This window comes from Mesoplodon bidens (assembly GCF_964165515.1).
Source record: "Mesoplodon bidens genome assembly, chromosome: 4".
Lineage (NCBI taxonomy): Eukaryota > Metazoa > Chordata > Mammalia > Artiodactyla > Ziphiidae > Mesoplodon > Mesoplodon bidens.
This window is the reverse complement of record NC_138160.1, coordinates 56,718,948-56,779,895: the sequence shown is the minus strand read 5'-3', so window position 1 is coordinate 56,779,895 and position 60,948 is coordinate 56,718,948. Positions and strand designations below refer to the sequence as shown.

Below are 60,948 nucleotides of genomic sequence, written 5' to 3'. Positions count from 1 at the left end.
AAATATTACCAAAAGTAAAAAAAATTTATTTTACAGAGTGGTTGGCTTTTGTAATACATCAAAAACTGTCATGTTATCCTTCACTATTCTCACTGCTGCCTCGTATCAGTGGTTGAAGTTTCTCCCAAATAATTTAGTTTACATTTAAAGTGGCAATACAGGTTTTACTTAATGGATTTAAGTTATAATTAGAAACCAGTTTTATATACAGAAAATCCATAAATATAGAACTTTTATTCCTATTTTACCCTAGGGCTATGCAAAAAATTGACTAAAAATTTTTCATTTGGGTCTTTGTAATAAACATGTAAATACATTATTTACAATGGAGATGCTTTCTTACAGAAAGTAAACACACAGAAGTTATTTTGGTCTTCACTAGAATCCATCATTATATGTTCACTTTTGAAGATATGATACATCATGTTCACTTAAATTTTAAGTTTCCTGTTTTACACATAATTTAAACAATTATTTTACTTATACAATTAATGCTTCATTCTGTATTTAAATTTCCTTTAAGAAAGATTCCTTGATCCAACTGTAGGGAGTTTTTTTTTTTTTTTTTTTTTTTTTTGCGGTACGCGGGCCTCTCACTGTTGTGGCCTCTCCCGTTGCGGAGCACAGGCTCTGGACGCGCAGGCTCAGCGGCCATGGCTCACGGGCCCAGCCGCTCCGCGGCATGTGGGATCTTCCCAGACCAGGGCACAAACCCGTGTCCCCTGCATCGGCAGGCGGACTCTCAACCACTGCGCCACCAAGGAAGCCCTGTGGGGAGCTTTAAAATTTTTTTCAAATACCACAAAATGTTTCTGTACAATTATGTGCAATTTTCTTCTGGCGATATTATAAATACCCGGTCATTTCATCTTCATTGTTCATACCCCAGGGGTAATTCCCAAGTTATCTCACATGATGTAAGTACCATCTTTGTAGTATTTCATGGACTCCATTTGTTTTGTCATAGCCAGAACATCATGAAATCCAGTACTTAGGCCAGACATATGTTGAAAGTATGCTTCTTTTTCCACTTGAATTGTTAAGTTGTTTACTCCAGCATCTTTAAGTATTCCTGTAACCTGTTATAAAAATCCATACATTTAAAAGCATTTAGATTAATGCATTTAGTGCATTTGGATTAAATAATAGATATCACATTTTTTTGAATAGCCATAGATAGTCAATGATAAGTCCTTAAAGTAATGTTTATTATTTAGCTGGTCAAATATTACATAGGATCTTTTAGAAGGCCAGTAAATCACTGACCTGACATTCAAGGTAGAAAAGGAAAACAGCTACTGTTTCCAATTCGGTAGGTCTAGAATAGGGGTACAGGAACTGTTTTGATCCTTATCTCCAACCATGACACATACCTGCCAACTTTATTATTATTATTAACTTAGGACTGTATTTATAATAACTTATTTCTTGACCATCTATTGGGAACCAAGGTGGATTACAAATGAATTTTTTTTTTACATTAACTTAAGCTTGTCCTCCACATACTAAAACTTGACTTTATTTTTTACTACTTTTGGATATAAAACAAATCTAGATGTAAAAAAATAACATCCTTGGACAGCTCTAAGAATGATATTTTTAAACAATTAAATGACTACTGAGCTGTATAACTTACAATGTGTGCAATTACCTCAACTGAAATTATTTTAAAAACTTAAGATTATTACCTGCTGTACTATTCTTTGTTCCAGCACATCAGATGTCACCTGTATATGAATTGTTCCTGCCACAATACTGGCAGAATGACGCCAAAAATGTGGGTCTCGGTATGATATTATTCCTTCAATTTTCTGTAGCTGTCAAATAAAAGGAGAGGTGATATAAATGGATTTGAAGGCTAATTTACTGAACACAAAGCAGTCTTTTTAGTCCAGAAACCATTATTAACTTGATTTAAAAAAAAAAAGTAATAAGGAGAGCCCAGAAATGAGAAAGGAATGGGAAGGACAACTAACTTCAAGTAAAGGTGTCTAAAATATTTTGACCTGGCAGTGATGCCAGGGAAGGAATAGGAAGTGAACAGGGTTACACAGGTGACTTTACACCCATTTTCACCGATATAAGATGTACTTTGCCTAGTCTAAACATTGGATACATTCAATAAACCATGTTGTTTCCTTTATATTGATACAAACATTCCAGTATTATTTGTTATATTTGAGATAACACATGCAAAAGATATCCTTCATGTTCAACAATGGAAGGCTAGTCAAATAAATTATAGACTATCCACACAATGTAACACTACCCTGTCATTAAAAATGTATTAGACGGGCTTCCCTGGTGGCGCAGTGGTTGAGAGTCCGCCTGCCGATGCAGGGGACGCGGGTTCGTGCCCCGGTCCGTGAGGATCCCACATGCCGCGGAGCGGCTGGGCCCGTGAGCCATGGCTGCTGAGCCTGCTCGTCCGGAGCCTGTGCTCCGCAACGGGAGAGGCCACAGCAGTGAGAGGCCCGCGTACAGCAAAAAAAAAAAAAAAATGTATTAGACTATTTATCAACATGACATAATTAAGTGGGGAAAAATTTACAAAGCAGTACATTTTTTTGGCCATTTTTATTTAAAAAATATTTTTATACAGAAAAACGACTCAAAAGCGTTTCTGGGCTTCCCTGGTGGGGCAGTGGTTAGGAATCCGCCTGCCAATGCAGGGGACATGGGTTCGAGCCCTGGTCCGGGAAGATTCCACATGCCACGGAGCAACTGGGCCCATGCGCCACCACTACCGAGCCTGCGCTCTAGAGCCTGCGAGCCACAACTACTGAGCCCATATGCCACAACTACTGAGGCCCGCGTGCCTAGAGCCCATGCTCTGCAACAAGAAAAGCCACCGCAATGAGAAGCCCACACACCACAATGAGGAGTAGTCCCTGCTCACCACAACTAGAGAAAGCCCGTGTGCAGCAACGAAGACCCAATGCAGCCAAAAAAACAAACAAACAAAAAAACCAATAAATAAATAAAGAGATAAATTTTTTAAAAAGTGTTTCTTTCCAGGTAGTGAAATTATATGTGATTATTATCTTTTTTCTACTTTGAAACTTTCTGTAATGGATATGTATTATTTTTGAAATAAAAAACTTTCTTTTTTAGTAGGATGTATTAGTTGCCAATTATGAGAAAGTGAGAAAACTTTACTAATTTTATTTATGAAACCAGTGGGTTAAGATGCTATACCTTAAGTATTCAAGATGCCAACTGTTCATCAGCAGATCCTAATTACTTTAATATGATATGTCAGGGACTTCCCTGGTGGTGCAGTGGTTAAGAATCACCTGCCAATGCAGGGGACACAGATTCGAGCCCTGGTCCGGGAAGATCCTACATGCTGTGGAGCAACTGAGCCCACGTGCCACAACTACTGAGCCCACGTGCCACAACTACTGAAGCCCGTGTGCCTAGAGCCCATGCTCCGCAACCAGAGAAGCCACCGTAATGAGAAGCCCGCGCACCGCAACAAAGAGTAGCCCCCACTCACCACAACTAGAGAAAGCCCGCGCACAGCAACGAAGACCCAATGCAGCCAATAAATAAATAAACAAATAAATAAATAAATAAGATATGGCAAACCACAAGCTGAAATACATTCTATTCTGTGTTTGGTTTTTCTATGAATTGCCTGTTTATGTTATCAGTCCATTTTCCTACAAGACTGTCATTTTCATTTCTTATTAGGTCAACTTATTTAATTTCAAATACTATTTTAAAAGGAAGAAGACTAGTAAAGAAATTATACACAGTACCTTTTCTAAGGCAATATGTAGTTCTTTTTCATATTCTGGTGGCAGTCTCAGAAGGAGGACCTGACAGGCATCCTTAATCAGTGGGACAACACTGAGAAATATTAATATAGCGATAAAAAGAGAACAGAGGGGATCAGCAATGAACCATCCAAACTGCTCTATAAGAATGGTGGATACGATCACACCAATACTGCCAAGTGTGTCTGCCAAAACATGTAGAAATACACCTACAAGTAAGATACATAAAATATTAAAAATTAAAGCACATTTAATTTAGTTCTTTTATTCATTGTACAAATATTACGAGGTACCTATTATTCACCAGGCACTCTGCTAGGGGGTGGTACTTCAAAATGACTAAACATGGTCACTTCCATCAAGGAATTCATGGCATAGTGGTGAAAGTAAGGATGTGGGCAACTATTACCAGTGTGGTGAGTTTTATGATGGTGTCTGGGAAAGCTTCCTAGAAATCATACATGAGCCAAGTTTTGACATTACCTAAATTATTTCTACTAAATATCAGAATAGGGAATTCTCTGGTGGTCCAGAGGTTATGACTCTGCACTTTCACTGCTGAGGGTGAGGGTTCAATCCCTGGTTGGGGAACTAAGATCCCACAAGCCATGCGGTGTGGCCAAAAAAATAAAACATCAGAATAAATATCTCAACATAAATGATACTTCCCCCATATTTTTTTTCAGTACAATAAAAATTTCTTAGTTCTTTTATAGTGAAAGTGCGTAATGCACAGTTTCCCTTGCAACTAATATTTACTCAAATGTCACCATGAAAAGGACTCTATAATTACAATAATTTATTTTAAAAATTTGACATTTATGAACAGTTGTGAGCATTTTCTGTAACAGATGACTTTATATCTCTTTTTAGTTACAGGTTGGTTTTTTAAAATAAAATTGTACCAAGAACCCAATACTTAATACAAATAAACAATGTCAATTCAGAACACAGTTGAAAGGTAGGACAGTATCTGGCAAGGACTCACCCCTCATGTTAGCATTCATGCTTCTGCCTGCAGATCCGTGGCTGTGACCGTGCCCATGGTCACTGTGTCCATGCACATGGTGTGAATGGCTGTGATCAGATGAGTGACAGCTTCCTTGAGAAGCTCCATGGGTATGGTTATGGGCATGGCTAAAGGCACAGATACCAATAAGGTTTACTATCAGCCCTCCAACTGAGACTGGCTAGCAAAAAAGAAAAAAGAAAACCTTTAAATTTGTAATTAAAAAAATAAACTTGTTATTTAAAAGTTATTATGTAGCTATATATGGTTTTTGGTTTACAGTTTTGAAAATATTCATAGTAAAACCTCATTAAATTCAATAAGAAAATTTTAAGTGTGAATTTTAGAATATTTTAGAAGAAGCATTTAACTTTCAAATACCAAAGTGTTGACAAGTAAAAGGATTTAGATTTGCTTTAATTAAATGATTAAGAATAAAAATGTGGGCTTCCCTGGTGGTGCAGTGGTTGAGAGTCCGCCTGCCGATGCAGGGGACACGGGTTCGTGCCCCGGTCTGGGAAGATCCCACATGCCGCAGAGCGGCTGGGCCCGTGAGCCATGGCTGCTGAGCCTGCGCGTCCGGAGCCTGTGCTTCGCAACGGGAGAGGCCACAACAATGAGAGGCCCACATACCGCAAAAAAAAAAAAAAAAAAAAAAAAAGAATAAAAATGTACTTGATTCAGGGTTTATGAATAAATAAATGATGCTAAAGTTTTGTTTTGTTTATTTAAATAAAGAGTTTGAAAGTACTGCTTACTAGAGCAAGTATACATTGTACCTGAAATCTCATTTATATTACTAGGTAAATATCAATACTTTAAAAGGCAATGATTGTAATTTACTAATGAGTGGATTACAAATAAACACAGTCTTATTGTTTCTTAACTATAGTAAAATTTCCCAAAGTAAAAAAAGTACAATGGAAAAGCATTTTTTAAAAAACAAAGTAAATGAGATTATCTTGATTTAATGGTGCCACAGTAACACCCCACAGGATACTTACCCTTGATTATCCCCTCTTACAAAAATGATTTTGAATAGTAGCTCTAGCTCAGGGTACTATTTAATTTACATACATCTACAATTTCTCCTTTAGAGAAATCCATTTGTTTTATTTTTAATTTTTTAAATTAAAAAAATTTTTTTAACATCTTTACTGGAGTATAATTGCTTTACAATGGTTAGTTTTTGTTTTATAACAAAGTGAATCAGCTATACATATACATATATACCCATATCTCCTCCCTCTTGCATCTCCCTCCCTCCCACCCTCCCTATCCCACCCCTCTAGGTGGTCGCAAAGCACAGAGCTGATCTCCCTGGGCTCTGTGGCTGCTTCCCACTAGCTATCTATTTTACATTTGGTAGCGTATATATGACCATGCCACTCTCTCACTTCATCCCAGCTTACCCTTCCCCCTCCCCATGTCCTCAAGTCCATTCTCGATGTCTGCGTCTTTATTCCTGTCCTGCCCCTAGGTTCATCAGAACCATTTTGTTTGTTTTTAAGATTCCATATATATGTGTTAGCATACGGTATTTTTCTCTTTCTGACTTACTTCACTCTGTATGACAGACTCTAGGTCCATCCACCTCACTACAAATAACTCAATTTCATTTCTTTTTATGGCTGAGTAATATTCCATTGTATATATGTGCCACATCTTTATCCATTCATCTGTCGATGGACACTTAGATTGCTTCCATGTCCTGGCTACTGTAAATAGAGCTGCAATGAACATTGTGGTACATGACTCTTTTTGAATTATGGTTTTCTCAGGGTATATGTCCAGTAGTGGGATTGCTGGGTCATATGGTAGTTCTATTTTTAGTTCTTTAAGGAACCTCCATACTGTTCTCCATAGTGGCTGTATCAATATACATTCCCACCAACAGTGCAAGAGGGTTCCCTTTTCTCCACACCCATTCCAGCATTTATTGTTTGTAGATTTTTTGATGATGGCCATTCCGACCAGTGTGAGGTGATACCTCATTGTAGTTCTGATTTGCATTTCTCTAATGATTAGTGATGTTGAGCATCCTTTCATGTGTTTGTTGGCAATCTGTATGTCTTCTTTGGAGAAATGTCTATTTAGGTCTTCTGCCTATTTTTGGATTGGGTTGTTTGCTTTTTTGATATTGAGCGACACATATCTTAATTGTGGAAGAATGAAAAACTAAACAACAGTTATAAGTCAATGTTGCTAAAAGAAGATTGCACAAGATACAATGGGAATATTCAGAAAGGGAAATCTAACACAGTTTAAGGTGGGAAGAGAGGGACTAAGGGAAAGTATCCCACCAAAGGCAACTTTAGAAGCAAAGCCTAAAAGGGCAGAAGTGATGGAAGGGCGTGAGACCTATAAGGAACAGCGCATGTAAAGATTTGGAGGTACAGGGAAAACATTAAAAGTTGCCATAGCAGTAATTTAATCTAGAGTAAAGCCTTTGAATATTTCCTCAGGTATTCAAAAACACATCTTCAAACAAAAACGTTTAATAAGACAGAAAAGAAACTGTTTTAGAATATTATCTAATATTTGACTACTAGCGTATTAGAGAAAAGTATATTAATTAATTTCGAAGAGTCAGCAGTGTAAATGTAAATAGCAAGATAGGAAGTTATGTTAATTTAAATTAAAAAAAAATAAAACCTTCCTAGGTCAATAACTACAAGTAGTTAAACTTTTGCAGGGAAAAAGCTGTATGAGTTTGAGTAGAAATTCAAATAGGAAAATGAAAAGACTTACTGTTAACATGTGTGTGTCTAATTCCGGAGGATCAATTAATCTAGCCACTGATTCCATAAACACGAAAAAAGCTATTACCACTAGAAAAAGCCCATTAATAAATCCAGAGAGAATTTCTATTCGGCCATACCTAAAAATGTAGAATATATTTTTAGAAAAGGAAAATGACAAATATTTTTAAAGTATAAACATTATTACGTTACAAATGACGAAATGATTTTCAATGACAGATTTTCAATTACGCAAATAGTAAGAGTAGAAAATTACCAAGATTATAAATATCATACTAATGCTGGAAGGTTCTTTCCATACATATATGTTTGTTGAAATTTTATATATTTATCAAAGTCCTTCATCAACGTCCCTTCTTACACAAAGCCTGTCCTAATTTCTTAGCAAGAAGTTATTTCTCTCTCCTTTAATCCTTTGGCGTTCTCTGTATCTCTGTCACAGCACATAGATTCGGCTTTGTATCAAAATTTTTTGTAATTTTGGGTCATCCATCTTTCAAAATATAAACAGCTGAAAGTAAGAGCTGAATTTATTAACCTATTTACAATAGTTCTTATCAAAATATCTTGCACAAATCAGGGATTCTAATATTCGCTGAACTGAATGATGACTTAGTGAAAGGATACTGCATCATTTCACTAATGATGACTTAGTGAAAGGATACTGCATACATAGCCACTTCAAATTTTGAATTCTCTAACTGCAAAGATGTGAATGACCATGAACATTCCATTCCTCAAAGAAACATTGTTGGCCAAATAGCTCACTGTTTAACTGATTTTTTGCTATCTACCTATGAGAGGGATTTGTCAGGGAGTATATAGTCTTAAGCTTACTGCCATTCAGTATTTATCAAATGCTTGGTTTAGTTTCTCTTATCTACTTTAAATTAAAGAAAAATGAAGCTCTGAAAAATTAAATTTGTATTAAAAGTAGTAAAATTTTATTCTATAAGGTGGAATTTGCTACAAGCCTTGACAGTCAGTGTACCTACCCATAGGAGAAAATCCGAGTTGCTTTCCATCTACTCATCAGGGCTGCAAAAAGTCCCATGACCAAAGCAGAGCAGTCAAAGAGCATGTGAAATCCATCTGAGATCAGACCCAGACTATTGGTCAACACGCCATAGAATAATTCCACAAAGGTAAAAAGCTAAAACACGTTTTAAAAACAAACAGGAGAGGAGTATGTTGGGAAATACTGTTTCAAGAGAGATTTATCAGAATTTAATCATAAGGATTTTAACCCTTAGTTACCCAAACCTTACTTGAAGATATTATATAACTGTCTCTTTCGTTATTTAACTGGTTCTCATACAAGAAACCTCATTTCATATAAACTATAAGAAATCAAGCTAAATCAGATATGTCTATCTTATAAACTATTTAAAAGGAGATAGTTTTATTTATATGTCTGTAGAACTAAATAAACTTGACTATAAAATGTTAGCAATCTGGTTGGTAGTGAGATCTTATAAGGAGTAGATAAAAATCTTTTTTTCTTTTTGGCTGTGCCGTGTGGCTTGTGGGATCTTAGTTCCCCGACCAGGGATTGAACCTGGGCCCCTGGCAGTGAGAGCAAGGAGTCCTAACCACTGGACCACCAGGGAATTCCTGATAAAAATCTTTATAAACTACTATATCTACTAATTTGAAATAGCACACTAAACCAACATTTTTAAAATACTTCAAAAAATTGTTTAAGTAGTATGAATATGATCCTGTAATCTTTCTAATACTTAGAGAAAATATAATTTTAGCCCATTTCTAATTACTAAAATTATTTGGGAATTACTAAAATTATACCAGAACTGTCAAAATTAAAAGATTAAGCTTTTAAGATATGCCACTAATATTTAAAACTCTTACCAGATTCAAGCACAAGAAGTAAAAGATCTGCCTAGAGTCATTCTCCTCAAGAATTTGTTTTAGTGATTCCTTAATAAACCTAGGGATTGACTGGGAGCTATGCTGAAAAGCATCACCCATGAAGTTATAAAGAGGTATTCCTTCAGGAGAATATCCAATTAGGGTACCTTTCTGTCCTCTCTTAGAAGGAGATGATAAGATGTTGGCAGCTAAAAACAGAAGAAGAAAAAAAAAGATATTACAGAAGTTTAAAAAATTTAAGCCACCAAAACCCAACACAGTATCTATCAGCACTAAATGTATGAAGCATTGAACAAATTCCCAAATTTAGTAAATGACTGAACATCAGAATCCATAAGATGAAATTTGCTAAGGGGAAAAATGCTTACACAATATGAAGAATATAGCGCTCACTACCACTCCTCCAGAAAGGACGTGTTCTGTGCTCTCCTGGTGTGCTGCTTTGTTCATGGCCCGAAGCTGGTCTGTTATTGGATGCGTCCAAAAATTTCCAAAAAGTAGAGCACTAATAAAAATGGGGAAGGATCCATATCGGGCACATTTGGAAACTTCCACTTTGACTGAACAAATGGAATCGACATAGAAATCCAGGATCATGACAAAAAAAATAACCGTTGTGAAAGGCATAATGAGAGAAAACCAAGACTCGACTTTACTCTAGAAATTAAAAAAAAAAATGTGTTAATATCATATGGGTATAAAGTTCACATCTTATATTTTAGTTAATCCCTTTATGTATAAACAAATATTCCCATGATTCAATATGATTTGTAAAATGCCAAAATATGAGTTATAAGATATTGGCACATTTTCCTAGTATTCCCCAAAGTATTAAAAAAAGAAGCATCTGTTTAATAATTTTATAAATACTTGGTGATACACAATCCTTGGGTTTGTGGGTAGGTATTAAATTATTATTAATATTATTATTAGTATTTATATTAATATTAGTATTTAACTGATTCCTATGGGCCACGGGAATGGGAGGGATATATAAATTTAATAGTACTTGATAATTTAAAGCCACTTGCAACATCAAATTGAAATAAAATACAATGTACTGAACTAAAATCTATAAATAACAGCAATTTATTTTGCTTATTACCAATAAATTCCTGCTCTTACCTCAGTTGTCACAGAAAGAACAACGACCCATGGGCATAAGAGAAGCACAGAAACAAGATGGGATAAAGCTTGAAGACGTTTGGTTCCACCAACATCTATAGAGAGTTTTCTGGAAGCTGTATGAAAACCAACTTTACAACACAAAGCCAGTACTAGCAATAATACTCCACCCTATGAGTGAAAGTAGATAAGTTGCATTAGAAACACACAGTTCAACACTCAAGCCTTAAATACATAATATTTAAAGAAATGGAGCTAGCATGTTTTTTCCATAACCCAAATTACTGAACAACTTAAATGGCTAGCAGTACTGTAAATTACTGATAACTTATTTTAAATGTACTTTTAAAGTTACAGTTGCTGTAACTTTTCAGAATCTCTTGATCACCTTAGGAACAGAGGAAAGAACATACCTTGTGATCTGCCACACCTAAGAAGGCAATGGCTGTGTAAAGCATGTGAGTTAGAGCACTGTCATGATGTCCTTCAGCTAAGTGAGTTGGAGTGAAGGAAAAAAAATTCCAAATATTAACTCTTTGAATCCTGAAGTCCTCCTGGAATTTTAGCTACATTATTTTGGGTTGACTATACACTAATCGGAGGGCAAACCTGACTATCCTCAACAATATGTTTCCCTTAAAAACAAAAGAAAATAATTAAAAATTTAATTTTGGGACATGATTTATAAATTAGAATGGCCTATATATATTTCTTTTGTTGTCTCCAAAACAATTATAATAGTGCTTAAGGCACAGTTGTTAACTTTTAGTACTTAACCTCCAAAAGACCTATGCATGCATACTCTAAAGAGGACAAAGGGACAAGAGCAAGGAACCTCCTTAGATCACTCTTATCCAATGGAATCGGATATGCCATGTAAAAATCAGTCCTAAATCTGTTTCTAAGCCACTGACCACATAAGCCTCAGCAAAACAAGCAGCAAGCAAAAGAGGGTACAGTGGGCAACAACTGTCTAACAATCAACCTGGAGTTCTGCAAAGTCATGCTGTCCTCTTTCACTGTCTGTCCTCTTTCACTGTAACAAAGTAAACTGACATTAGCTAACTAATAGGTTTTACAGCAGTATCAGTAACCAGAAGAATCAAAACTGGTGTTCTGAGTCCTGCTAAATGGAGTGGGCAAGGGTATGTGGATAGGAAGGAACAGTGCATGACTGCAGAGGAAAATGAGTAGATATATTTGATTGGAAAGTTGGGTTTATATAAGAGATGAGTGGGGGCTGAGTTGGAAATAATAATTTACAGCAAGAAAGCGAATACCAGGTTAAGGGATTTGAACTTCTTTCAGGCAAGATGCCAAAGGTTTTTCATTTAATCTCAAAAAAGTTTACATTTAATAATTGCCACTGACTTCTAAAAGGAGCATTTAAATTGTTAAATTACAAGAGAGTAAACAGATTGATTTTGTTGAGCGGTAAATCACCTATTTTTTTTTTTAAATAGCATCAGGACATTCTAAAATATTCTTTCATTGTCCCTAAATTTCTGAAAACTTAGGGTGCTGTAAAAGATATTGAGATGCTATAAAATATTTAATTTAGAATGAATTTATTCATTATTTGAATACTGATTTAGAATACCTACATCAACCTATGAAAGTTTCATTCATGATTGATCAGTATAATTCAGTCACTCCTTCATTTCCCATTGTGCCAGACTAAAAAATTCCGATCTTTTGCAAAAGGATACGGTGTTCAGCCATTTTAGCCATGAGATCATCATTGTCGAAAAGCAATAGGCAGATCACAGCAATAATGAAAAAAGCAGCCCCTCTTGTCTGAAAATGAAGAGAATAACAGCAAGAATAGCTTTTTCAAGTGTTGATTTTTAAGACCATGACTATATAAATGCTAAAGAAAATTTTTTTCAGATAAATATTTAAAGAAAAGAATAACATCTGACATTAAAGTCCTTATACTGTACAATATAAATTTACAGTATTAACAGTAAGATACATAAGTAAAGAGCCCCAACAAATTCTGTAGGGTATTTTTAGGGCACTTGACAATTTGACAACTTCAATTGTATCCTTGCTAGTACTGACAGGCATGTTACCATGCACAAACCATTAAATGTTCACAGAACTAATCTTCCTAAATGTTACTTTGCTTCTGTTTGAAAAGCCCAAGTAACTAAGGAATAATTAGTAGTGACCTAATTTATTATACAACATGCAAGTAATAGAGAAGACAGCTGATTTATAATAATGTCAGTAACCTAGTTACCACTCTTCTAGGGAAAAAGAACTAAGAGGGCATGTTAAGAAAATTAGCAAAGTCATCTCTGATAGCTAGTAAAGGTATTAAGAGCTGAATACACTTCTTATGTTCTCATTCCAGAGAAAGGATGTTGACAAGAGAAAATTATAGAAAGGACATACTATCCACGTTTATGCAAATACTTCAGAATTTTTGGTACAGAAGCAATCTAAATAGCATTATTATACATTCTCTATTTACAAATTTACAGGTGTAATACCAGATACTTCGATAAAATAAAAATTTTAAATGAAAAATGAGGATCCTATTTTATTCATTATATGACTACCACTACATTTGATAAATTCACTATTAGTGTGGTAGGTATTTTGACAAAAGTTAGTATACATAAACCACATAATTTAAAATTTCATAATTTTCATTGAATCAGGACATGGTAACATTAACAATACTCAAATATGGAGAATATAACTTAATCTTTTCTTAGCAAAGGGGGCAATTGAGAATTTTGTGATGCTTCAGAGTCAAGACTAAGAAAAAAAAAAAATCACAGTCCTGGCGAGATGCCCAGATTCATTATTGACACTATTGACAGGATATTAAGATCCATACTCTCATTTCTGATTAGTGCAGTAAAATGTTTGTTTAATGTTTTAAAGCCATTTGTATTTCTTTTGTGAGTTGTCTTTTCCTGTCCTTTGCTCATTTCTATTGAGGATTTTCAGCAATTTTTTAAAACTATTTGAGTGATTATATTAAAAAAAAAAAAAGTAGGGGCTTCCCTGGTGGCGCGGTGGTTGAGAGTTCGCCTGCCGATGCAGGGGACACGGGTTCGTGCCCCGGTCTGGGAAGATCCCACATGCCGCGGAGCGGCTGGGCCCGTGAGCCATGGCCGCTGAGCCTGAACGTCCGGAGCCTGTGCTCCGCAACGGGAGAGGCCACAGCGGTGAGAGGCCTGCGTACCGCAAAAAAAAAAAAAAAAGTAAAACTTTTATCTGTGGCGATTTGTTATTGTTGTTAGTTTGTTGTTTGCACAATGATTTCTGTTACATAGATGCTTGTAATCATTATGCAGTCAAACGTACGTGGTTTCCCCTTTGTGATTTTTTTCTACTGGTTTTATGCTCAGAAAGTTCCTCTCCATCCACAGATTAATTATCCATCTATATTTTATTCTATGCTTTTACAAATATCTTTTTTTTTAACCACAAAAATCTTCAATCCCCTTGACATTTATTTTGGAGTACTCTGTGAGTGAGGGGAAAAGATTAAATAGTGGCATATGCTTTAATACCCAAGGATCCAATTTGAAATCTACAGGCTGGGTAGACTCTGCTCTACTTGGCATGTTACTTTGTTCACTTTATTTTATTCATCTGCCTCCATTATTTAGCCTGAAAGCCCCTTTCAGAACAGAAACTATTAAACCTTATTTGCCTTTATTTCTCCTTTACTCTGTAACGAGCACAATGCATCATGCATAGGAAGCATTTTATCTGGTAAATAAAAGTATTGTAGCTGTAAGTTATAATTGCACATTGGTGATGCATTTACTGAAAAGAGATTAATACTTAAATTATGGAAGATGAACAGGGTCACCTAGTTGGCAAAACATTCATCAGACTTTGAATATAACAAATTCTCAGGGACGTATTTTCCAAAAATGATGTACAGGAGTTAAGAATGAGAGAAGGGAGGGATCAGGTATAGCATGAAGGAGATGTCTGTGGTGATCGATCAGTCCTGCAGCTTGACTGTAGTGATGGTTACACAAATCTACACACACACACATATACACACGAGTGTATGTAAACCTGGTGAAATCTCAATAAGGTCTATGGGTTGTACCAATGTCAATCTCCTGGTTTTGATAGTGTAAGAGCTGGTTAAGAAGTTACTGTTGAAACTGAGTGAAGGGCACCAGGACCTCTCTGTACTCTATTTGCAGCTTCCTAGGAATATACAATGATTTCAAAATAAAAAGTAAAAAACAAAATGTCTGTGAGAAAAATTTATAATTAGCAGAAAAAGCCTCTGCATTCTTTTAAATGGTAAAGGATACTATTTTACTGCCTTAGATAGTATTTTACATGTACACTTTTCAATTTTCAAGTAACGAATAATGTAACCTTCTACCTTTGCTGGTCCTCCTCCAGAACTAGTGAACAAAACACTGAGCAGTGAGATGACAACAATATCACTGTGCTCGAATAGCAGCAAAGTCCTACAAAAATAAAACATTATCGGTCATGAAATGTATCTGATCTTTATCAGGAAGCATGAATTCAACTGGAGTAAGGGAGAAGAAAATAACCCCTTCCCCTTGATTTTCATAAAACATCATGGGAAAAATAAACATGTACAGCTGTTTTGGAAAATACTCTGGCATTATCTGCCTTAGGAAGGTTGAAGCTACAAATATTTAATAATATCACTTGTAGGGTTATTTCATACAGGTTTCTTGTATATATGTACCAGGAAACACTTATAAGATACCAGCGTTGTTTGCAATAGCCTAAAACTAGAAACAACCTAAATACCCACTGATGAGAGAATGGATAATATAATTTAGGGTATATCTATTCAAAGGACTATTATACAGTGGTAAAAATGAATGAAATTCTATGAATATATTAAGAAATACAGAATTGTATACTTTAAAAATGCTACAAACTGAATGTATGTGTCTCCTTCTCTCCCCCATTCATACGTTAAACTCAATCACCAACGTGACAGTATTAGGAGGTAATGAACACTTTTGAGAGGTGCTTAGGTTATGAGGGTGAAATCCTCATGAATGGGATTATTGCCTTTATAAGAGACCACAGAGAGCTCCCTCGCCCTTCTGCTATGTGAGGTTACAGTGAAGAGACAAGACGGCTGTCTATGAACCAGGAAGCAAGTCTCTCACCACACACTGAATCTGCTTTGCCTTGATCTTGGCCTTCCTAGCCTCCAGAACCATGAGAAACAAATCTGTATTTTTTAGAAGTCACCCAGCCCATGGTATTTTTATTATAGCCGTCCCAATGGACTAAGACACAAAGAGTGAATTTTATGGTATGTGAATTACATTTCAGAAAACTAATACAAAAGTGAATGAACTATATATATATATATATATACACACACACACACTTACACACACATACATACACACACACACATACTCTACATGCATCAAAATGGGCAAATCTCAAACACAACACTGAATGGAAAAAGTATGCTGCACAAAAATACATGCAATGTAATTCTATTCATATAAAGTAAAAAACTTGCAAAAAAAGAAATGTGTACCTATATGGTAAGACTATAAAGAAAACCAAGAGAATGCAAATCAAAATTTAAGATGCTGGTTACATCCAATGGTAGGGGGAGAGGGGGATACACAGGGCAACAAAGGAACTGGTAAGGTTTTATTTGGGGGGATACATGAATGTTCATATTTATTTATATTTATTCTTTTATATGTATGAATATTAAAAAAATTAAGAACATTACTGCCAGCTAAAGGGAGCTTATGGGATCTACATGGGAACAGATTTTCAGCTGCTCATTAGAAAAATTTTCATTTTTCCTCCTTATTCAAAAATCTGTAATGAGAACACAGCAGTGATTATTTTAGTTCTGTTAATATTTGGGAGATTACAATTAAAAAAATAGGTATCAGCAGAACGATACTAACTTAAAATAAGACAGGTTATGAAACACCAAAGGAGTCTTTCTAATCAAGAAACTGCATGACAATTTCAGTAAAAGAATGAGAGGGGCAGTGTTGGCAGAGGAGCTGGTGGTAGTGAGTGGTTGTAAGGGCAGAGGTAGATGACTAAATAAGGAGCCAAGGAAGAATTTAACAACTTTCCCCCTTCCTTCCCTAACCTAACACACAGGGACAGTGATTTAGTAACAAACAGACCAAAAGATCACGTCATGAATAAGAAATTACCACTCAATCGTATTCAAGCATAAACTGGAAAGGTTTTCCCCAAGCTGAGAAATCCCAGCCAGCTTTCCCACCATGCCAGGAAGCTGCTGCTGTCACGGACAGGGATATGACATTGGAATTATATACACCCCTCCTTTGACAAAGCACAGAGTAAACAAGCCAAAGGGAGCCAAACCCAGAGCTATTCTATTGTCTGGGAGAGGAGAAAAGACTTTTCACAAAGCATTTCCCACTGATCACTTTCTACTGTCCATTCCATCATCCTCAGTGAGATTCTTCAGAACACCCTTCATCTTATTCCTTACTTCTTGTCCCATATTCCGCCCCCGCCTCATCAATGGCAAGGCACTTTTGCTTATAATTTTGAGATAGAGAAATATTAAAAGAAGACTTATGCACAGTTGCACCTGTTATAATTCCTATTAAATTAAGTGGCCCTAAAGCATTTCCCCCCCCGCCGAACCGACCAATTTACATAAAAAGATCTATAGAGACTTAAGGGAGTATGAAATGAGAGTTAAACTTATCTTTGATGATTGGTACACTATTCCTAAGACATCTGTTTATAACCATATCTTTCAAGCCATCTTCTGTGGGCAGTAGAGGACTTTCAGAGTTGGGGGGGAGGGGGAAGCATTTTTAAAAGATTTTCCTTTCCTCCTTATTGGTTGATTTTATTTACCATTTCAGACTTTTCATTTCTAAAATCAGCTGCTAAAAGGGATCACCAATGAAGAAAAAGTCACGTATCTTAAATTTTTCTGAAACTGTTTGGACTCTAACTAGTAAAATATCTATGACAGATCATGAACAATATATTAATGGTATTCACCAAAGAACTAGTCCACAAACTAAACAGGTCCTCGATATATATATACTCAATGAGCTGTACCCAATGCTATAGAAGTGAAAGAAGCATTTGTACATAACTGACAAACAGTTGACATAAAACATAATGGCATAAAAACTAATACTCAAAATGAAGAAACATAAACATTCAAAATATGCATTTCTATTTACCTTAGTGGTCCACAAAGAGTGAGGCCAAAAAACCACAAAAGTGAAATGATACACCCAGCAATTGCATGTTTAAATATTTTGATCCACTAAAAATGGAAACAAAAAATAAAAAATTTCAGTCATATGTTTTGCCAAATATCTCAAAATCTTAAATAAAACACATAGGGAAAGATAATGGTAACACAAACATTTTAATGGCCAAATAGTTACATATTTTAAAATTAAATAGAAATTATTAAGATCCCTTGACTAAATCTAGATTTGAAAGATAGTATTGTTTTTCATTTTCCATATTCTTGTCTGTTGCTAGATCCTGAAATCTTTTTCTATAGCATACAATTTTCTCTGTTTTTTACACTAGTTCTCACTAGTTTGCTAGGAACACTTAATGTTTTAGTTTTTAAATTCTTCTCCAGCAGGGATATTCAGTCCTTCAATTATTTGAAAAGAGAGGGAAAAAAGTTAAGATGGGGTTTAAAATATTAATCCTGTTTTAAAAAATGTTCTTGGTCTCTAAAACAGAGGTACTTAAATTCGTCTAATAAAAAATCATGGCACAGTTTTCTAAGTTGTGGCATAAAGCAAATATGTAGCAGGGTGTAACTACTGTCCAAAGAGGTGATAATACGAGATGATGCAGAATGAAGGACATTTCTGGTATGCATCCTGAACCTCAGATGCTTAAAGGGAATAATAACCATGAAGAGGGTGACAGCTGATATGTACTGCATACTCACTATACGCCACGTACTATTTTAAGAACTTTACATGTATTAATTCATTTATTCCTTATAGCTCCATTAGGAAGGCATTATTATCTCCATTTTACAGGTCAGGAAATGAAGGTAGAGAAATTAAGTAACTTGCTTAAAGTAAGGTTTGTAATTAGAACAGCCATGAATTTGTCTGACTCCAGAGGCCTTGTTCGTAACCCCTATGCTTTATCTGCTTCCCAGTGACATTTATCCTAGGCTTGTGGGCATGTCTACATGTCTGATTTGTAAATCTTTTCAGCATATGGATCCTGTATTAAAAAAATAATTATATGCATGCTTGAAACATTTTCTACCCTCATCTACATTTTTAAACACTTCATTATCTTAGCACTTTAGCATTTACTCTTGAAACCTCAGTTCTGAAATGATAAGTCAAGGGCAAGTTAACTCTGGAAATGTTCTGCTGAGCACTTAAAATTATTCAGTAAGTAACCCTGATCAAGCAAAGAACACTGCCTCCTGGTCCTAGGACAAAAGGATTCTGCAAAAGACTTACCTGGCGTTTGGTAATACTTTTCCCAGAAGAAAAAGGCTTTTGAGACAAAACCATAAAAAATGCAGTCCTGTGAATATTGAAACATTAATATATTAATATTAATTAATCTTACATACAAGGTGTGGTTTTAAGTAAAGACACTTAAACAAATATACTAGAATTTGAAGGGTATGTTAACCTTTAAAAGAAAATATACTAGAGAACAATACTTATTTTAATAAGGCTTCCACTACAATATTTTGGGAACTCTTCTTTCTTTTGTATCTGCCTTCAGAACCAGTTTACAAGCCACAAAAGAAGTCTCAATATTTTTTATACTTTACCAAAGAAAATAATTCCTATCTTCTCTAAAATTTAGAAATAACAAATCTTGAAATAGAAATGAAGTACTAATCATATATCCCTACCTTTCATATTCCCAAAATAGTTATATAAAAATATATTCAAGTGGTGCTAAAAATTTCCTAGTCAAGAATCACTTTCCATAATTACTAAAATTGCCAGGAGTCTAACAGATTCTTTTCTTTCTTTTTTTTTTTTTTGTCTGAGTTGGGTCTTTGTTGCTGCGTGCGGGCTTTCTCTAGCTGCGGCGAGCGGGGGCTACTCTTCATTGTGGTGCGTGGGTTCTCACTGAGGTGGCTTCTCTTGTTGCAGCAACTGGGCTTCAGCAGTTGTGGCGTGCAGGCTCTAGAGTGCAGGCTCAGTAGTTGTGGTGCACGGGCTTAGTTGCTCGCAGCTTGTGGGATCTTCCATGGACCAGGGATCGAACCCGTGTCCCCTGCATTGGCAGGTGGATTCTTAACCACTGCGCCACCAGGGAAGTCCCTAACAGATACTTATTAATACAGAGGTTGGTCACTATCAATCTCAAGGTCCAGAGAATCTTTACTTAGACAGAATTTCTTACTAGATGCAGAATAGTGTAAAATTTATACTGTAAGAGGACCCTATACCATGAAGGGACATGTAGTGAACATAGCCCAGCATGGTTTAACTTGGAAAATAAGGAACATCTGTGCCAAGACAAGTCTCAGGTGACATTCTATGCCTGCTGGAAGGTTAGACTATGCCAGTAGGATGGTCTGGGAATCCCTAGGGCCCCTGAGGCCCTTTTAGGGAGCTGTGAGATCAAACTATTTTTTTCTTGAACATTAAACAAAATTATTTTTAAAATATTTATTTATTTTTATTTGGTTGCACTGTCTTAGTTGTGGCTCATGGGCTCCTTAGTTGTGGCATGCATACTCTTAGTTGTGGCATGCGTGTGGGATCTAGTTCCCTGACCAGGGATCGAACCCAGGCACCCTGCATTGGGAGCTCGGAGTCTTAACCACTGTATCACCAAGGAAGTCCTGAGGTCAAACTATTTTTACAGAAGTATTAGGATATTATTTGCCCTTTTCACTCTTATTCTCTCAGGGGTGTATATTAGAGCTTTTCAGAGGCTAGTTCACGTGAGATACTGCAACAGACTGAATACTGACGCAGATATGGGGATCCAGCTGTATTCTATTAAGCCAGACATTAAATATGCAAAAACCTCATTAACACAAACTAAAGCAAAAGCTGATGTTTTGGCAAGCAAATAGAGTATGATAATCCTTTTTTTTTTTTTTTTTTTAAATCCAGTCTCTTGGTACCTCTAACCTTAGGTATTCTGTCTTTAAAAAAAAATTATCAAGTACTTGTCAGGAGGAATAAAATGCACAAAATATTCTATGTAAAATATCCTAAAGATACTCAGTTAAAACAGGATTTTCAAAGAAATTAAAAAACATTAAGGAAAAAAAGAACCATACACACTCACCCAAGTTTTAATATAAAAATAAACTGAACAATGTGCACTACTTTTAGGAGGTCATATGATTCAAAAAGCCCCACAGCCTTCAAAAATTTAGTGACACATAGTAATACAATATATTTCGTTAACCTGAAAAATAAAAACAGAAACAAGTTTCAGTATCATTGAAATCACAAAGAACTCTGTAATCCTTTTTTTCTTATTATACAAGTAATAGGGGTCTTTATGAAAACCATAAATATAAACAAAACATGAAACAAACAAACACTCAACTCACCCCTCCACGTGATAACTACTATTAACACTTTGGTAGATATACTTTCAGATTTTTTTTTTGCAATATACATGGACGTATTATGCATAGATACAGTCTATTAAAGCAAAAAAAGGCCAAACTAAAAATAAAAATGTTCTTGATTGAGTTGCCCCAACTATTTTCTAATGTGCTTTTTAAACAATTACTCCAAACAAATAAAGAGAATAAAAACAGAAACCAAACTATCTGTCATGAAATGAGACTATGATATAGGAAGGGAGGGGGGAATGGTGAATGCCTTAGGTTTACCTCTCCTCTGCTTCGCTAAGTGACTGCAGTGAGTCACAGTTGAAGTGACCTGACCTACAGAGTCCTGAGAAGGCTCAGGAATCTGAAGCACCTCAGAAAGGGTGTGGAGAGCTGAAAGAGGTGGATCATTAGGAAGTCTTCCAGGTAGTTAGGTCCCCCGAATCCCACCCAGCACAGCCAGGCAACCATCCCTCCTAAATCATGACAGGGCAAGAGCTTAGCCTTTGGAGAGGTCTAGACATAAGGCCAAGGGGAAAAGAGGGATGAAGTGTTGGACTAAAATCATGGAGATTAAAAGGAAGTTTCCCTTAACCCCACCCCACCTGCCTTCCCCCATTTAACTCTAACATCCTAACTGCCAGGCTTCAATCTCCCAGCAGGAGAGCCCTTCTTTGGAGAAGGCCACCAGGGGGCAAGCCCCATACAGGTCTTCTAAGTAGCTTTTTGGGCCTCACTCAAATAAGAATGGCCAAATATGGATAATCAATCCTTTACGATAAGCCTATAATGAGAGACCAAACAAACTAAAACAGCAAAGAAATTTAAAAGATTCGAAGATCATAGGGAATAGCAGAAAACAATGAAGAACTATAAATAATATTCTTGGATAAGAAAGAAAAGTTCATCCATGAAAAAATTAGGCTGCCATAAAAAGAAACGAAAAAGAAGCTCCTGAAAGAGCAATCAGAAAACAGTGAAGAAATTATCTCAGTTTTCCAGCTTAGTAGTCTTCTTTGGTCATATACCTCTAGTAGTAAAAAAAAATTTTGCACCTGAAAACCGATTATTTGTACATTACAAACATGTACTACTCTCCTGATATTATGTTATAAAACATACACAAATTAGAAATGAAAAAGAATGAGATAAAAAGGTGAGAACTTCTAATATCTCCCCCCAACAGATCATCTTTGCAAGTCATTCAGGAGACTACTTTCTAAGTTTATATCTAACAGGTGTTAATATATTAAAAAGGAGATATAAGGGATGTCCAAAGCCAGCACACCAGCAGGAATGAGAAGTCTCTACCAATGGGAGAAAAATACAAAAAAGCAAACACAGAAGTTTAAGGGAAACCTAAGTCATTCAAATAGCAGTTAAAACAATTTGATATGCAATGATATCAATGTATGTAGGATGGTATAAAAATCAATGAGTGTGAATCATTAAGTCCCATGGCACTGAATCAACAAACAGCAATCTGCTTAAGAAGGCATGAAAATATATATTTTTGGAAGATTTTGATGCAACTACGAAAATAAATTTCAGTCCTTGAAAGAATGAATCTCAGCAATTCCAACATCTTCACTGTCCGATGGCTCATTTTCTGTTTTAGTTCAAATAATATCATAGTATATTAAAGAAAATCAGATTTGGAACAAAGTGGTTTTTCTTTTCATGAACATAATCTGGGGGGCTTTTTAATAGTACAATCTGGGAGTTTTAACAATGTGACAATTAATCACCAAGAAGCTAATAAAAATGTTATTGTGGAATAAAGTAAGTCAAATCCTAAAGCACAGAAGTTCCTACTTAATCTACCTGTAGAATAGTATAGACACTGAAACTTCTGTTTAAAAGATCAAGCAGATTTCTGGGGTGATAAAAACGTCCTATAGCTTGACTATGCTGAAAGTTACATGGGTATGCATTTGTGAAAAATGAAAACTGGTACCTTTAAAATCTATGCATTTTATGGTAGGTAATTTTATCTCAATGAAAAAAGGAGTATTGGAAAGAATAAATAAAATTAAAATTATGGCTATGATAAAAAAAATCGAGTGTATTTTGTTTCTGGATTGTTTGCAGACTGGCTGAAAACACACAGTACAACATGAAAAATCTACCAAATTTCTAGTAATTGTCTAGGTATTTACTAGAAAGTAAATGTATATATGCTAGAAGAAACAGAACACTAATATTTAAAAGCTGAAAAACACCTTAGAGATTCTCTAGTCCAATTCCTCTCATGTCACAGATTGGCAAGTTGAAGTCCACAGAGTTAGCTAGGGTTAAGTCCATGTCTCTTAAGTATGCTCTTTTAATATGTCACACAGAAAACCAAAGTTCATCCAAAAGGCTTTGAGGATTCCCATCTTCTAAACTGTTCCCAATTATACATTCACAGTGGCCCACATATAGGGTAAAATAATCTTTAAATATGAAAAACAAAATGCATATTAAAACCTAAGATTAATGTCGATTTTGGCCCATTTAAGCTAGAGAAAAAAGTCAGATAAACTTAAGTAAATTAACTATATTAATGTTAATTAAATACTCCAGTCATGGTAGCAATTTATAATTAGCAAGTAAAAATACTACTCTTGAGCTAGAAATCTTCTGTTTATTCAGTTCTTAACCCAGGGACTTGTATAATATGTGCTCACCAAATGTTTACTAAATGAAAGAATGCGAATTCTACAATTACACTTGTGTGATACAGTAATATCTAGCACAATAATGTAGACAGTGCAGTAGTACAGTACATAGCTGGCAGTCAAGCTTCTGGCAATTTAAACTGTCATCAACCCAGTTATGAATTCAGAATGAAAGACAGACATCAAGTAGAGAGAGGAAAGCTCAAAACCTCAAGTGCTTCACTCCTAAAGTTCTTAACTAGGTGTAAAAATAAGGCAGCAGGATAGAAGCAAGGATACAAAAAACAACACTGTCAACAAGACAGGGAGGGAGAAAACAAAGACCAGGAAAAACTGACAAAGGTACATTAAAAATCACAGCAATCTGGGAATTCTTGAGGTCAGCAAAGAGCCTTGTATACCCTCATGGGACTATTAAACCGTTCTTCAAATATTCCCTGCTCACTTACTATGTGCCAGATGTCATCTGTGGCTAATGAGACCTGTCTGTCAGGGTGGTTTCAGGTACTACAGCCTTCCCTCTTCCTGATAAAAGGGCCTGATGCAGCTGGAACTAGTTCTGCATTCTTTCTGACTTCAAAGGAGGACTTTTATCGAAAATTTATCCTAAAAATGTTATCAACATGTTAACATTGTCTAAAAAATGTCATCCATTTTATAATAAGCCTGAATATGAGAGCCACACTTGGGATGGCAGAGAGCAAAGACCAAGAATCTGGTCCCAGATGGTACTGTTGAGGGGCTGAACAAATACCAGCAACCTCTGGTTTCTTTTATGTGAGAAGAATATATCCTGCATATGTGCTTAAAGCTCTCTCAGTTTGGTTACTCACAACTAAATGCATTCTTAGGTGTTATCCAAGAAACTAAATGTGCAACAGAGGCCCTGCCCTCAAGGAGTTTGAGGTCTAAGGAAGACAGGCAAGAAACAAGTATTTATGTGACCCAAGTAAGTAGCAGAGATCTAAAGGAATAGATGTGGAAGTAACTAATTGTAACTAGGGAAGCAAAAGTCATCTTCAGTGTCTGAGATGTCTAAGTGTGTTTTAAAGACTAAGTAGAAAAAACAAACAACCCAATCAAAAAAATGGGCAAAAGACCTAAATAGACATTTCTCCAAAGAAGACATACAGATGGCCAAGAGGCACATGTTATCGCTAATTATCAGAGAAATGCAAATCAAAACTACATGAGGTATCACCTCACACCAGTCAGAATGGCCATCATCAAAAAGTCTACAAATAATAAATGCTGGAGAGGGTATGGTGGGGATGTAAATTGGTGCAGCCACTACGGAGAACAGTAGGGAGGTTCCTTAAAAAACTAGAGTTTCTGGGGAATTCCCTGGTGGTCCATCAGTTAAGATTCCAGGCTTTCACTGCTGGGGGACCAGGTTCGATCCCTGGTCAGGGAACTAAGATCCTGCAGGCCACATGGTGTGGCCAAGTAAATAAATAAATTAAAATGTAAAAAACAAACAAACAAACAAAGTTGCCATATGATCCAGCAATCCCACTCCTGGGTATATATCCAGAAAAGACGAAAACTCTAATTGAAAAGATGTGTGCACCCCAATGTCCACAGCAGCACTATTTATGATACCCAAGACAAGGAAACAAGCTGTGTCCATTGACAGATGAATGGATAAAGAAGATGTGGTATGGGCTTCCCTGGTGGCGCAATGGTTGAGAGCCCGCCTGCCGATGCAGGGGACACAGGATCGTGCCCCGGTCCGGGAAGATCCCACATGCTGTGGAGCAGCTGGGCCTGTGAGCCATGGCCGCTGAGCCTGCGCGTCCGCAGGCTGTGCTCCGCAACGGGACAGGCCACAACAGTGAGAGGCCCACATAGCGCAAAAAAAAAAAAAAAAGTATTAACAAAACTTAAAAATTTGGCACTTTAATGGCATGATTCAGTCACATGGAACATTAAGTATAATACTTCTTGACAATATTACTATTATGAAATTTCTGACACTTTATTCCCTTTTTAATTTTTAAAAAACAGATTACGAAAGTAATTCCTGAGTGTTGGTTGTTATCAAAGTTTTAAAGAAAACCATTCCCAATTTCCTCCTCATAGGTGACCAACTGGGGACATCCTTCCACACCTTTTCCTTTGCATCTCCATGTATGGACAAGCACTTATTTTAGATACAATCACGTATTCACCATTGTACATATATTTTGAAATTGTTACGTGACTTTTCATGTAATATATAGTGAAGATCTTTTATCATTATTAATTAGGAAAATTATTTTAACATTTAGCTAAAAGGTAAATACTTTGATTTTTAAAGTGTCAATTAATGAAGTCTTCCTGTTGGGCTAAAGACAAAACACTAGCTAGCTAAGGCCAAATAACCATATACTAATAAGTACACAATGCTAGTTCATGTTGTGGCGGAAAACATACTAAGGGGGAAAGTTGGGGTGTGAGGAAGGGAGGCTCTTAAATGGGGGCAGTGGCCCCTGAGCCACTCACTGACCCTTTGGGCAACTTAGCGGGATCCAATCCACTTCCCCTTAGTACCTGAGATGGCTTATATATCATTATCTGCCATTAACTAGTCTCATCAAAAGTATCACTGGTATTTTCTGTGAAGGGTTAGAAAAATCTCTGGTTCTTTAAATCTGAAATTACTGAAATTTGAGTTTGGGTTCAAACCTGTTTCTTGGGCTTTGCCCACTGTAGCAGCTCACAGTTCTCCAGTTAAAAAAACAAATTCAGTGTATGTAATTCAAGCTTGATACATTCAATAAATATTTAAGTGTCCACTGTGTAGAAGGCGCTATAAATGAAGTTTGAGGTAACTGACTCCCAGATTAGTTACTAGGTGTGTGACCTTGGGAAAATTACTTTTCTATGTCCCAGTTACCTGATCTGAGACAAGGATGCAACTAATGAGTCTGTAGTGCTGTTGTAAGGATTAAGTGAGATGCTGCACGCAAAGTACCTGGAACATAGGAAGTACTTAATAAATGCTGGCTGTCACCCTCTGCCCTTTCCTGCAAAGAGGACTTATTGAAGCCAACATAGAAACTTTTTTTTTTTTGCGGTACGCGGGCCTCTCACTGCTGTGGCCTCTCCCGTTGCGGAGCACAGGCTCCAGACGCGCAGGCTCAGCAGCCATGGCTCATGGGCCCAGCCGCTCCGCGGCGTGTAGGGATCCTCCTGGACCGGGGCACGAACCCATGTCCCCTGCATCGGCAGGCGGACTCTCAACCACTGCACCACCAGGAAAGCCCAACATAGAAACATTTAAAACAATTCATATTTGTGAGTTCAGGAATAAAAATATCCACAATTAAAGGATCTGTTAATTAGCTTTTGCTGCAGATTATAACCATACTTTGATTTTTAGTCTACATAAAGGAAAACTCTTGCAACCTGGAATCTATTCAAAATTCAACCAGTCCTGATTTGAATTTGATTCTGCAATGAACTACAATAGGAGGGCAGCTCTGCTAAGCAAATAATGAAAATAAGACGGCAAAGGACTGTTGACCACATCCAAGATAATGAGCTCTTGAGTAAATAAAAAATTTGTATTACTTGTTTAAAAATAATTTCAAGTTACAGAAAAGGTGCAAGAATAGTACACTCTTTACCTAGATTCTCTAATTGTTACATACTACCTTATTTGCCTTATTATCTCTCTCTAAATACAAACTTTTTTTTTCTGAACTATTAAAGAGTAAGTTACATACATCATCCTCCTTTACCCTTAACTACTTGTATTCCTAAGCCCATGAACATCCTTTTATGAAATCAGTAGAGTTATCAACTACAGGAAATTTAACATGGATATACTTTTATCTAATCTATGGTCCACATATCAATCAGTTTTGTCAATTGACCTAGTACTATCCTTTACAGCATTTTCCTCACTATTAAATCTACACCAGAATCACTTATTGCATTTAGTTGTCATGTCTCAGTAAATAATACCTGATAGGCATTGTTTTTTGTTTGTTTGTTTTTTGCGGTACGCGGGCCTCTCACTGCTGTGGCCCCTCCCGTTGCTGAGCACAGGCTCCGGACGCACAGGTCCAGCGGCCATGGCCCACGGGCCCAGCGGCTCTGCGGCATGCCGGACCCTCCCGGACCGGGGCACGAACCCGTGTCCCCTGCATCGGCAGGCGGACCCTCAACCACTGCGCCACCAGGGAAGCCCATAGGCATTGTTTTTTACAAAATGAGTTGCTCATAATAGACTAGAAAATTAAACTTGTAACTACAAAAATGCAGCTGATTTAACTTCTGTTCCAGCATTTCACACAAAAAGTTATGTTAGAAATGCTATTTCTACAGTTCCAAAGAATTTACCGAAACAACCATGTCTCAAAAGGAGGTATCCAGGAACAAAAAATACTGAACTAATCTCATTAACCTTATTAAATATAAAGGCAATGAAAACCAGTTCCAACCAAACTGTTGGGCCATATTTTATACATCTTGCGACACTACCTCAGAAATTAGGACAGGTCAAGAAGGACACAATGGAAAGTGATCACTGTAATTACTTACCTCTTGGGGGTTCGTGGGAACATTGCGGGGAGGTGGGTAATGGGGACTGTTTCCTTTTTATTCTACGAATTTCTGTACTGTTTTGAATTTTTTGACAATGAGCACACATGTCTTACTTAATAATAAAACAAAATAAGCGAAGAAAGGAAAAGAAAAACTAGATGGCGGGGTGGATTCTTGTTTTGCGAGGTTAACCTGAACATCAAAGTCCATCTGTTTGTACTTTTGGTTTCTTCGCCTGAAGAGATGAGGGTGACCCTTTCTCTAACTTACACAGGTAGACATCAGAAAGGTTAAGTATCACCAAACTACTATTTCAGGGACAGAGAGCTAACAGAAATGCTTCTCATAGGTCAGAAAAACCTCTCACGTGAACTTGCGGCAGCTCTAAGGTTAACGGTCTGCCCTGAAAACCAGAAACTCAAGCAGAACCTTCCCGGATCCTAGAGCATTCATTCTGCAGCGGGGAATGGCGGAGCCAATGAAAGCTGTCGCGGGAGGGAGTACGGAACCGAGGAGGGGCGTTCCGGGCTGTCAGCCGGACGGGAGGGACGCCGGGCCCCGCGCGCACCCGGGAGGGTCCGGGCAGCGGCCGGGGAACGTGTGTCCGGAGCGGTCGGGCAGGCGTGGGGAGAGAGCGGCTCCGGAGGCAGGAACCCGATCGGTCCCTTACCGAGCGCTGGGCACGTCCACCGGCCCGAGGCCGCCGCTGCCGCCGCCGGGGCCGGCTAGCACGTCCCCGCCGTATTTCTCCTCCATCCCGGGGATCAGGAGCCGCCGCCGCTGCCCCCGCTGCGGGGTCTCCTCATGTCTCGCCGCTGCAGCGGAACACCGGGCGCAGGCGCGTCACTCCCCCATGCCAGCGGCCCCGTCGGGTCCCCGTAGGCCGGGCCGCTGCCGCTGACCCCGGCTCCGCCTCACAAGCACACGCGCGTCGGGACTAGGCCGCGGACAGTTCCGGCGCCGCCGGGTTTCCCGGAGGCTCACCGGATCGGACGGGGCCAGGCCACGTCATCGGGCCCAGCAGCCCTCACTCTCGGGGGAGTGCCCGGCCCTGCGCCTGCGCACAGTACAACACTCGCCGTCCCCTCCCCTTTCTAAGGCTCTTCCTACCGCTGGGCTACGGAAGGAATCCTCGCCCCCTATCAGCTCCCCCCACTGACGAGGCCTGAGCACATACCTGTCCCTGCAGCGCCACCTATGGGATGTCAGGAATACAGCGGGTTCTTCTGGAGCGGAGGTAGGGGACATAGAAAATACACAACTTGCGATTAAATCGAATAGAATTTCTTTTAAATTCTGGCTCCTAAACTGTATTACTTAATCCTTGCACATCAGTAAACCTAGGCAGGTAGGACCAGGCTTTATTAGAGTTATTTGTCTGTTGCTAAAAAGTTAAGAAGGTGGGCTCCTGTGTCTGTGTTGGTTAGAATTCCAAATCTGCCACTTACTAACTGTGTCACTTGGCCTTTCTGTACCTCAGTTTTCTTATCTGCAAAGTAAAAATAGTAATATCTATATCATAGGGTTGTTGGGAGGATTGCATGTGTTAAAATGTGAAAAGTGTCTATAACAGTGAACGATACATAGTAATCAATAAATGTTAGCTATTATTATTTATAGGGAAATTTGAGGACTGGGATATGGAGATGAAAATGGGGTTTTGAACAGTGTAAATTATGATTAGTTTACAATACTCCACTTAATTCGAATGTACATAAAGACTCTTGGTAACATATAAGAGAATGAGGAGTCATAGTCTCTGCCTGCTGGGACTTCATAATCTCTTGTGGAAAATATTTAACAATTTGAGAGCAAGACCTAGTTGGCAACATTACACATTAAAGGCACAAATGCTAAGGTTTCCCAAATAAGGTGTGATATGGGTATAACCAGAAAAGACTCACTGATAGAAGCTGACCTGGAATTTGGATAAGGTTTTGGATATTGGAGAAAAGCATTGTGGGAAGATGTATCCTATGTGTAGAACACAGAGGAAGGCATGAACTTTAAAAGCTAAAGATACGTATTTTGCCGTTTGAGGCAAAGAAGAGAGCAAAGATACAATACGCCATCAGTATGTTGGGGTTTTAAATTCAGGATGTTTGCTTATTGAATTTGTACAGAAATGTCCATATCTTTTGCCTGCATTAGGTGATAGTCATTGACTTAGAGTGGAGTAGATCAGGTAAAGCCTAACAAAGAGTGACATTTTTGCTTCACTTTCTTGAAGTGACTTTTTTGTAGCATTTTTTTTTGGTAGCAGTTTCTTTGCAGAATTGCTATTTTCTAACCCAAATGGCAGTGGTAACAACTAACTATTGTGTTTTTCTAGAGCTAATTCCATTCCTTTGGAGTTCAGAGAACTAGTTAAAATAACATGTATACATTGAGGTTAATTTTTATCCCCAGTGGAGCTTGAATTCAGTTGATACTTGATTTGGTTAGAATTAGGACATTTTTCTTTTAGGCTAATATGTTTCCTGTTTTTTTGCAGTGGAAGGAAAAGTGTCTCTGTTTTCTTTTTTCCTACTCACTTCTCAACCTGGCTTCTACTTTCATCATTCTTCTGAAGCAGCTCTCTCATGGATATTTTTGAGCTACATATTACCTTATCTCTCTATAGCTTTCAACATAGTTGATCTCTCCCTCCTTCTTGAAACATTCTCTTTCCTTGGTTTCCAGAACCCCACATTGGGTTGTCAGAGGAAGCTCAAGTTCTTTATGTCCAAAACTCATATCTTTCCGCTAAACCTGATCCTCTTTTAATGTTTCTTACTTCATTGGATGACACCATCTATTCAGTTTAGCAAACCAAAACGCAGGTGTCATCCTTAACACCTCCCCTTCCTTATGGGTCTATATCCAGTCCATCACCAAGTTGTGTCATTTTTTACCTTCTCATTATTTCTTGAATCAATCCAAAATTTTCCATCCTCATCTCCACCATCTAGTTTAGATGACCCTCATGTTTTGTTTAGACAACGACAGTAACCTCCTTACTAGGCTTTCCAAGTTCACTCTTTCCCTTTTCTACAATCCCTTTTCCACATTCTGCCACAGTAACGGTAATCTATTCCAGTTGCCAATCTTATCATGCACTGCCTGCCCCACCCCCACTCTACTCTCCAGCCTTCCAGCAGCTTTCCATTACTCGTACAACAAACTCAAATCATGAACATGGCCAACAGCATCCTGTATGGGCTTGCCCTAACCTATCTTCTCAGCTTCATCTCATATCAAGCTGCCTTCTCCTCTCTGGATTCCAGTCATCCTTTTCCCCCTTCAGTTACGCTGTCTCTCTTCTAATACAAGACTTTTCTCAGGCTACTTTTCCTGTGTAGAATGCACACCGTCTCAACCTTTGCTTGTTAAGATCCTACTCACTCTTTTTGTTTTAGGTTGAGAAAGGAAGCAGACTCTGAGATGGAGTTTAATGTGCAAGATATTTATCAAGGAGTGCTTTTGGGACTAACAACTGTAAAAGAGAGGGAAAGGAAACATAATTGGGCAGAAGGAGAAGTTGAGAAATGGTGCAGTCCAACAAAAGCCACAGTAAACCTCATGGAGACATTGGGAGCTAAAATGATCCTTGAGAAATATCTTACATTTTTTCCCCCTAATACAGTCTTTTATAGGTCCAGGATTCATCCAAGATCATGTATTGCATTTAATTGTCATGTCTCATTAGTTTTCTTTTATCTGGAACAGTTCCTGGTCTCTCCTTTTTTTCATGACCTTGACGTTTTTGAAGTGAACGGGACAATTACTTTGCAGAATGTCTGCCAGTTTGTGTTTGTCTGATGTTTCCTCATGATTGGATTTTAGGTATGCATCTTTGGCAAGAATAACACAGAAGTGATTCTATATTCCTCTCAGTGCATCGCATCAGAAGGCACATGATGCTGACTTGTCTCATTAACTGGTAAAGTGAACTTCTATCATTTGATAGAAGATGTCTATCTGCCAGATTTTTCAATGTAATGTTAATGAATAAGTATTTTGTCTGGAGATACTTTGAGACCATGTCAAGATTCTGTTTCTGATCACACTTTCACTCATTTGTATTAGTATCCATTTTTGCTCCTTGACCAAAACAATTATTACTATAAAGTTTTCCAAATGCTAATCATCCCTTCCATCATCTCTTCTACATTTATTAGTTGACCCTCTACTGTCAGGTAAAACTTTCCTGTCCACCGCCCCCCCCCCCCGGCCCTACCATTTATCTATCTATCTATCTATCTATCTATCTGTCTATTTATCTTTGTATGAGCTCATGGGTTCCTCTTTTATTAAACAGATTATAATCAACTGCTGTCATGCTTTTGATGCTAAAATTGTCCCAAATTTAGCCAGTGGGAACCATTTGGCTGGTTCCTGTGCCATTTTGACATATTCCTATCATTCTTTCAGAATTTCCATACTTTCTGGTATAAGATGTTCCAGGTTTATTATATACTTTCCCTGCCTTAGCTCTGGAATTAGCCATTTCTCCAAGGAGCTCTGGTTCCTTTTTAGGAGAATGGTATTTAGAAACCAAGGTCTATAGATGCATCTAGAGATTATCATACTAAGTGAAGTAAGTCAGAAAGAGAAAGACAAATGTCATATGATATCATTAATATGTGGAATCTAAAATATGATAAAAATGAACTCCTCTATGAAACAGAAACAGAATCACAGACATAGAGAATAGACTGGTAGTTGCCAAGGGGGAGGGGGGAGGGAGAGGGATGGTTTGGGAGTTTAGGATTAGCAGATGCAAACTGGTATATATAGAATGGATAAACAACAAGGTCCTACTGTACAGCACAGGAAACTGTTACGGTGATAAACCATAATGGAAAAGAATATGAAAAAGAATGCATATATATATACATGTATAACTGAGTCACTTTGCTGTACAGCAGTACTTAACACAACATTGTAAATCAACTATACTTCAATAAAACAAAAACAAAAACCAAGATCTAGGTGTTGGGTATCACATTGCTGCTGGTGTACTCATTGCTTCTTTGACTTCTCAGTGGACAGAGTTAGGAATTATATATGCTCAACTAGGTGTGTGTGTGTGTGTGTGTGTGTGTGTGTATGTGTACATAGGTATATCTTTCTATTTATCATCTATCAGAAACCAAAAGTTCATACTGATACCTTCAAGTACAATCCAATTTTAGATGTTTTATCCTAGACTTTGCCCTTTCTATGTTTGTATCTCTCTTCCCTGGGGTGAAAAATCTGGCTCCCAAAAAAGGTTAGGTAAATTGTCCACAATTATATAATTTATAAGGCAAGCCTCCCCACTAACTAGGCAAAGGGCACCTCAGTGTCAGCTGTTTTGCTCCTCTCTTCCTGATTGCCTTGGTGATGCCTGTTCCAGTGATGTAAGGGAACCCGATGGGGAGGGCCTGTTTTGTAAGCCACCTCCAGGAATCTGGATCAGAGAATATGGTGGAAATTGTCATGAGTAGCAACTTAGTGCCTTCTTCCTTCCTTCTAATGAATACTTGTTGAGTGCTTACCATGAGCTAGGTCCAATTCTAGGTAAATGCTGGGCTTCCCAGAAGCAAACTCTGAGATGAGGATTTGTGTGAAAGTAAGTGTTCCCAGGACAAACTGGTAGGAGTGTGGGAAAGTGGGACAGGAAAGAAGGGTGAGCAGGGATGTGATATCAGGTTCACTCCCACTGGGGAGCTTGGATTCTGCGAAAGTCCCACCTCAGAGGGTCCTGATCTGGAGTAAGGTGTCTTAGTTCATCTGGGCTGCTACAACAAAAAATACTGTAAACTCAGTGGCTTATAAACAACAGATATTTATTTCTCACAGTTCTGGAGGCTGGGAAGTCCAAGGTCAAGTGCTGGCAGATTTGGTGTCTGGTGAGAGCCTACTTCCTAGTTTTTAGACAGTGCCTTTTCGCTGTGTCCTCACATGGTGGAAGGGGTGAATAGCTCTCTGGGGTCTTTTTTTTTTTTTTTTTTTTGCGTTACGCGGGCCTCTCACTGTTGTGGCCTCTCCCGTTGCGGAGCACAGGCTCCAGACGCGCAGGCTCAGCGGCCATGGCTCACGGGCCCAGCCACTCCACGGCATGTGGGATCCTCCCGGACCGGGGCACGAACCTGCGTCCCCTGCATCGCCAGGCGAACTCTCAACCACTGCGCCACCAGGGAAGCCCTGGGGTCTTTTTTTTAAGGGTATTAATCCAAATCATGACCAAATAATCTCCCTAAGGCCCGCCTCTTAATACCAACACATTGGGGTTTAAGATTTCAACATGTGAATTTTGAGACCAAATATTCTGACCATAGTATAAGGCTATTTTGGGAGCAGTTCTTCAACAAAGAGATGAAAGCGCTGGCTGGCTATTAGGAGTGCTCCTGGCATGTGTAAAAATGTGAAAAGAGTCAAGGGGATATTGGCAAAGGACTTATTGATGATAATGTCCACTACAAGACTACATATATTTTGATCATTTCCTACATTATATGTTCTACCTTCCCAAGGTTGAAACCAAAAACCTCACATTCCCAGACTTCCTTGCAGCTGGGCATGCAGCCTGAGGCATGTGACCTGAGTTTCACTAGTCAGACATATCCAGGTGTGACATGAGTTCAGCTGAGGAGCAGGAAGTTGGGGCATTGATTTTTCTACTCTAGAAAAGGATCCAGTATTTTGGAAATAGCAGTGGCAGAGCTTCTGTGGTCCATTTCTGGGGGTCATTGGTGATAAGTGGCACTGGCAGTGGTGTTTTGGGCAGAGTGGCCTTCGTGGCATGGTTGGACCTTGTTTTTGGCTGCCTAGCTTCAGAGCCTGGCTCTGTGGTCCTCTAAGAGATTCTTTGATGTACCCAATGCCCCTTAATAAATTCCTGCCTGAACTAGTCAGAGTGTAGGTTGCTGTTTGTAATTAAATCACGGAATGGTACAGGTGATATGGCAGCAAACCTTCAGTAGCAATAAGCAGCTAAAAGATTTTGTAATTGCATATTTTTTCAGACCTAGGGGCAGTATGACAGTCATGAAAATCAACTCTTAAAATGTTGCACCGTAGTGGAGAAAGCTACCCCAAACTCATCAGATGACTTCACTTGATGCCAAACATATTCTTATCCTCTATTTGAAAGTAGAAAAAGAAAACGAGACAATGTTCAATAATTCCTTATCCATCCTGACCAGGTAGGAAGCAAAACGGAGGTGTGTATATACCCTGGAATTCTCAGAGGGATACTGGGCTTCACAATACAACTGCAAAGCTATAAAGGGAGCTGAATAGTTTTAAAGGTTTGAGCTCTTAGCAGTTAGAGGCTCTAATGTGTGTAATTTCTTTAGCAGACATTACACGTGGGCAGTTAAACATGAAAAACACTGATTATCTACAGGACGGTCAGGAGGATGCGAATGAGGAAATGGAGGGAAATAATTGATGGACGTTTTCAACTAGCAGATCAGAATTTTGCAGTGGATCTTGAAGTTTCATTATAATTGCACCCCAAGTTTTTCAAGAATTTGTCTTGCCATTCACCCATTCATATACCCAGTAATCAAAAAGGAAATATTCACTGAAAGCCTACTATGTGCCACTACCAATTATATCCCAGAGTGGAGGAAAACACGTTGCTACCCTTCTTCTCAAACTGGTTAGAAATTTAACTGGTAGCAACACACTGTGGAAAAAAAAACTTAAAAAAAGAAACTTGTTGGAAGACAACTCTTTATGGGTCTCTTGTGTTTCTGCATGTCTTCTGAGCAGAAGCATTGATGGCTTTTGCTCTAGACTGTGTTTTCAAAGATGTTTGTATAGCAAACAGCCTTGGAAGATAGAGATAATACCTCCCTCTGGACCAGAGGGAAGATTTGTTTGTTGATCAGGATAATAAAGATAATGCCTCCCTCTAGGACAAAGGTTGGGCAGGTTTGCTAGGAGCTTCTTTAAAAGTTTGGGGTTTCCTAAACCCTCAGCTGCATGCTTAGCATCCACCTAGGCTGCCATGCCTCACCCCCATGGGATTTGGGGGTGGAAGGGGCAAGGCAAAGTGGTGGAAACTTGAGTTTCGTGCTGCCTGCATTTTTGCATACCCCCAAAGAAAAGTAAAATAAAAGGACAGAGATTTCAGACAACTTTATGAGTTAAAAATTGTATATCATTGCTATTTAATTAATTTATTTATTTAAAAAATTATTTATTTATTTGTTTAGTTGCACCGGGTCTTAGTTGTGGTAGGCAGGCTCCTTAGTTGCAGCACGTGGGCTCCTTAGTTGTGGCATGTGAGCTCTTAGTTGTGGCGTGCATGTGGGATCTAGTTCCCTGACCAGGGATGGAACCCGGGCCCCCTGCATGGGGAGCATGGAGTCTTATCCACTGTGCCACCAGGGAAGTCCCTCACTGCTATTTTAATAAAAACAAAAAAATTTTTTCACCATTGAGTTTGAACATCTGTTGACATATTTCTTGGCTTTTCTGCCTCATTTTCAAGTGTGTGGAAATTGTTTTTTGATCTTTCTAATTTTTCTCTTAAAGGAATTGTCTTTTGCTGATATTAAAAAATAAATTTATAAACAGGATATTAAGGAAATTCCTTTGACTCTAATTCCAGCTTTGCATTCCTTGCCTGGATCATGTTCAGGTATAGTTTCTACACTGTTCTCTGTATCCTCTGAACCACCACTTGTTGCCGCCCACATCAGTCTTTCACCTTAACTTATTCATGATGGCTGGGTGGTTGGCCAGTGAAAACTAGACAGGGAAGAAGTCAGAAAGGTCAAACTCCTGCAAGATTGGCTGGAGAAGGGTCATCTGTTGTCAGGTAGGGCTGGATTGTTGTGCTGACATATTCTGGTAGAATCACTGTGATAGACTGCCATCTTGTCACACCATCCCCCTATTCACGGACCTTCAGTGACTCCCGTGTTCCCAGACTATGTAAAGTTTCGACCTCTCTCCTCTCTCCTTAATTTGGTTCTATCCTTCCTTTCCTATCCAGCCTCATAACCATCTGTTCTGTACCACTGCACCCGGGCTTAAAGGCACTTCAAGATGCCAAATCCTTCAGTGGCTCCTTCTTTGGAGTCAGGGTTGCACATTAGATTGGAAATGTGTTAAAGCATGGTTAGATTTGTACTTTAATCCATTTTTAGAACTTCACTAATAGTGAAAGAAATGCAAATTAAAACAAAGTATGCTGTTGGGGGCACAGACGTGTGTGTCCCAGATCCCACTTCAAGGTGGGACTTGTTGTCCAGCTGTCAGCTCACAATCCTCGGCTCTCAACTCCTTCTGGATGTGCCTCAGCTTCCTAGGGTGGCCTGCAACAGATGGCTGATCGAGGCGGGGTTACAGGGCCTGGCTATTTTGTCTCAATGCTCTGCAACTCTGATAGATCATATATAACCCAGAGCATATCCTGTGGTTGAGGCTCCTTGGAGCCTGTATTGAAGTTCCACTTTTCTCTCTGCCTAGTCCTGCTTTCCTCCCACTCCCGTAGGTGTTGATTCCTCATCAGTATCTTGCATGCAAATTCCAAATCAGTGTCTGCGCCTGGAGAACCCAACCTGCATCAGATCCTTTTTAAAATGTTCAAATCATTAAACATTAAAAAAATCGACAAATCTGATTTAGAAGGAGACACACTGGAATGTTGACAATAATCTTTGGGCAGAAGGAATTTGATTTTAATTTTTTTGTTTGAACTTTTAAACATTTTCTTAATTTTTCATAATGAATTGCATTTCATTCATTCAGTATTAATTACTTTTATAACTTGAAAAGTAGTACTCTAAAATTATATTCATAATGGTATTATTCATAGTAAAGGAAAAACTAGATACCACTCTTATCAAAGCACAAAGTGCACAGCAGGCAGGGGCTGTTGAGTTCTTTTAGTCTCAGTACCTCAGTTAACATATGGGAAGATTGAGGACACGTGAGATAGGTAACCTGCCCAGACAGGGCCATATAAAGAGTAACCAGCAGGATAAAAATAAGGCTATTTGCAGAAACATGGATAGACCTAGAGATTATCATACTAAGTGAAGTCAGCCAGACAGAGAAAGACAAAAATCATATGATATCGCTTATATGTGGAATTAAATATATATATATATATATATATCAATGAACTTATATACAAAACAGAAATAGACCCACAGACACAGAAAACAAACTTATCGTTACCAAAGGGGAGAGTGGGGAAGGGATAAATTAGGAGTTTGGGATTAACATATATATACTACTATACATAAAATAGATAACCAACAGGACCTACTGTATAGCACAGGGAACTATACTCAATATTTTGTAATAACCTATAAGGGAAAAGAATCTGAAAAAGAATATATATATATATATGTATGTATGTGTATATATATATGTATGAATGTGTATATATATATAACTGGATCACTTTGTTGTATACCTGAAACTAACACAACATTGTAAATCAACTATACTTCAATTAAAAAAAATAAAATTCTAGGCTTCCCTGGTGGCGCAGTGGTTGAGAGTCCGCCTGACGATGCAGGGGACACGAGTTCGTGCCCCAGTCCGGGAGGATCCCACATGCCGCGGAGCGGCTGGGCCCGTGAGCCATGGCCGCTGAGCCTGCGCGTCTGGAGCCTGTGCTCCGCAACGGGAGAGGCCACAACAGTGAGAGGCCCGCGTACTGCAAAAAATACATAAATAAATAAATAAAATTCTAGGTCTTCTCTGGTGGCGCAGTGGTTGAGAATCTGCCTGCCAATGCAGGGGACACGGGTTCGAGCCCTGGTCTGGGAAGATCCCACGTGTCACGGAGCAACTGGGCCCATGAGCCACAATTATTGAGCCTGCGCGTCTGGAGCCTGTGCTCCACAGCAAGAGAGGCTGCGATAGTGAGAGGCCCACGCACCGTGATGAAGAGTGACCCCCACTTGCCACAACTAGAGAAAGGCCTCGCACAGAAACGAAGACCCAACACAGCCATAAATAAATAAATTAATTAATTAAAAAAAATTCTATACACACACACACACAGAAAGTAACCAGCAGAGATGGGAAGAGAAGGATTGGGATGACTGGCCTTATTCTAGGGTCTTTTCCTATGGTCTCTTCTATTGTGAATGCCTATCATAAGGGAAGAGTTAAGTTGATTTTGGCATAGTAATTTTGGTGCATTATTACACAGTCATTTAAAAAGATAAATACGTAGACAGTGAAGAAATATGGACCAGTATGAAACAACGACAGGTTTTTTAAAGGTAGACCATGATGATATCAATCCTGAATACAATTATCTTTTAAAAACATTTACATAGGGACTTCCCTGGTGATGCAGTGGTTGAGAATTTGCTTGCCAATGCAGGGGACACGGGTTTGAGCCGTGGTCCAGGAAGATCCCACATGCCGCAGAGCAACTAAGCCTGTGCGCCACAACTATTGAGCCTGCGCTCTAGAGCCTGCGAGCCACAACTACTGAACCCACGTGCCACAACTTCTGAAACCTGCACACCTAGAGCCCAAGCTCTGTGACAAGAGAAGCCACCACAATGAGAAGCCCGCACACTGCAATGAAGAGTAGTCCCTGCTTGCTGCAACTAGAGAAAGCCAGCGTGCAGCAACTAAGACCCAACAACAAAGACCCAATGCAGCCAAAAATAAATAAATAAATAAATTTATTTAAAAATATTTACATAGATATACTTATTTCATGTGTTTATTATAATCAATGTTTATACCATAATGTTCTACTTTTAAAAAATATTTAAAATTATTTTTGGGGGGCCTCCCTGGTGGCGCAGTGGTTGAGAGTCCGCCTGCCGATGCAGGGGATGCGGGTTCGTGCCCCGGTCCGGGAGGATCCCATATGCCGCGGAGCGGCTGGGCCCGTGAGCCATGGCCGCTGAGCCTGCGCATCCGGAGCCTGTGCTCCGCAACGGGAGAGGCCACAACAGTGAGAGGCCCACATACCGCAGAAAAAAAAAAAAAAAAAAAAATTATTTTTGGGGCTTCCCTGGTGGCGCAGTGGTTGAGAGTCCGCCTGCCGATGCAGGGGACGTGGGTTCGTGCCCCGGTCCGGGAGCATCCCGCGTGCCGCGGAGCGCATGGCCGCTGGGCCTGTGCATCCGGAGCCTGTGCTCCACAGTGGGAGAGGCCACAGCAGTGAGAGGCCTGCGTACCACGGAGAGAAGAAAAAAAAAATTATTTTTGTCCTTTCCAACTTTTTATTATAAAAATTTACATACAGACAGCAAAGTTGAAAGAATTTTACAACGAATACCCACATGCCTGAGACCTAGGTTCTGTTATTAACTTATACTATGCTTGTTTTGTCACGTGTTTGTTCACCTACCCATTTGCTCTATTATATTTTTAGCTGCATTTCAAGGTCAATTGCAGACATCAATACACTTCTCCTAAATACTTCAGCATGTATATTATTAACTAAAGTTCAGTATTTGCTTACCAATTTTGTCTTTTTTTTTTTTTCTTGCAGTACGCGGGCCTCTCACTGCTGTGGCCTCTCCCGCTGCGGAGCACAAGCTCCAGACGCACAGGCTCAGCGGCCATGGCTCACAGGCCCAGCCGCTCCGCGGCACGTGGGACCCTCCTGGCCCAGGGCACGAACCCACGTCCCCTGCATCGGCAGGCAGACTCTCAACCACTGCGCCACCAGGGAAGCCCACCAATTTTGTCTTTTGATATAAAATTTATGAACAATGAAATGCACACGTATTAACTGTACATTTGCTGAGTTTTGACAAATATGTATGTATTTGTAACCCAAACTGCTATCAAGATACGGCCTATTACCATCACTCCACAAAGTTCCTTCATGCCCCTTCTCAAACAGTCTGCACCGCCACCTAACAGAGGAAACAACTACTTTCTTTTTTTCTTCCACCATAGAGTAGATTAGTAGTTCTATTCTGGAACTTCACATAAATGGAATCCTGCAACATGTTCTCTTTTGAGTAAGGCTGCTTCACTCAGCATAATGTTTTTAAGATTCATCATGGTTGCCGCATATATCGGTAGCTTATTATTTTTTCTTGTTGTGTGTTTTGGTACTTTTCAGTGTACTAATTAACAAAGTTTATTCATTCTCTTATTGATGGATATCTGGGTTGTTCCAGTATCGGGACATTATGAATAAAACTGCTTGGAACATTCTTGTATAAGTCTTTGTGTAGACAGGTGTCTTTTTTCTCGGGAGTAGAATTGCTGAGTCACAGAGTAGGTGTATGTTCCGGTTTATTAAGAACATTCCACACTTTATTCCAAAGTAGCTGTATCATTTTACAGGCCTACCAGCAATGTATGAGTTCTGGTTGCTCCCCATCCTCACCGTGTTTGGTGGTATTAATCATTCAATTTTAAGCCTTTCTGATAAGTGTATAGTGATATCTCATTTAATTTACATTTCCCTGAAGACTAATAAGAAGTTGAGCACTTTTTATATGCTTATTGGCCATTTCTCTGTCTTCTTTTGAGTAGTGTCTATTTGAGTATTTCACCCAATTTTTGATTGGGCGATTTGTATTTTTAAACCGAGTTGTAGGATTTGTTTTATTCTGTACATACCATTCCTTTGTCAACAAATGTTTTGCAGTATTTCCTTCCAGAGAAAAAGATAAGACTTAAAAAAAAAAAACCCAATCCCAATACTAACACCTGGATGTTTATAAATTATTTTGATAGAAAAACAAAAAAAATAGCTGAGCTTTAAGTGGAGAGTCATTCAGAGGATCTCAGATCTGATACCTCACGTGATTGCTAATCCTAAGCAGGTTTCCCCACTATGTGATAAATTCTCTCAGGGCAGAGTCAATATCTTAGCTATTTAAAAATTTTTTTCTATTGGTACCTGGTAAGGTAATTTAAAGCCAGAAATTTCTGAGTGAATATTTTTTTGTGGGTTGAAATCCAGTGGTGTTTTTGTTATCTGAAGAACAGGAATGGGATTTTTTGTCCTTAGTCACAGTTTCAATATAGACGATGATATCAGCTCTTGGTCATTACTGATTTGCTGTTGTTTGTTTGCTGTTGAGCGGTCTTCAATCAGGAGTGAAAGACAGGTGCCATACATTTAAAAAGAATTATTTCAGAGGAGACTTGTCCTTTCTTGAACTCCTTAAACTCCCTTTCTCTCACTCTCTGTGTGTATTCTGCTTTCTCTCTACAGGGTAAGCAGTTTGAAAGCAAGGGTGTATCTCATTTGCATCTCCAGCTCCTCCCCAAACTGACATCAGGGTGCCTTGCACATAGCAGAACAATAAACACCTACTGAATGGTGAATAGATACATAAAGAAAAATCAAAACCAGACTTCCCTGGTGATGCAGTGGTTAAGAATCCAGGGGACATGGGTTTAAGCCCTGGTCTGGGAAGATCCCACATGCTGCAGAGCAACTAAGCCCGTGAGCCACAACTACTGAGCCCACACACCTAGAGCCCGTGCTCCGCAGCAAGAGAAGCCACCGCAACGAGTAGCCCGAGCACTACAATGAAGAGTAGCCCCCGCTCATCAACAAAGACCCAACACAGCCATAAATAAATAAGTAAGTAAGTAAGTAAATAAATAAATAGAAAAATCAAAACCTAAACACACAATATATCAAGCTGACACAAAAGAAAGATTAAGGAGGGACTTGCCTATGGTTTGCACGTCACAAATTGCAATTCCTCTGCTATTTCCAAACAAATTCATTTTGCTGGGTAAAAAAAAAAACGATTAATGAGCTATAAACTTACATAGTTTCCTTATTCAGTGAGGTGTTATTCGAACACGACTGAGAGGTGAAGGCTCACTCCGAAGTGCCTTTTGGTCACAATATTCTGCAATAGAGACCCGCTTCAAACACTTGTTGTAGTTGTTCTTTTTTTTTTTTAACTTTATTTTTTATTTATGGCTGTGTTGGGTCTTCTCTGCTGCGCACGGGCTTTCTCCAGTTGTGGCGAGCGGGGGCTACTCTTCTTTGAGGTGCGCAGGCTTCTCATTGCGGTGGCTTCTCTTGTTGCGGAGCATGGGCTCTAGGCGCACAGGCTTCAGTAGCTGTGGCACGCGGGCTCAGTAGGTGTGGTGCATGGGATTAGTTGCTCCGCGGCATGTGGGATCTTCTCAGACCAGGGCTCAAACCCGTGTCCCCTGCATTGGCAGGTGGATTCTTAACCACTGTGCCACCAGAGAAACCCTGTATTTGTTCTTATCAATAGAAAACTTGTAGTTATCATTTTTGGAATTTTTGTGCTCTCAGGCTATCGTACTTCCCAAAGTTACATTGGATTTTCTTGAAACTGTACAAGAGGCAGTGGCAAACTGTACTGCATTATCTACTTTATTATTTATTTATTCTTTAGAAACATATTTTTATTTATTTTGGTTGTGCTGGGTCTTAGTTGCAGTAGGCAGGCTCCTTAGTTGTGGCATGTGACCTCTTAGTTGCGGCATGCATGTGAGATTTAGTTCCCTGACCAGGGATTAAACATCGGCCCCCTGCATTGGGAGAGCCACGCCTTAACCACTGCACCACCAGAAAAGTCCTGTATCATCTATTTTAAAGGAAAGTCACTGATGGCATAAGTAACCTGAGCCTGAAATACTTCTGCCTGGGAGAGTACTCATTCTCCCAGGGAAGCTGAGATAGGTCATTTTATCTGGTTGCAATTGTTTTGTGGATCTCTGTCACTTGTTTTAGTCCATTTAATAGACATTTGTTAAGCACCGTGTGTTTGTGTGGCCCTGTGATAAATACTACCCTTAAAAAAGGGAGATGAGAAATTTTTGAAACCGCTAGAGGACGATATAACACAACACAATCCACGGTGAATTTAGGCAGTGAGTGCTGCAAAAATAGCTAGAAAAGGGAAGGGAGGTCCCTGCAACCTGGAATGACTAGGGAAAGTGGTAGGTTTGTTGCCTGATCTTCTGGGGTTCTCCTGTCAATGAAAAACAGTACAAACTATTCTTCACAGCACCCACTTTACAGGTTGGTTAAATGTGACCTTTTCTAAAACTTGTATATATCTGGCTTTTTCCTGCCTCTAGCAGATCTGCTGGACACCTCCTCCTCTTCAGATGTGCTTACCTGACTGCGTGCAGCTGGGTTTTGAGAGCACAGAGCCTAGTTTGTTATCATAATATACTTTGGTTTTACTGTGAGTCATTTGTAACTAATTCTTTCAACTTTATTTTTTTGAATGTGCTTTTTCTTGCTTTTGCACCTTTTACTCTTTTGTTTCTATCACAGTATGATTGGAATGGAAACGCTAGAATTTCTGTAGTTTTCTTTTTTTATTAATTTTTATTGGAGTATAGTCGATTTACAATGTTGTGTTAGTTTCAAGTGTACAGCAAAGTGAATCAGTTATACACTTACACATCTCCACTCTTTTTTAGATTCTTTTCCCATATAGGCCATTACAGAGTACCGAGTAGAGTTCCTTGTGCTATTGTAGTTTTCTTTGGATGTGTCTTTATATTCAAAAGGGAACCCAAACATTTATCTTGATTTTTACATTATTAAAATGATTTAGCTGAGTCCTTGGTTATTATAAGTTAAAATGACCTGGTTTGGTATCTCCAGGGTAATACATTGAAGGTGTGGCACATAGGAGGCATTCAATCAATGTGTAGAACCTCACTTAGAAAAAGAGTGGACCCTCCGCCCGTGCGCCCTTTCCCAATAAAATCTCTTGCTTTGTCAGGAAAAAAGAAAAAAGAAAAAAGAAGAAAAGAAAAAGGAGTGGACAGGGAAAATATCAGAGTATGCTTGCCTATCCACAGGCCATGTTAAAAGTTTTCTGTCCAAAGTCTGTTGCTGAGCAAACTGGCAGGGGTAAGGTCCTTATTTATAGGTGGCCATGTTCTAAATCATATCACTTATCCCCCTACCTACAGCTGAAGGGCATCTTTTTCCAGGACCATCAACCTATAGCTACAGCAGGGACTTTCGAAGTGTTATCTCTAGATCAGAAGCATCAGAATCACCTGGGGATCTGTTAGAAATGCAAATTATTGGATCCCATTAGAGATTTAGAGATCCACCGAATCAGAAAACTCTGGGGGTACTGTTGAGCAATCTGTGTTTTAATAAACCTTCTTGGTGATTTCATACCCATATTTGAGAACCACTGGGCTAGAGGCCTATAAAGTGGCCTAGCTAAATCAAACAAGTTTTCTCTCTCAAGAATTTGTGCTGGCAATAAAGGGAAAGAGACAAGCAATTGGTAACAGAAGCAGATCTGGGTTCCCCCTAACCATGGAGGGCAGTACATAGATGCCAAGAGGACATAGAACCATGAACTAGCAGAAGCCATGAGTAATGTAAGCCACGAGGTAGAGAAAAGATATTTAGAGTGAGGTGGTTGGATGATAGCAGTTAAGCTGGACAAATGGAGAAAGAGAATGGCTGAGTCACTGTAAGGTTGGAGAGTCAGTGAACACAGCTGCCCAGGAGTCAGCCTGGCAACCTGGGGCCCTCGTCACTGCTGCTGCATTGGTGCCTTTTAGTTCTGAGAACTGCCTCCCATGCCCTGTAGCACCTGCTGTCCTGCTTGACGGGGCCCCACGATGCCTGGCCATTGTAGCCCAGATTCCTGTTTTTCTTAATCCCGTGTGTAACATGCAGTAAATCCCCTAGCACTCGAAGTTGCCTTGACACCAAAAAAACTAACACACATAGGCCTTCTGGCATTCTTTGTATGTTTTAACTTTATGCACAATTCATAAGTCAAATCCTTCTTTTTTTAAAAAAAATAAATTTATTTATTTATTTTTGGCTGTGTTGGGTCTTTGTTGCTGCGCATGGGCTTCCTCTAGTTGCAGAGAGAGGGGGCTACTCTTCTTTGCGGTGCAGGCTTCTCACTGCGGTGGCTTCTCTAGTTGCGGCATGTGGGCTCAGTAGTTGTGACTCACAGGCTCTAGAGCACAGGCTCAGTAGTCGTGGCACATGGGCTTAGTTGCTCCACAGCATGTGGGATCTTCCCAGACCAGGGATCGAACCCGTGTCCCCTTCATTGGCAGGCAGATTCTCAACCACTGCGCCACCAGAGAAGCCCAGTCAAATCCTTCCTGTGATGGGTGTGAACATGGAAATGTTTCTGTAAATGGAAGTGAAGCAAGCTGAATCTTGGCTTCTAATAGAAACAAAAGTAAAATAGGGAGGTGATATTCTTGCTTTGGGGCTTGATTTCTTTTTAGAGAAGTGACCCAAAGAAATGTATTTGTACAGTATTAAGCTTTCCAAATTGTTTATAAATTGACCAAGCAGGCCAACACAAAAAAATACTATATAAAATTACACTTCACATGATATAATCTCATAGAACCCTAGTCAAAGTTCTTATCTTCATACTTCTAGCCTTATTTTTACTATAAACCTCAGGAGACAAGCACCAGAACAGTCACGAGTTGGGGAAATCTTTGTAGGTCTTTTTGAGTAGACTTTTAGAGAGACCTAACAACCCTCCATGTGCCCTAATGAAAAACTAATTCTGGAGCATCTGTTAAGCTGTTTTTGTTTGTTTTAATTTTCACTGCAGATTTTCTTGAAGCAAGTATAGGCTCAAGTTATTGACTTTTTTTTTTTTTTTTTTTGCCTTTGAAACTGAGACATTTTATGTTTCCTTGAGCAGCTCTTTCATCAGCTTTAGAAGCTTCTCCCTCCTCCTGGTGTGATGCAAGCCACAGCTTTATTTATTTATTTATTTATTTAACCAACAAAATGGATTTATTCAGAAGCAGGAAAGAATTGCAATTCAGGACACAGCTATGGTGAACCACGTGCAAGTCCCCTAAAGCAAAGGAGAGGGAACTCTCTTATAGAGGAGAGGGAAAGTTGGGAGGGGCTGTTATAAACAAAAAGCCCAGACTGGGAGTTTGAAGTATAGTGGCTTTTCCTTGGCTGAGTTGTGACAGACTCTCATTGGCTCAGCACCACAGCTATATTTAAAATGCATAAATTACGCATGGAGACGCTGGTTTGTTTCATCCTTAGGGTCTCCCAGCACACAGCTTTAACACAGCATTAATGAATTTGGCTCAAATGGGGGCTCGAAGGCTGAATTTGAATCCATAAAGTTTAAATTCTTCGCTTTTCAACACACTCTGTAATTTGCCTCATAGCAGTAGATTACAAGGATCACTAGAGCACTCCTCTTTTGTAAGCCACTTAAGGGTTTAAGTATGTACTATGAACATGGGAAGAAATTTAAAACAAACGTGTATGCCCCAATGCATAGTACTCCTTTGAAAGTTTTCCATTTTGTGATATGGAGGTGGAATGGGTACTCACTTGCACAAATGATGCTGGCAACGCTAAGAATATTTTTGAAACCATAGAAATGATTTGGTTGGAGGACTAACTAGCCAGGTGCTACCCTTCCTTTTGTGAGACAAACAATTCAACGATGTTTCTGTAAGTGCTTACTAATTGCTCTAAATAGGAAATAAATTATTTCTGTTCTCTCTAGAGAAGGAGAGAAAGATCAAGTCTAGAAAGTTGGTATAAGAATTAGGACACTTGGAAAATGTTGTGAGCTATTACATCATATTCTTTGGTTCAGATCAAATTAGTAGAAAGGACACTTGAGAAAACAAACAAAACAACCGAAGTCAATCAGATATTGAGGGCCTGACCCTATAAAGGACGAAGGTAGTTAGGACACATACTTGGAATAAGGGCCAAGGATGCCATTATCATTGAAAATTTAGTCACTAAAAGAATGAGTATGTGGGGTTTTTTTTTGCATTTGGTGATCACATATCTTTTTTATTAATTCAAATATATTTGGTGTACAATATTATATAATTTACAGGTATACAATATAGTGATTACTTTTAAAGGTTATACTACATTTATAGTTATTATAAAATATTGGGTATATTTCTCATGTTGTAGCTTATTTTTTACATAATAGTTTGTACCTCTTAATCCCCTACCCCAACCCTTATATGTGGAATCTAAAAAATACAACAAACTAGTGAAGATAACAAAAAATAAGTATGGATTTTTAAAATTTTCTCCACTCAACTCACAATTTTTTATCAGCTAGACTAGACCCAACATTAAAAAAGGCAGTCTGGGGCTTCCCTGGTGGCACAGTGGTTGAGAATCTGCCTGCTAATGCAGGGGACACGGGTTCGAGCCCTGGTCTGGGAGGATCCCACATGCTGCGGGGCACCTAGGCCCGTGAGCCACAACTACTGAGCCTGCGCGTCTGGAGCCTGTGCTCTGCAACAAGAGAGGCCGCGATAGTGAGAGGCCTGCGCACTGCAATGAAGAGTGGCCCCTGCTTGCCACAACTAGAGAAAGCCCTCGCACAGAAATGAAGACCCAACACAGCAAAAATTAATTAATTAATTAATAAAATTAGGAATTAAAATCATTAAAAAAAAAAAAGGCAGTCTGGGTTTTTGGTTGGACTAACGGCATTTAACCTGGACCTCCCCCATCAGTGGGTTGGAAGAGGCCAGTTATGCCAAAAGTTAGTGGATTTGACAGTTTTATAGATTCCAAATGTTAAGTTTTCCTGCAGTTGAGATGTGAATGTAGGAGCAGAGTTTTCTGAATCTATGGAGTTGATGGAGATATTCCTTGGTAAGGCGCAGAAATTCCCCATGGACTTTATAAATCTGAAGCAGATAAAAGAAATAAACCAAACTTTATAGTTTTGACGAGTGACAAAATTTGTCAGGAAGAGCTAGATATTAAGTAATTAGCTTTTAAGAAGCAGAACATAAATCTTTAGCTGTGGAAATTGGAAGAGGATCAGAGACAATCATATCTGAGATACTGGCCTAAACTTGTACTGAAAAAATAAGGTTTTTGTTTTGTTTTTCCTATTTTTTAAATCAAGAGAGATAAAGCTTGTAGAGCCCCACACTCCCAGGAACCCTGAGGTAAAGGGTACACATAATGAGGCAGGACACTTGGGATGAGAAGTAGCAGTTGCTTTGGCGTATGGCTTGTTTTGCTGTCCTAGAATGACAAATATGGTGAAGAGAATTGTCACCGCTGAGATATGAATAAGGCAGAAGGCCGGAGCTGAGAAGGGTGACAAACTAATGCACACAAAGGCTCATGCGTCACTAGAACTATTGTACCTAGGTGTTCTGAACCTATTAGTTCAGGTTTCTGATTTTTTAAAATTCAGAAACATTCTAGTTATTACTTGTTACCGTAGACAATAGTATAAGCCCAGGAGAATCGGGTGTGTCTCATTTTATGCCACAGTGCCACCTCTAGGATTCTTACAGGAACTACATGCAGAAGTTACCAAAATCTGTCGGAATCCTGTCTACACAGGATTAGAATCACAGGATTTCAGAGGTGATGGGACTTAAAGGTCATTGGAGGCAAGTTCTACCCAAAGCTTGAATCAAAAAAAAAAAAAAAAAAGAAAAAGAAAAGAAAAAAAGAAAAAATATATATTTTTTGGCCACGCAGTGCAGCTTGGGGGATCTTAGTTCCCCAACCAGGGATTGAACCCAGGCCCTTGACAGTGAGAGCACAGAGTCCTAACCACTGGACGTCCAGGGAGTTCCCACTTTTACAATACATTTGATTAGTGGTTGTCTAAATTCTGCTTGAACCTCTTCAGAGAATGGAAACACACTCTCATGAAGCAGCTCATTCTATTCATGTGTTCACATACTTCTACTTCCCACTCTGGGCTTCACCACTCCCTTCTGCAGTACTGGGCCTCCTGGTCCTAGGCCTTTCCAGGGTCCTTAGAGATGAGCTGGCTTCATTCTCACTGGCGTCCCTCTTGGCAAGCACTTTGGTGGTTGGTTTTGCCAAATCAGTTACTATTGGCTTTCCATCTTTCAAATTATTGCTTACATCTCCTCTTCTCTATTTCTCCTCTCTAATTCTCTTTGTTTTTGTGATTTTTAATTTTATTATAAATTATCTATTGTCATTTTGGTAGCTTCTGGAAGAGAGAAGAAATAAAAGCAAGAAGTAAAACCCACCGTGTTTAATTGGAAGCCTAGTCATGTTTTTCTGATTCTGTTCTTATGCATCAAAAAATGTAAGTGTAAGGTTTTGCATTTATTCCAATTAAGATTTTTATTGTTAAATTTGGTTTGTTATAGGCTTTGGGTCCACACTCTTCCATTCAAGATGTTTGGCTACCTCTCCAGCTGTCGAAGAAGAAGAAAAGCAAGTCAGCTGTACACTCAGCTATTACTCAATGAGCAGGTCAAGGCTGAAGACAGAATTCCATGGCACCGCAGACTCTGGGCTGATACTGATTCATAATTAGCATCTGTCTTTGTGATCTCTGGGCCACATTCCTCCATCTTGTTCACAAGGTGAGGGTCTCTGTCAAATGCTGAGCTCAAATGATGAAGCAGAGTGTCGACAGCTTTCTCTGATTTACTAATCTGGCAGAGTATGTATAAGAAAGGAAGTGCTGTGAACTTATTAAATCTTGACTTGTCCTTCCTGACTCCTAGGCATGTTTAAGTGCTCTCCGCTCCTCTCTCTGTGTTCAGAATTGTGTTTGATAACCTGTCTGAGAATTGTGTCATCCATCCCTGACCCGGTTTCTAAGATTCTTTTGAGATAACAAACAGTAGCTCATTTTATCACCAAGTTCTTCCAGTAGTAGGCTGGGATGTAGTTTGTCAGGACCAGAAGGTTTACACTGAGGCAGTGAATCCAGGTGCTGTCTTAGAATCTCTCTACCAGTTTGGATTTTTAGGTCTCTCATCTGAATGCTTGTTCTACTATTTTTTTGTCCAATAATCTTTCTCCTTGTCAGAGATGGAAAATAGAAGAAATGTTCCATGAACTATGTATCTGTCCCTATTATCATTCCTTTACTTGCCTTGTTCTTATAACTCCTGTATAATCTCAAAAGGTCGTCTGTAACATTTGAAAGTTTATAGTAGGGCACTTGGGTTTACAAAGAACTGAGTTATTCAACATTTCTGGTCTTTATTAAATGGCTTTTTATTGGGTTGGCATTATTGTAATCTATGCTTTGTAGGGTTTAGAGTGGAGATTTTGCCTTAGCAACTCATGATTTAAACTCACATTCAGGAAGAAAGAAACAGGTTTCAAAATTCCTTATAGCTTTTTCTTAAATTATCTGCCTTTCCTACACATGGGATAGAATCTGAAGTGGTTTGGCTGGGCAAAGGGGGGTTGAATTTCTTCATTGTGCCCCTTTAGATCTATTTTCCACCTTTCTCCATACTGGTCCCTGCCCTGTGAGGTTGTCCTGCATGGATTACATCAAAGACGGCTATGTTTTCTGGCTTTCTTCAGGAGATGGGAGGGAAGGAGAGAGGTACATGGGGTCAGGGCATTCACTTTCTTCCCGTGAGTTTGCCAGAGGCCACTGTGTCCCTCAGCTCTTGTCTAGGTGGCCCGCTCTGTACAACTCTCTCTCTTTCTGAAATGGAGCAGGACCTTGTGGGGCCCTCCTGGGTACAAATCCTTTCCATGTCCTCCTGTTTCTTCTTTGTAGGAAATAGGCTTCATTCACCTTTCTTGACCTTCCTTGAGTTCCAAAGGGTGATTCAAACTTGCTTATCAGGGAAGGGAATGCAGAAACAAAGAAGGAACAGTCAAAAAACAATAGTGCAGCCTTGGGGCAGCGTTCTAGTTCTTCCTCAAAGAAGATACATAAACAATACCCTTGAGGTCTGCAGGAACTAAGGCCTCACCCAGGTGGAGGATGGCAACTTCACGCTGAGCACAAGATTCCTGGAACACCGCCCTATTACCTCACCACCAACCAATCAGAAGAAAGTCTGCACACAGTGGAAGACTCTGACCCCTCCCCAAATGATTTACTTCCCTTTCTCCCTTTACAAAACTTTCTTGGTCAAGCAGAATCTTCTGAGTTGGTTTTTGGACACGAATTCACCTTCTCTACAGGTTGCTGGCCTCCTCAATAAAGTGTCCTTTCCTTTTCTTTCCAACCAACACTTGGCTTTCAAGTGTTGAGCAGCTGAACCTGAGTTTGGTAACATTTCTAGCTTCAGGCAAGCTCTCCTTCCCATTATCCCTTTGGGGATTGTGGCAGCTCTACTGCTACTGTCTCTTAAGGCTCCCCTATGAGACAGAAAAGAAGAGGGCAGGGCATAATCATTAAAAGAATGACACAGCTGTTGAGGATATTATAAAAACTGGTTAGAACCAACTAGACCCAAGAGAGTGGAAGATTCCACTTCCCATAGACCTTGAGCCTCATTGTAATACATCAGCTAAATGACAAATCCACAGCCACCTGTTCTCCTTGCTTGGCCTTTGCAACAAACCTTTCTCTGCTCCAAACTCTGATTTCTTTTCCATCCTATTTCTTTCTTCCTTTCTTTTTTTTTAAACTCCGTGAAAATTATTTAAAGTACTTGTAAATATAATTGGTTCACCAGAAATAAATAGTTCTCATTTGCATGATATCATTACCTACAAATGAACAGAAACTAATGTATGGTCATTGTAAAAAACACAGATAGGTCTTCCCTGGTGGTGCAGTGGTTGAGAGTCCGCCTGCTGATGCAGGGGACACGGGTTTGTGCCCCGGTCCGGGAAGATCCCACATGCCGCGGAGCGGCTAGGCCCGTGAGCCATGGCCGCTGAGCCTGCGCGTCCGGAGCCTGTGCTCAGCAACGGGAGAGGCCACAACAGTAAGAGGCCCACGTACCGCAAAAAACAAAAAACAAAAAACCCCCACAGATAATCCATAAGTAGAAAAAATCTCCCATAGTTTCACTCCCTGTTACTAATAAATTGATATATTTCTACCTAGTACATTTTCTGAGCATAGGTATATACCTATCTTCTTCTTTCCTTCCATCCTTCCCTCCCACCCTTCCTTTTCTCTTTTTAATTTAATTCAATTTAATTTATTTATTTTTGGCTCCATTGGGTCTCCATTGCTGCGCTTGGACTTTCTCTAGTTGCAGCGAGCAGGGGCTACTCTTCATTGCAGAGTGTGGGCTTTTCATTGCGGTGGCTTCCCTTGTTGCGGAGCACGGGCTCTAGGCATGCGGGCTTCAGTAGTTGTAGCATGCGGGCTCAGTAGTTGTGGCTCGTGGGCTCTAGAGCACAGGCTCAGTCGTTGTGGTGCATGGGCTTAGTTGCTCTGCAGCATGTGGGATCTTCCTGGACCAGGGCTCGAACCTGTGTCCCTGCACTGGCAGGAGGATTCTTAACGACTGCGCCACCAGGGAAGTCCCCCTTCCTCCTTGCTTGCTGATCTCTTTTAAAAAAAATTTTTTAGAAAATTATTTAATTATTTTTTATTGAAGTATAGTTTTTTGGTTTTTTAAAAATTTGGTCGTGCAGTGTAGCCTGTGGGATCCCGACCAGGGATCGAACCTGGGCCACAGCAGTGAGAGTGCTGAGTCCTAACCACTGGACCATCAGGGGATTCTCAGAAGTATAGCTGATTTACAATATTGTGTTAATATCTGCTGTACACCAATGTGACTCAGTTATACACACATATACATTCTTTTATATATTCTTTTCCATTATGGTTTATCCCAGGATATTGAATATAGTTCCCTGTGCTATACAGTAGGACCTTGCTGTTTATCCATTCTATATGTAAGAGTTTTTGCATCTACTAACCTCAACTCCCAGTCCATCCCTCCCCTACACCCTCCCCCTTGGCAACCACAAGTCCATTCTCTATGTCTGTGAGTCTGTTTCTGTTTCATAGATCGGTTCATTTGTTCCATCCTATTTCTGCTTGTCCCATAGTCCACCAAAATTTTTTAGCAAACCCTTATGTCCTGCATCATTTAGATAATAACTATTTCCTCCCACCTCTCATAGAGAAAGTGTAATCCTTTAATTCACATTTGAAATCCCACCCTCTTTTTCCTCTGCAGCTTTAAGGCCCACATCCCTTCTCTCATGTCTCAGCCCATCATTTTTGGATGTGTATCCCCACCATGCTCTCTGCATGTCCAGGGAGAGTCTGTGATTTGTTAAAATGTCTGAGTTTGGATTGGCTGCCTTTGTTCTAAGATTGAGAGGACAAACATGGTTTATATTCAGGAGTAAAACGTTCTTTGAAGCCAGGGACATGAAGAGCCTTTGCAACATTCTTTTCAGAGTGGCTGGGTGGTTATCCCGAGCCCACGGAAATGAGGAGGGAAAGGAAGAGTCTTCCACCAGCTGAGATGGTGTCGGGAGCTCTGCTTCTTATCACATCAGCACATTCTCATCCAGCTGAACTTTTCTGAAGACGGATTTCACAACATTTGCCACCTTATAACTCAACACGTGTGTTATTTCTTGTCAGTTTAACTTCTCCAAACTTTTGTTTAACAATAACCAGAAATTCTCAGAAATAGGAGGATACTGCAAAGCTGCTCTTCCTTATCACCACCCTGTCATCTCCTTGGAGTTCCTGAAACAATACAAATGATAGCTCTTAGCAAAGGCCAGAAATCAGGATGGGGCAGGGGGCCCTCCCTGCATGGCCCCTCCATTTCTTTGTCAGCCCTCATGAGTCTAGTATTTGACATTGTTAATGTATCCATCCCTCTTTGTGAGTGACATTTCCTAATTTTTTTTTTCCAACAGAGCTTGTTCTGTATCCAGTGGCAGCTTAAAAAAAAAAAAAAAAGTGAAGTTGCCTGGCTGACAACCACTGGGTTACCTGGGCCAAGGAAAGAAGAGGTGGTATCCTTGGAAGAAGGCAGCCCTTTCCCACCTCCTGGATCTCTAAGTGTAAACATATATCTTATTTTCTTTTTGGAAGGTCACTCTCTTGAGATAAGCAAAAAGAGATCCTCATTTGTTTGCCAGGCTCGTGACCCTGCCTGAATTCTTGTAAATGACAACTTTGTTTATTAACAGAATAATGTATTTGAGAGTTAAAGTCTCATTTTATCCAACTTTCTGATTTTGCAGATTAGGAAAGAGACCCAGAGACATTAATAGATTTCCCCAATAACAATAACTTTTTTTTTTTTTTTTTTTTGCGGTACACGGGCCTCTCACTGCTGTGGCCTCTCCCGTCGCAGAGCACAGGCTCCAGACGCGCAGGCTCAGCGGCCATGGCTCACGGGCCCAGCCACTCCGTGGCATGTGGGATATTCCCGGACGGGGGCACGAACTCGTGTCCCCTGCATCAGCAGGCGGACTCTCAACCACTGCGCCACCAGGGAAGCCCTCACAATAACATTATTTTATATCACATAGCTCAAAAGTACCACTGCCTCCATTTTACCAAAGAGGAAAGGGATGATCAGAGAGATGAGGTGACTGGTCCAGGGCAGCACAGAGAGTTGATAACAGAGGCTGGACTTGATGCCAAGTCTCCTGATTCCCTCTGTGATGCTCTTTGATGGACACCATGCAGTCCCTGGGCACGGGAGGGGACTTTGGAAATAGCTAGGTCTGCTGCCCAGAGCCCTGCTTTATTTTCCTGTTTATACTTGGTGATCCAGAACACTACTAAAAAAGTATATGCATTAAAAAAAGTTAAATTGCATTTATTTGTTCTTTATTGGTAAAGCACATGGTATAAAATTCAAAGGGCACAAAAGGGCATACGGTGAAAAAAGGTTTCCCTCATGCTCCTGTCCCCCAGCCATCTAGTTTCCCTCCCCAGTCTCATTTGTGTCCATCAGATATGTGCTATGCCTGGATAAGCAAATATATATATGTGTAAATATTAATTATATATATAATTTTTACAAAAAATGGAATTATATTCTGCCCTGCTCTCCACCTTACATTTTAAAAAATTTGAAGGGGAAGGGCAACATGGGGGTAGGGGAGTAAGAGGTACAAACTATTGGGTATAAAGTAAGTGACAAGGATATATTGTACAACATGGGGAATATAGCCAATATTTTATAATAACTATAAATGGAGTATAACCTTTAAAAATTGTGAATCACTATATTGTACACCTGTGACTTGTATAATATTGTACAGCAACTATATTTCAATTAAAAAAGAATAAGTAGATTCTGGGATTAAAGATATTCAATATGGTGTTATCCAATAAACCCAATGCAAAGAATTGTAAAAAAAAATTTTGTTTTAATTTATTCAAAAAATCTGATAAATTTTGGATATTAATCCTTATCAGTGCACATAGAGCTGTCTCCTTCTTTTTAGTGGCTGCAAGTATTCTGTTGAATGGCTGTGCTATAATTTACTTATCTAGTCCTCTCTTTTTTTTTTTTCTTTTTTGTGGTACGCGGGCCTCTCACTGTTGTGGGTTTTCCTGCTGCGGCGCGCAGACTCCGGACGCGCAGGCTCAGCGGCCATGGCTCACGGACCTACCCGCTTCGCGGCATATGGGATCTTCCCGGACTGGGGCAAGAACCCGTGTCCCCTACCTCGGCAGGCGGACTCTCAACCACTGCGCCACCGGGGAAGGCCTGTGGGGCCTCTTTCTTTCTCCTGTTTAGAACGGAGAGTGTTCCTTGATCTGGTGCTAGAGGCTGGTGCTGTGGGGTGGGGGTGGGGTGCTGTGGGGTGGGGGTGGGGTGGGGGTGGGGTGCTGTGGGGTGGGGGTGGGGTGGGGGTGGGGTGGGGTTGAGAGATGCAAGGGTTAGGAGCTAACGGAGTCTCTACAGTTTGTCAAATTGAAATATAAATTGCTTTGAGAATAAAGCTTTCTTCCAAAAAGATAGCAAGGCTCTAAAGTTCTGTGGCTAATGAAGTCGAAGAAAGACTCCTCAACAACTAATTAGATACGGATCTTCCTCAACTTACAATGGGGTTATGTTGAAAATATCATTTGTTGGAAATACATTTTCAACAGCACAGCTTAGCCTAGCCTACCTCAGAGGTGCTCAGAACACTTAACATTAGCCTGTAGTCGGGCAAAATCTTCTAATCTCTCTTATAATAAAGTGTTAAATATCTCATGTAATTTATTGAATACTGCACTGAAAGTGAAAAACAGAATGGGTTTATGGGTACAGTATGGTTGTAAGTGTATTGATTGTGATCAGGGGCTGACTGGGCACTGAGCTTGCTGCCGCTGCCCAGCATCGCTAGAGAGCATCGGGCCATATATCTCTAGCCCCGGAAAAGATCAAAATTCAAAACTCCCAATACAGTTTCTACTGAATGGTGTATCTCTTGCTCACCATCGTAAAGTTGAAAAATCCTAAGTCGTGGACCGTTTGTGCTTAAAATGTGGTAAGTCAGTAACTACATTTAAATATGTAAAAATTAGATTTGTAAGTTCTCAGAGAGGAACTATTGGAAATGACTGTGCTGGAAATATGCTAAATTAATTATTGTAAATCCATTGAATGGACTAGTATGTGGCTGTTAAAAGAATCCATGTATACAGACCCATGTATACAGATATGGAATGTCTTTCAAAAAAATCGATATGGAAAAAAAAGTCCATATGAGACTTCCCTGGTTGTCCAGTGGTTAAGACTTCATGCTCCCAATGCAGGGGGCCCGGGTTTGATCCCTGGTCAGGGAACTAGATTCCACACACTGCACGGAAGATCCCGAGTGCACAGCCAAATAAACAAATAAATATATATATACATTAAAAAAAAGCAAAAAATCGATAAATAGAAAAGTCAAGGTAAGGGATGGTGAGTGAGTACCTTGAGTCAGGATTTCTGAAAGCAGAGAGTGAGACGGATTCCTGGGCTTTTAGGGGGGATTGCTCCCAGGGGCATGAGGGATGGGGTGGTGCAGGGGAAAAAGCTAAGGGGATGGTCTTTTTTAAAACAAACAAACAAACAAACAAGCAAACAAATAAATACATTTATTTTTGGCTGCATTGGGTCTTTGTTGCTGCACACGGTTTCTCTAGTTGCGGCGAGCAGGGGCTACTTTTCGTTGCGGTGCGCAGGCTTCTTATTGTGGTGGCTTCTCGTTGTGGAGCACGGGCTCTAGGCGAGCGGGCTTCAGCAGTTGTGGCACATGGGCTCAGTAGTTGTGGCTCGTGGGCTCTAGAGCGCAGGCTCAGTAGTTGTGGCACACGGGCTTAGTTGCTCTGCGGCACGTGGGATCTTCCCGGACCAGGGCTCGAACCCGTGTCTCCTGCATTGGCAGGCGGATCCTTAACCACTGCGCCACCAGGAAAGCCCTAAGGGGATGGTCTTAATGGATATCATCTTTAGCCTGATCCCACGTGGAGCTCTGGAGCTTGAATTGCACTAGGAGTCAGCCAACCATTGGTACCCCGGTGTTGGCTGGGCATGCCACAGTGTGGGCATGGGGAGGACGATTCCCTGTAGAAGGGGGCAGCTGTGAACCATTAACCGCCAACACTCACAGCAGCCGGAAGATGGATGCACTGGCTGGACAGGGGATCTGGGCAGAGCTCCAGCAGCACCCACTGCAGAAGGCCCGATGCCATTTGTGGGAAAGGATAGATACAGACATATACATGATTGCACATGCACAAGAACCGTTAGAGCAGAGGCTCTTATCCTAGAGCCCAGGGATCCCTAAGGCCTTCCTGGGTAGAATCATATTTCAGTGTAATTGGTTTCCTTTGTAATCCTCTGTACTTCATTTTACCTGCTTTCAAACATTATTCTGAGAAGGGCATGCATAGTCTTCTGCAGAGAGCTAAGGGGTCCATGGTACACACACAAATAAAGAGATTCAGGAAGGGGGTAACAGTACTTGCTTTCTTGAGGTGACAGAGAGGCAGATACTAGGGAGCTGGGGTCAGGAATGGGAGAGAGATTTCCCATTCCTTGTATTCCTTTTTGTATTGATACTATTGGAATTTTTGCTGTGTGTGTGTGTATTATATTTTAATAAGATAAGAGGAAACAGAAAATGTATTTTAAAAAGTTACCTACCACTCCAAAGAATTGGGGAAGAAAAGAGGAAGAGCAGATATGGGGGAAAGTATCTCTCAAATGAATCCAATGTATTCTGGGTTCTCTTTTCACTCTCATTTCCTGGGTTGTTTTTTCTGTTTATACCGTTTCTCTGATTGCTTTCTTTCCTCTTCAAAAAGTCCTTCCTTTATCTCTAATGCCTGCATTTGATCTTGAGCTGTTTTTGTGCACTTGATGGAAACTTGCATAGTTATCCTTTACTAATTTTTACCCAACTCCTAATCAAATGACAACTAAAATGTAAAATCATTTCTTAGCATCTATGCATATATTTGCAAAAGAGACTAGTCTGCACAATATTTTCATGGGTCAAAACATGCTTTTAGATGAAAATATTTCTGTAAGGAGAAAAAATTGGGGGATTGTTTCAAACTCAAGATTCTTTGAGGTTTTCAATCAGGACAGATTTAAGGCCATTAGATGTCTCCTTTTCATAATATATTTCCCAAATCTCAAGATTTACTAAATTCTACGTCTCAGGATTTTAAAATGAATGTGCACTCTCCACCACTTTTGTTGCCGAGGGAGCTCACATCTGCCCTGGAAAACCTTCCCGTGCAGCATGTTGACAGAGATAAATGACTGAGAGTATAAGGGATTCTGTAATAATAGTGCAATTTGGCTAAAGGGTGACATCATCTTTTTACTGTCATATCTGCCATTCTAAGTAGCAGTAAGTTCAGCCTAGCTAGAGAATGAATTACAAGGAGAGAATATTGGCAAAGTGGGATAAAACATAAAAAATGGAAAATAAAATTAAAAAGAAGGTAGCTTTGAATATATCCAGTCCATAAAGATTTTTTTTGTTATGTAAGGTTTTGATTTAATTACCACGTCATAATTTGCCATCATTTTGGATTATGTGGAAAAGATGCAAAGCTTCTTTCCTAATGGCTGGTTTGCTGTATATATATGGGTACCACCAGAGTATAAAGAAGGACACTGGAATTGATTTTAGTCTTTAAAGGGCACATTTAAATCCTGGTAGATAAAATGCCTTTATCATTTCAATCCACTCACTGTGAGTCCACATGCCTCACTGGTAACACTTGAAGGAGGGTTTGCTGGGTTTTTTTTGGATACCAAGAGAAGAATGTCACCATCCTTCATGCTGGTGAACCCCAGACACAGTTTTCTTCTGTGGAGAAGCAGTATGTGATCGTGTATTGGTTCTTTGGGGGACAGGGTCAGTATTAACTCATTGCTTTTAATTTTTTTTCCTTTTTAATAAACAGCTTTATTGAGATAGAATTCACATACCAAAATATTGTTTCTATTTGCTAATTTTTAAAATCTCCCTGTCATCTAATATCTCCTTGTCTTCTAATATCTCTCTGTCTTCTAATGTTCACAGGCATCAGATGAATTTCTGCAAAGGCATTGATGATAGCTTTGAGGAATAAATATTGCAGATGGATCAAATCAAAGAATCAAATTTCAAAGCTGGATTAAGAGTCATGGAAAAAAAAGAGAAGCAGAAATGAGGGAAAAAGAGAAGTACAAAAGTAAAATGAGCAGTTGATTATTGAAAAGAAAATCTTCTGCCGTTTGAATAAAGACCAAAGGGCTTTCATTGTCAGTTTCCCACATGGCTGTGTCTTTTTTGAGCAGCACGTCCCAAGATCAAGAAACCAGAAAGAACTTAGACTTTAACTAATTAGCAGTAATGAAAATTTACTAAACATCAGCAACAAATTTACTAGGCAATTTCATTTCCAAAGCATGTTGGCATATATCACAGGTAAAATGTTTTCAGAAACATCATTTTTAACATAGGATCTTATTTGCAGAAGCTATTTTCATGGCCTAGGGAACAAACAGTTCATTGAAACAG

At 39.4% G+C, this 60,948-nt stretch overlaps 1 protein-coding gene across 1 annotated transcript; it reads right to left on the bottom strand.

Moving 5' to 3' along the window:
- Window positions 1-215: 215 nt before the first annotated feature.
- SLC30A5 (solute carrier family 30 member 5) lies at window positions 216-29,534 on the bottom strand. The gene is made up of 16 exons (XM_081230409.1): window positions 28,993-29,534; window positions 20,853-20,975; window positions 19,046-19,112; window positions 17,774-17,859; window positions 14,944-15,031; window positions 12,278-12,365; window positions 10,982-11,058; window positions 10,569-10,739; window positions 9,812-10,100; window positions 9,423-9,631; window positions 8,549-8,706; window positions 7,543-7,672; window positions 4,771-4,972; window positions 3,765-3,991; window positions 1,689-1,817; window positions 216-1,079 (listed from the first exon to the last, which is right to left on the bottom strand). Exons 1-16 carry the CDS (start codon window positions 29,076-29,078, stop codon window positions 909-911), a joined length of 2,301 nt encoding a protein of 766 aa, XP_081086535.1. The 5' UTR covers window positions 29,079-29,534; the 3' UTR covers window positions 216-908.
- Window positions 29,535-60,948: the final 31,414 nt, after the last annotated feature.

Excerpts from the sequence above, each read along its gene's own strand:
- SLC30A5 (XM_081230409.1), bottom strand. The coding sequence starts at position 29,078 with ATGGAGGAGAAATACGGCGGGGACGTGCTAGCCGGCCCCGGCGGCGGC. Across the intron at positions 15,032-17,773 it reads ACTCTTTGTGGACCACTAAG|GACTTTGCTGCTATTCGAGC; the intron begins GTAAATAGAAAT and ends TTATTTTTGTAG. Across the intron at positions 3,992-4,770 it reads CATGAATGCTAACATGAGGG|GTGTATTTCTACATGTTTTG; the intron begins GTGAGTCCTTGC and ends TCTTACTTGTAG.